Source organism: Salvelinus alpinus, chromosome 20 (genome assembly GCF_045679555.1).
Source record: "Salvelinus alpinus chromosome 20, SLU_Salpinus.1, whole genome shotgun sequence".
NCBI lineage: Eukaryota > Metazoa > Chordata > Actinopteri > Salmoniformes > Salmonidae > Salvelinus > Salvelinus alpinus.
In genome coordinates this window covers 6,798,358-6,870,446 of record NC_092105.1, presented here as the reverse complement: position 1 = coordinate 6,870,446, position 72,089 = coordinate 6,798,358, and the positions used below count along the sequence as shown (strand labels likewise).

General features: G+C 43.6%; 1 protein-coding gene and 1 pseudogene across 2 annotated transcripts; one reads left to right on the top strand and one right to left on the bottom strand.

The window, feature by feature from the left end:
• LOC139547272 (hemopexin-like) overlaps nucleotides 1–5,920 on the bottom strand; it is a 9,122-nt pseudogene extending 3,202 nt beyond the window's left edge.
• Nucleotides 5,921–43,656: 37,736 nt separating this feature from the next.
• Nucleotides 43,657–64,831, top strand: LOC139546238 (ankyrin repeat domain-containing protein 50-like). Of its 2 annotated transcripts, XM_071354375.1 has the most exons (5): nucleotides 43,657–46,129; nucleotides 46,269–47,134; nucleotides 56,105–56,340; nucleotides 59,027–62,576; nucleotides 63,624–64,831. In XM_071354375.1, exons 2-4 carry the CDS (start codon nucleotides 46,713–46,715, stop codon nucleotides 62,560–62,562), a joined length of 4,194 nt encoding a protein of 1,397 aa, XP_071210476.1. In that variant the 5' UTR covers nucleotides 43,657–46,129; nucleotides 46,269–46,712; the 3' UTR covers nucleotides 62,563–62,576; nucleotides 63,624–64,831. The 2 variants fall into 2 exon arrangements, with proteins under 2 accessions (XP_071210476.1, XP_071210475.1); XM_071354374.1 differs by having other exon boundaries at nucleotides 43,657–47,134.
• Nucleotides 64,832–72,089: the final 7,258 nt, after the last annotated feature.

Here is a 72,089-nt window from a genome sequence, read left to right as displayed (position 1 = left end):
GAGGAGAGGAATCTTTATAACCTATCAGAGGGCAAGGTTGCGCTACTACCATATTGTTTAGTACCTTGTTGTCCTAGAGTGGAGAGAGGAGGAGATGCAGGAGAGGAGGGTGGAGCTAATACCATATTGTTTAGTACCTTGTTGCCCTAGAGTGGAGAGAGGAGGAGATGATGGAGAGGAGGGTGGAGCTACTACCATATTGTTAAGGCCAATCCAGTCTTTTTAGTATCTGGGTATAGAGGGTGTTTCTGGACAGGACCAATGTTCAGGTTTGTGGAGGAACTGATGTAATTAGTTACATGTCAAATCAAATCATATTGTATTTGTCACATACACGTGTTCAGCAGATGTTATTGCGGGTGAAGCAAAATGCTTGTGAATGTATTTTAGGTTGGGTGAACAAAAGGACTTGAATTCCTGTATGTGGTTACAATCACACCATGAGTCATTAATCATGAAACATACACCCCCGCCCTTCTTCTTCTTCCCGGAGAGATGTTATCTGATTACAACAACAAAAAACAGTAAATGTAATCAGTTACGTTACCAGCAAATATTACAGATACTTTTGAAAAACTAGATGATTACTTCTTGGATTACTTTTAAATTCAGAAAGGATGTTTGACAAAAAATTACATTATTACATCTTTGTTTTTAATTCAGAATTGAAAAAAAAAGTTTCAGTTTAAGTTTGTTCCACTTGAGTGAGTCTGACCACCAATCAGAGACCATTACGATGACACACCAAATGATGACCACCAATCAGAGACCACTATGATGACACACCAAATGACTACCAATCAGAGACCACTACGATGACACACCAAATGCGTTTGATGGATCGTTTTTGTCTTCTTCTAAATGCCTATTACTAAAAGTAATCCAAAAGTAACTGCAAGTAATCCAATTATGTTTGGATGATCCCAAAGTTACATTACTGATTACAATGTTGTACAGGTAACTAGCAACTGTAACAAATTAGAATTTAGAAAGTAACCTACCCAACCCTGACAATGTTTCAGTAGATATCCCTAGGAGTTGAACATCAATTTTGGGATTTAAAAGACATTCAAAAGACGATGTTTGACACATTTTGCTCACTGGAATGGTAAAAACAGGAAGTGAAATGTTAATACCAGGAAGAAGTAGGTATGCAGATGGTCTTTGTCGTTAGGCTGGTGGAGACAAAAAGCGGCATCAATGTGACCCAGGTGATGATGCTCGTCCAGCTCCTTGTAGGAACCGTTGATCAGCTCAGAGGGACCGTGGAAGCCGGCCCACATGTGGTCACCTGGCAGAACCAAAGCCACGCAGTCGGTCAAATCAGATTAATAAAGATCATCCACTAGGCAACAATTTTCTATCACTGTTTTCTAGAGAGGTCTGGGATGCATCTAAACATGCTGATCAATAACAGTTGTCACGTTGGCATAAATTATTCGGGAGACAGATGCAGGAATGTGTAAAAAGGGTTTTTAATTAAGCCCAAATTACGGCGCGCCGTGTAAAGGCACGGGGACGAAGATCAAACAAACACGTAACAAAACACAGGGTTGAAACCCAAAACAAAAGAGCGAGGAGTACTTCGAATAAATAACACAAGCGCACAATGATTAACACACGGGACGAGACCCGGAATCATCTGCACAATCCACAAGGAAACGAAAGCCCAAAACACACAGCACAGATACTCGCACGCACCAACAGACATTGTAACAATAATGGAACAGCCCCAATGGAAACCAAAGGACACACTTACACAAGTACTAATCCGTGGGAACAGGGGACAGGTGAGCGTAATGAAAGTTCCCGGAGGGATCCGTGACAATATTAGCAATAATACTGATCAATAATAATACAGATCAATAATAATACTGATCAATAATAATACTGATCAATAATAGATAAGTCGAATTATGACTCATCAATACTGAGAGACAGATGGGGTATCAGCCATGATTGATTGATTGTTTTTTATTTGAAAGTTTTAAAGAATTCAGTACATAGACACATGATACATACATGTCAGGGATATCACAATACAGTCACTCATTAACCACATTTCCATCCACAGTTTTTATGCAAGTAAAGTCATACCGTATATAAAAAATAAAGTGAAGTTTAAATAAAGTTTCAGTACAATTTTATAAATGCCGACAGATCGTTTGTTCATTTGACACGGTGGGATCTTTTTGTGTCTGTAAAATTAATTATGCGAGAAATGGCGGGGGAAACGCCTTTATGCACAAATATTGATTTAACTTCATGTCAATAATGTTTGTAACATGTTTTGTACTGCTACCATGTTGTTCTGTTGCCATGTTGTGTTGCTACCATTTTGTTGTCATGTTGGGTTGAGATACTGACGTGATCTTCATGTCTGGGTTGGCGCCCCCCCTTGGTTTGTGCTGTGGTGGAGATCTTTGTGGGCTATACTCGGCCTTGTCTCAGGATTGTAAGTTGGTGGTTGAAGATATCCCTCTAGTGGTGCGGGGGCTGTGCTTTGGCAAAGTGGGTGGGGTTATATCCTTCCTGTTTGGCCCTGTCCGGGGGTATCATCGGATGGGGCCACAGTGTCTCCTGACCCCTCCTGTCTCAGCCTCCAGTATTTATGCTGCAGTAGTTTATGTGTCGGGGGGCTAGGGTCAGTTGGTTATATCTGGAGTACTTCTCCTGTCTTATCCAGTGTCCTGTGTGAATTTAAGTATGCTCTCTCTAATTCTCTCCTTCTCTCTTTCTTTCTCTCTCGGAGGATCTGAGCCCTAGGACCATGCGTCAGGACGACCGGGCATGATGACTCCTTGCTGTCCCCAGTCCACCTGGCCTTGCTGCTGTTCCAGTTTCAACTGTTCTGCCTGCGGTTATGGAACCGCCACCTGTCCCAGACCTGCTGTTTTCAACTCTTAATGATCAGCTATGAAAAGCCAACTGACATTTATTCCTGATTATTATTTGACCATGCTGGTCATTTATGAACATTTTGAACATCTTGGCCATGTTCTGTTATAATCTCCACCCGGCACAGCCAGAAGAGGACTGGCCACCCCTCATAGCCTGGTTCCTCTCTAGGTTTCTTCCTAGGTTTTGGCCTTTCAGGGAGTTTTTCCCAGCCACCGTGCTTCTACACCTGCATTGCTTGCTGTTTGGGGTTTTAGGCTGGGTTTCTGTACAGCACTTCGATATATTAGCTGATGTACGAAGGGCTATATAAAATAAACTTGATTTGATTGATTTGTGTTGCTACCATGTTGTTGTCATGTTGTATTGCTACCATGTTGTTGTCATGTTGTATTGCTACCATGTTGTTGTCATGTTGTATTGCTACCATGTTGTTGTCATGTTGTATTGCTACCATGTTGTTGTCATGTTGTATTGCTACCATGTTGTTGTCATGTTGTGTTGCTACCATGTTGTTGTCATGTGTTGCTACCATGTTGTTGTCATGTGTTGCTACCATGCTGTGTTGTCGTGTGTTGCTGTTTTGCTATGTTGTTATCTTAGGTCTCTCTTTATGTAGTGTTGTGTTGTCTCTCTTGTCGTGATGTGTGTTTTGTCCTATATTTTTAATCGCAGCCCCCGTCCCCGCAGGAGGCCTTTTTCCTTTTGGTAGAACGTCATTGTAAATAAGAATTTGTCCTTAACTGACTTGCCTAGTTAAATAAAGTGATGACACGGTGTGTGGTCCTCAAACTACGACTCGGGAAACCACACAGTTAATTAGGCTACTGACAAAATAAATGATGCTATAACTTCACAGGGTTGTGAAAGTGCACGGTAATCTTTATGCTCTTTTTCCAATAAATATAGAAGGGTCTCATTGTCCATAATAATCTCATCATGTAGACTGGCCTAACCGCTCTGTGTCTGCCAGCTCTTGGCTAGAGCACAGATGCCAAGACCAGGAACATTTGCTATTTAACTTAACAGTTTTTTGTGACAAATCTTAATCGTTAGAGTTGAAAATGAGATGGGGAAACACATTGAACTTTCGATTTTTATTAGGTACATAAAAACATAAGCGAAAAAAGTACATTTTGTGTGCACTACATCTCCACGCACTGACCTTAGAGATCCTTTTTTATGTCTCTATTTTGGTTTGGTCAGGGCGTGAGTTGGGGTGGACATTCTATGTTTTGGTCTCCTCCCTTAGACGATCGTTACAGTGCACTACATCGTCACGCACTGATTTTTAAATCTGCTACAAATCCGTTTGGTGGAAACGCACGACTGGTGAGGAAAATACTTATATTTTCATTTTTGCGGACTTTTGAATATTCACATGAAAATCTGTCGCCAATTGGATGGAAACCTAGCTACTTATTTAAATGGTGGTGCATAATGGAACGTGTCAGTTAGTTACCCTTGAAGAAGTAGGTGATTCTCTTAGCGTCCGGGGGTGATCGCATCAAACTCAATCTCTTCACAACGGTCCATCTGGGCTCCATGGTGATCTGGTCCAGCTAGGGTTGCAAAGGGAGGGTGTATTACTGGAAACTTTCAAAGTGTCACACCCTGATCTGTGTCATCTGTCTTTGTGACTTTCTCCACACCCCCTCCAGGTGTCGCCCATCTTCCCCATTATCCCCTGTGTATTTATACCTGTGTTCTCTGTTTGTCTGTTGCCAGTTTGTCTTGTTTGTCATGACAACCAGGGTTGTTGTTATCAGCTCCTGCTTTTCCCAGTCTCTCCTTTTTCTCTCCCTCCTGGTTTTGACCCTTGCCTGTCCTGACTCTGAGCCCGCCTGCCTGACCACTCTGCCTGAGCCTGCCTGCCGACCTGTACCTTTGCCCCACCTCTGGATTGCTGACCTCTGCCTACCCTGACCCTGACTGCCGTCTGGTACCGTTGCCCCACCTCTGGTTTACTGACCCCTGCCTGCCTTGACCTGTCTATTGCCTGCCCCTGTTGGATTATTAAACCATTGTGAATTTGACGTGTCTGCATCTGGGTCTTACCTCGATTCCTGATACAAAGGGAGGGTATATTACTGGAAACTTTCAAAGTTGACCAGTAAACTACTGTAACGGTTGCTTTCCTCCTCCTCGGATGAAGAGAAGGAGTAAGGGTCGGACCAAAACGCAGCGTTGAATGAAGACATAATGACATTTATTTACAGACAGACGAAGACGGTAAAACTTTTACACAAACTACAAAACAACAAACGACGTAGACAGACCTGAACTTGAGAACTTACATATACACGAAGAACGCACGAACAGGTACAGACTACACAAACGAACGAAAACACGAAACAGTCCCGTGTGGTGCATACAGACACAGGAACAATCACCCACAAACAAACAGTGAGAACAGTCCTACCTTAATATGGTTCTCAATCAGAGGAAACGTCAAACACCTGCCTCTAATTGAGAACCATATCAGGCAACACATTTAACCCAACATAGAAACACATAACATAGAATGCCCACCCCAACTCACGCCCTGACCAACTAAACACATACAAAAACAACGAAAACAGGTCAGGAACGTGACAACTACCATAATGTTAGTAACTTTCAGTTTATTTGGAATTATTTAAAATTACATAGTGGCCTTTTTGGGTACTTCAGATGAATAAGCATAATTTCTTTTCAAACTGAAAATCTGTTGTTTCTATGTGAAACAGTTGTGTTACAGTTCAGTCTTCTGTGATGTAAATAACGTGTAATATTGGGATGCAACTCAACATGTAATACATTTCAACTTTATATCTGACATGGTACAAGTGCCGTCTTTTTTTTTTTTAAGCCCATAAACGTGTGTGTGAGGTGTATATACTTCTGTTTCAAAGTAGATTTGTTTAAGACTACCCAGAATCCCTCTGTGTGACCCTGATTTAGCCCACTGCAGTAAGAGGTTAACTGAAAACAATGCCATTGTTGATTGGTACTGCTACCATATTGTCCCCCCCCCCGTTATGTGCCTATGCTGTTTTCACAATGTGCTGTTTTAACCCCCCCCCCCCCCTTATGTGTCTCTGCTGTTCTCACAATGTGCTGTTTAACTCCCCCCCTGTTATGAGCCTCTGCTGTTCTCACAATATGCTGTTTTAACCCCCCCCCCCTGTTATGTGCCTCTGCTGTTCTCACAATGTGCTGTTTAACTCCCCCCCTGTTATGAGCCTCTGCTGTTCTCACAATGTGCTGTTTTAACCCCCCCCTGTTATGTGCCTCTGCTGTTCTCACAACGTGCTGTTTAACTCCCCCCCTGTTATGTGCCTCTGCTGTTCTCACAATGTGCTGTTTTAACCCCCCCCCCCCTGTTATGTGCCTCTGCTGTTCTCACAACGTGCTGTTTTAACCCTCCCCCCCTGTTATGTGCCTCTGCTGTTCTCACAACGTGCTGTTTAACTCCCCCCCTGTTATGTGCCTCTGCTGTTCTCACAATGTGCTGTTTTAACCCCCCCCCCCTGTTATGTGCCTCTGCTGTTCTCACAATGTGCTGTTTTAACCCCCCCCCCTGTTATGTGCCTCTGCTGTTCTCACAATGTGCTGTTTTAACCCCCCCCCCCTGTTATGTGCCTCTGCTGTTCTCACAACGTGCTGTTTTAACCCCCCCCCCCCCCTGTTATGTGCCTCTGCTGTTCTCACAACGTGCTGTTTTAACTTCCCCCCCTGTTATGTGTCTCTGCTGTGTGCAGATGACCATCCCCAACATCTCATTCCAAAATCCTGGGCATTAATATGGACTTGGTCGCCCCTTTGCTGCTATAACAGCCTCCACTCTTCTGGGAAAGATTCATCACTCCAGAGAATGCGTTTCCACTGCTCCAGAGTCTAACTGTGGCGAGCTTTACACCAGTCCAGCCGACCCTTTGCATTGCGCATGGTGATCTTACGCTTGTGTTGCGGCTGCTCGGCCATGGAAACCCATTTCGTGACGTTGCTTCCAGAGGCAGTTTGGAACTCGGTTGCAACTGAGGACAAACGATTGTTACGCGCTATGCGCTTCAACACTCAGCGGTTATGTTCCGTGAGCTTGTGTGGCCTACCACTTTGCGTCTGAGCCGTTGTTGCTCCTAAACGTTCTACTTTTTAATAACAGCGCTTTCGGTTGACCGGAGCATCTCTAGCAGGGCGGACATTTTCAGCTTCCAGAAAGTGTGTATATGTTCTTGCGACATGGGGCCACGCTGTTCACGACGTTGAGATCAGCAAACCCGCTCGCCCACACTGAGCCATACACGTGGTCTGTGGTTGTGAGGCCGGTTGGACGTACTGCCAAATTCTCTAAAATGGAGTTGTAATCAGCTTATGGAGGAGAAATTAACATTAAGTTCTCTGGCAACAGCTTTGGTGTACATTTCTGCAGTCAGCGTGGCAATTGCACTCTCCCTCAAAACTTGAGATGTTAGTGGCATTGTATTGTTGTGACAAAACTGCACATCTTCGAGAAGCCTTGTATTGTCCTCAGCACAAGATGCGCCTGTGTAATGATATGATATGCCACACCTGTCAGGTAGATGGATTATCTTGGCAAAGGAGACATGCTCACTAACAGGGATGTAAAACAAAATGAGAGAGAAATAAGCTTTTTGTGCGGATTGAAAATGTATGGTATCTTTTATATTGTTTATATCTGAGCCGTTGTTGCTGCTAGACGTTTCCACTTCACAACAACAACACTTACAGTTGACCGGGACAGCTGTAGCAGGGCCGAAATTTGACGAACTGACTTGTTGGAAAGGTGGCATCCTATGACGGTTCCACGTTGAACGTTACTGAGCTCTTTTAAGTAAGGTCAATCTACTGCCAATGCTTGTCTATGGAGATCGCACGGCTGTGTGCTCAATGTTATGCACCTGTCAGCAACGGATGTGGCTGAAATAGCCGAATCCACTCATTTGAACGGGTGTCCACATACAGCACCAGTCAAAAGTATGGGCACCTACTCATTCAAGGGTTTTTCTTTATTTTTGTAGCCCACTGTGATTGTAGAATAGAAAACTATGAAAAAGCACATGGAATCATGTAGTACCCAAAAAAGTGTTATACAAATCAAAATATATTCTAGATTCAAGATTCTTCAAAGTAGCCACACTTTGCCTCGATGACAGCTTTGCACACTCTTGGCATTCTCTCAACCAGCTTCACCTGGAATGATTTTCCAACAGTCTTGAAGGAGCACTTGTTGGCTGCTTTTCCTTCACTCTGCGGTCCAACTCATCCCATTCGATCTCAATTGGGTTAAGGTCGTATCACGTTTCAGATGCAGACAACATCGAAGTAACAACAGTATATTAATCGAACAGGGACAGGCAAAATGCAGGTCAAGGGCAGGCAAAGGTCAGTAATCCAGAAAGGTGGGGTAAAGGTACAGGACGGCAGGCAGGCTCAGGGTTGGGGCAGGCAGAATGGTCAACACCGGGAAAACTAGGAAACAGGAACAATCGAGAGACAGGAGCAGAGGGGAAAACGCTGGTAGGCTTGACGAAACAAACGAACTGGCAACAGACAAACAGAGAACACAGGTATAAATACACAGGGGATAATCGGGAGGATGGGCAACACCTGTAGGGGGTAAACCCTTTTCAATAAAGATCTGTGAAGTTATTTGGATTTTTAAGAATTATCTTTGAAAAACAGGATCCTGAAAAAGGGTAGTTTATTTTTTTTCCCTGAATTTATATGGTACGCAAGTCCAGAGAAGACATATGACCAAAAACAAATATTCCTTCACGTTATTTACCTTTATGATCACGACATAACAAAAGCTGTTTTGTCGAGATCACAAAATAAACTCTATGAATGGAAGTGGAAGTATTGATTATATATTGATCAACGTTTTTATTTATTGTACATTCATACTAACATCATGCTTTATAAATGAATTTATAAGTTTATAAGTCACATTTATGGATAATATAAAAAATGTACAGAGTGGGTGAACTCCCTTGCTGACGGGCTGATCAGATACAATATTAGCCACAGAGCTTGTTTAGATTCATAAGCAACCTCAGAGGTCTATAAATCAGGATTCTGCCTTGTAGGCTGTTTCATAAGTAAAGCTCCTTGCAGGAAGATTATCAGTCATGGTATTATGTACAGTTACTTTGGAAAGTATTCAGACCCCTTGACTTTTTCCACGTTATGTTAACGCCTTATTCTAAAATAGATTAAATTAAATAAAAATCCTCAGAAATCTACACACAATACCCCATGATGACGAGGCGAAAAACAGGTTTAAACATTTTGCAAATGTATTTAAAAATAAAAAACAGAAATACATTATTTACGTAAGTATTCAGACCCTTTGATATGATTCTCTAAATTGAGCTCAGGTGCCTCCAGTTTCCATTGATCATGCTTGAGATGTTTCTACAACTTGATTGGAGTCCATCTGTGGTAAATTCAATTGATTGGACATGATTTAGAAATGCGCACACCTGTCTATATAAGGTCCGACAGTTGACAGTGCAAAAACCAAGCCATACGGTCAAAGGAATTGCCCGTAGAGCTCCGAGACAGCATTTTATTGAGGCACAGATCTGGGGAAGGGTGACAAAACGTTTCTGCAGCATTGAAGGTCCCCAAGAACACAGTGGCCTCCAACATTCTTAAATAGAAGAAGTTTGGAACCACCAAGACTCCTCCTAGAGCTGGTCACCAGGCCAAACTGAGCAATCGGGGGAGAAGGGACTTGGTCAGGGAGGTGACCAAGAACCCAATGGTCTCTCTGACAGAGCTCTCGAGTTCCTCCATGGAGATGGGAGAACCTTTCAGAAGGACAACAATCTCTGCAGCACTCCACCAATTAGGCCTTTACGGTAGAGTAGCCAGACGAAAGACACTCCTCAGTAAAAGGCACATGGCAGCCCACTTGGAGTTTGCCAAAGGGCACCTAAAGACTCTCAGACCATGAGAAACAAGATTCTCTGGTCTGATCAAACCAAGATTGAACTCTATGGCCTGAATGCCAAGCATCACATCTGGTGGGAACCTGGCACCATCCCCACAGTGAAGCATGGTGGTGGCAGCATCATGCTGTTGGGATGTTTTTCAGCGGGAAGGTCTGGGAGAATAGTGTTCCGGGATTCCTCTGATGGCATTGAGGAGTACACCACATCAGTCATTGACATCATCAATAATTGCATCGATGACGTCGTTCCCACAGTGACCGTACGTACATACCCGAACCAGAAGCCATGGATTACAGGCAACATCCACACTGAGCTAAAGGCTAGAGTTGCCGCTTTCAAGGAGCGGGACTCTATCCTGGAAGCTTATAAGAAATCCCGCTATGCCCTCCGCCGAACCATCAAACAGGCAAAGCGTCAATACAGGACTAAGATCGAATCGTACTACACCGGCTCTGACGCTCGTCGGATGTGGCAGGGCTTGCAACCATTACAGACTACAAAGGGAAGCACAGCCGAGAGCTGCCCAGTGACACAAGCCTACCAGGCGAGCTAAACTACTTCTATGCTCGCTTCGAGGCAAATAACACTGAAACGTGCATGAGAGCACCAGCTGTTCCGGAAGACTGTGTGATCATGCTCTCACCAGCCGATGTGAGTAAGACCTTTAAACAGGTCAACAGACGGGTTACCAGGACGTGTACTGCGAGCATGTGCTGACCAGCTGGCAAGTGTCTTCACTGACATTTTCAACCTCTCCCTGTCCGAGTCTGTAATACCAACATGTTTTAAGCCGACCACCATAGTCCCTGTGCCCAATAACGCCAAGGTAACCTGCCTAAATGACTACCAACCCGTAGCACTCACGTCTGTAGCCATGAAGTGCTTTGAAAGGTTGGTCATGGCTCACATCAACACCATTATCCCAGAAACCCTAGACCCACTTCAATTTGCATACCGCCCAAACAGATCCACAGATGATGCAATCTCTATTTCACTCCACACTGCCCTTTCCCACCTGGACAAAAAGGAAAACCTATGTGAGAATGCTATTCACTGACTACAGCTCAGCGTTCAACACCATAGTGCGCTCAAAGCTCATCAATAAGCTAAGGACCCTAGGACAAAACATCTCCCTCTTCAACTGGATCCTGGACTTCCTGACGGGTCGCTCCCAGGTGGTAAGGGTAGGTAACAACAGTTCCACCACACTGATCGTCAACACAGGGGCCCCTCAGGGGTGCGTGCTCAGTCCCCTCCTGTACTCCCTGTTCACTCATGACTGCATGGCCAGGCATGACTCCAACACCATCATTAAGTTGGCCGATGACACAACAGTGGTAGGCCTGATCACCGACAACGACAAGACAGCCTATAGGGAAGAGGTCAGAGACCTGGTAGTGTGGTGCCAGGACAACAACCTCTCCCTCAACGTGATCAAGACAAAGAAGATGATTGTGGACTACATCAACAGGGCTGTAGTGGAGCAGGTTCAGAGATTCAAGTTCCTTGGTGTCCACAAAAAGTTATCCTTTATCCGTTTATAAAAAGTTATAAAAAGATCCTCAAAAAGTTGAGGATGTCGGCGGTCGGTGAGCTGTGGGGGGGGTGTAATGGTTAACGATTGACATGAGGGTAAAAGGGGTCAGGGATCATATAACATTTTTAGGATGAGAGAGAGAGATCTGTTTTCTGAGCAATTGAGAAATGCAGTGTTGTGGGATAAAGTCATATCATCATTAAAAAGGGAAAAGGTGCAGCATAAACTCAAAAGCTAAAATCTTTCGTAATTTTGTCAGACGCTCAATATTTACGAAGTCTATCCTCGAGACATTGTTATAAAGGGCTAACCCTAAACCCTTTATAATTTTGAAGTGCTTGCTTGGTCCAGTCTGGCTGACTGTAACGGCAGCCTTCCTTCTCTTCAAGAGAAGAGGAGGTGTAGCAGGGATCGGACCAACACGCAGCGTAGCCAGTGCTCAACGTGTTTAATTAAACGAAACAGTGAACACTTACAACAATACAAAATAACAAAAAGTGGCAAACCGATACAGTCCTAGCTGGTGCAGAGAAAACACAGAGACAGGAAACAACCACCCACAATCCCCAACACAAAACAAGCCACCTATATATGATTCCCAATCAGAGACAACACAAAACATCTGCCTCTGATTGAGAACCATATTAGGCCAAACATAGAAACGGACAAACAAGACACACAACATAGAATGCCCACCCAGCTCACGTCCTGACCAACACTAAAACAAGCACAACACACAAGAACTATGGTCAGAACGTGACACTGACACCTAACTCAAAGTCCTCCTGACTTCAGAGTCTGGAGAGGCTGTGTTGATGTTGTCGGCAAGACGCGTTGATGATGAATGGGGCTAACTCGTCAACAGAGAAACAGTTCCTCCGCCGAGAAGACGAGAGAATTATCAAATCATCAAATTTTAAAGGTAAATTCCTTAAAATCAGATTAAGAGCAGAATTTCAAATTCCTAAGAGTCTGGACACACTGATTACCTGAACGGTATTATACACTGCCGGGGTCAAACGTTATACAACACCTACTCATTCTATGGTTTTTATTCATTTTTACTATTTTCTACATTCTAGAATAATAGTGAAGACATCAAAAACGACAAAGTAACACATATAGAATCATGTAGTTACCAAAAAAAAGTGTTAAACAAATCAAAATATATTTTAGATTTGAGATTCTTCAAATAGCAAATAGTTACCCTTTTCCACCTCTTAAGTTCATGCCTTCAACCCTGCTCTTGCATGGGCCCAACTGTACAGGGTGGCCATGGCCATTCAAAACAATAATAATTAACGACATGCAGTACGTGGTCCTTATCTCCTTCATATTTACATGACCTGGAGCTTAGGTTCAAACCAGAGCAACGTTCATAATGTCAGTCATGGTCTTTGAGAACCTCTGTTGTATTCGCATTCTCAATCCCCAGATTATTATTTTTTTTCACAGAATCTTTTCACGTTTTCGTTTTTTTCCAAATTATAAATGCTAAGAACATCAATCACTTCATAGTTTGGAACAAAATGGAAGAAAATGAAACATTTTCTACAATAACCAATATCACTCCCTAAAACCACAACCCTATCGAACTATCCTTGGATAGCTTTTCTGGAAATATAATAGGCCCAAATGGAAAACTAAAGGCAGAGAAACCGTTAATGACGTCACAACAGGAAATACTATTATTTTCATGACAGAATTTTAAAAGCATTTTTTTTAGACTGACGAATGTAGACATTTTCAAACACAGTGACTTCAGAATGCATTCACACCCCCTTGACCTTTTCCACAGTGTGTTGTGTTACAGACTGAATTTAAAATGGGTTCAACTGAGATTTGGTGTCACTGGCCTATACACAATATCGCATAATGTCAAAGTGGAATTATGTTTTTTCAAATTTTTCTAATTAGTAAAAAAAAAATGAAAAGATAAAATGTCTTGAGTATTCAACCCCTTTGTTATGGCAAGCCTAAATATGTTCAGGAGTACAAATGTGCTTAACATGTCCCATAATAACTTCCATGGACTCACTCTGTGTGCAATAATAGTGTTTAACATACAATTATCTGTAAAGTCCCTCAGTCGAGCAGTGTATTTCAAACACAGATTCAACCAGAAAGATCAGGGAGGTTTTCCAATGCCTCGCAACTAAGGACACCTATTGGTAGATGGGTAAAAAAAAAAAAAAAGTAGACATTGAATATCCCTTTGAGCATGGTGAAGTTATTAATTAGACTTTGGATGGTGTATCAATACACCAAGTCACTACAAAGATACAGGCATCCTTCCTAACTCAGTTGCCGGAGAAGAAGGAAACCACTCAGGGATTTTCACCATGAGGCCAATGGTGACTGTAAAACAGTTCAGATGGCTGTGATAGGAAAAAACTGAGGATGAATCAACAACATTGTAGTTACTCCACAATACTTACCTAATTGACAGAGGGAAAATAAGGAATCTTGTACAGAGTTAAAATATTCCTAAACATGCATCCTGTTGGCAACAATACACTAAAATACAACTGAAAATAAATGTACTTTGTCATGAATACAAAGCTTTATGTTTGGGGCAAATCCAACACACATCACTGAGTACCGCTCTTCATATTTTCAAGCATGTTAGTGGCTGCATCATGTTATGGGTATGCTTGTCATCGGCATGGACGTTTGTTTGGGGATAAAATGAAATGGACTAGAGCCAAGCACAGACATAATCCTAGAGGAAAACCTTGTTCAGTCTGCTTTCCAACAGACACTGGGAGATACATTCACCTTTCAGCAGGACAATAACCTAAAACACAATGCCAAATATACACTGGAGTTGTTTACCAAGACGACATAGAATGTTCCTGAGTGGCCTAGTTACAGTTTTCACTTAAATCTGCTTGAACATCTATGGCAAGACTTGAAAAAGGCTGTCAAGGAATGATGAACAACCAACTTGACAGGAGTCTGAAACATTTTGAAAAGAATAATGTGCAAATATTGTACACTCCAGGTGTGCAAAGCTCTTAAGAGACGTACCCAGAAAGCCTCACAGCTGTCAGAGCTGCTTCTACAAAGTATTTTCTCAAAGGTGTGAATACTTATGTAAATTAGATATTTCTGTATTTCATTTTCGAAACATCTGCAAACATTTCTAAAATCATGTTTACACTTTGTCACAATGGGTTATTATGTGTAGATGGGTGAGAAAACATATATTTAATACATTTTGAAATTCAGGCTGTAACAACAAACTGTGGAATAAATCAAGGGGTATGAAAACTTTCTGCAACTAAAAAGTTTTATATCACAAAAATTCAACCTGAAAGCTTTTGGACAGCAGAGAAATATTGAGGGAATCCTATCTGGGTCAGAAAAATACACTCACATGACAGGTAAGTTGTAGAAAACCTTTCAGAGAGCCTATCCAACTGACAACCTCTAAGGAAAATTGGAACCAAGATTTAAAAATAACTGATATCGGCACAAGATGGAGGGAATGTTGGAACATAACCAATTAAATTACAGTTAACAAAAATGTACACTTAATCCAGTATAAACTAATTTACAGAATGTATTATACAAGAGACAAAAATTCACAAATTCTACAGCACAACGGCAGAGTCATGTTGACAATGAGTTAATAATTCACGCCTTCTGAAAGTGCTATGAAGCTGGCTGTCAGAAGTTGTACAATGTAAGTTTACTTGTAATCCGTCTATCTGCATATTTCAAGACAAGGCCTATGGGGGTGAAAGGCACTGGAGCGACGAACCGCCCTTGTTGTCTCTGCCTGGCCGGTTCGCCTCTCTCCACTGGGATTCTCTGCCTCTAACCCTATTACAGAGTCACTGGCTTACTGGTGCTCTTTCATGCCGTCCTTAGGAGGGGTGCGTCACTTGAGTGGGTTGAGTCACTGACGTGATCTTCATGTCCGGGTTCGTGCCGTGGCGGAGATCTTCGTGGGCTATACTCGGCCTTGTCTCAGGATGGTAAGTTGGTAATTGAAGATATCCCTCTAGTGGTGTGGGGGCTGTGCTTCGGCAAAGTGGGTGGGGTTATATCCTGCCCGTTTGGCCCTTTCCGGGGGTATCGTTGGACAGTATCGTCTATCTCTCTAACTCTGATTGGCCATGTTCTGTTATAATCTCTATCCGGCACAGCCAGAAGAGGACTGGCCACCCCTCAGAGCCTGATTCCTCTCTAGGTTTCTTCCTAGCTTCTGGCCTTTCCAGGGAGTTTTTCCTAGCCACTGTGCTTCTACATCTACATTACTTGCTGTTTGGGTTTTTCTGTCTGGGTTTCTGTACAGCACTTTGTGACATCGGCTGATGTAAAAAGGGCTTTAGAAATACATTTGATTGATTGATAGTGAGATACCGAATGGGTTGGACAATATTCTTTGTCACTTAAATTGAAGAAGATATTACTTAAATACTGGAAGTCAAATAATACTCCAACGTTAAGAGAAATAGAAAAATGAAATGCTTGAATTTAATATTGAAAAAGACAGATAGAAACAACATGACACAATCTGAAGTCATATGAGTCATACAAGCATCAGAAACAACACTGGGTGTGGATACAGCGGTAACCAAACTTTTTCCATTTAAGAATGATGGAGGCCACTGTGTTCTTGGGGACCTTCAATGCTGCAGAAATGTTTTTGGTACAGTTCCCCAGATCTGTGCCTCGACACAATCCTGTCTCGGAGCTCTACGGAAAATTCCTTGGACCTCTTGGCTTGGTTTTTGCTCTAACATGCACTGTCAACTGTGGGACCTTATGTAGACAGGTGTGTGCCTTTCCAAATCATGTCAAATCAATTGAATTTACCACAGGTGGACTCTAATCAAGTTGTTGAAACATTTCAAGGATGATCAATGGAAACAGGATGCACCTGAGCTCAATTTCGAGTTTCATAGCAAAGCGTCTGAATACTTATATAAATAAGCAACATTTCTAAAAACCTGTTTTCGCTTCATCATTATGGGGGGGGGGTGTAAATTGCTGAGGATAATTTTTTTCTTATCCATTTCAGAATAATGTTGTAACGTAACAAAATGTGAAAAGAGTAAAGGGGCCTGAATACTTTCCCGAAGGCACTGTAAATATGAAACTGAAATGCGTCACAATGTAACCTTTATTTAACTAGGAAAGTCAGTTAAGAACAAATTCTTATTTACAATGACGGCCTACCCCGGGGCCAAACCCGGACGACGCTGGGCCAATTGTGCACCGCCCTATGGGATGCAACTCGATCAAATATTTCCACAACACATAATTACCCTTGTGTACAGTAAATACTTGTGATACTGGCAAAAGTGGAAAATAACAGTATATACATGTAGGATACATGAATTACTAGATATATGGGGAAATATGAACGTGATAAACAATTTACAAGGGGAATTAAATAATGCACGTTCGTGCTGAGAGCTACCAAGTCAGCTTCTTCACACTCTGTTTGTTATACCGTCAACCTGGGAGAGAATTACACAAGCACATAGCCACTGGAAGAAGGGCTGCTGAGAGTGCTGCAGCACCCCCTGAAGAATCAGAAGAATATAAAACAATTAAAATAAAAAATAAGTATAGTATATTTTGAAAAATATATATTTTTACCAAAAGTAGTGCACTGGGCCTTTAATAGCCCTGTATTAGCAGACATATACATACATACATACATATATCTTTACATTTAACAATTATTTAACTATTTACTGAACATTATTAAAAAAGTGTTTTAGGAGGCATTCAAGCTATATTGGAACTTTTCCTGTTGAAAAAAAAATATCCCACAAATAAATACACACTTAAGGGTAAAACACATATGTTTTGAGAAAAAAATCGTTTTTTTTGACACAGTAAATAAATAATGTGGCTAATAAAAGCAGAATCTAATTCATGTTGATAAGCTAACCACATATTTTTTGTCATATGATAATGGCATTTGGTCATATGATAATATTTGGTCATATGATAATGATATTTGGTCATATGATAATAATATTTGGTCATATGATAATGGCATTTGGTCATATGATAACGATATTTGGTCAAATGATAATGATATTTGGTCATATGATAATGGTATTTGGTCATATGATAATGGAATTTGGTCATATGATAATGGTATTTGGTCATACGATAATGGTATTTGGTCACATGATAATGATATTTGGTCATATGATAATAATATTTGGTCATAAGATAATGACATTTGGTCATATGATAATGACATTTGGTCATATGATAATGGTATTTGGTCATATGATAATGACATTTGGTCATATGATAATAATATTTGGTCATATGATAATGGTATTTGGTCATATGATAATGATATTTGGTCATATGATAATGGTATTTGGTCATATGATAATGATGTTTGGTCATATGATAATGATGTTTGGTCATATGATAATGATATGTGATCATATGATAATGATATGTGGTCATGTGATAATGACATTTGGTCATGTGATAATGACATTAGGTCATATGATAATGATATTTGGTCATATGATAATGACATTTGGTCATATGATTATGATATTTGGTCATATGATAATGATATTTTGTCATGTGATATTGGCATTTGGTCATATGATAATGATATTTGGTCATATGATAATGACATTTGGTCATATGATATTGGCAGGGTTCAACGACAGACAATAGAGAGAGAGAGAGGACGAACCCATGTTGAGGCAGGGAGAGGACGAACAGGTCATCAGGTGAGATTTTGAGTTAAAAGGCACTATCAGTTCAACTCTTCATCTTTGCTGACTGTAGCCCAAGTGCTATAACAAAACAGATACAAGTGATGGATATTGCCACCAGCACAAAGCCAAATCAATCACATCCCAAGTTTATTGTTATAAACGAGCTGACTTTGTAATTTCAAGAGATGTGGTTTCAAGATTTCCCCTGGCTGCATTACAGCACCTCTTTTAATAGGGAGTTTTATGCTTCCATTGCACCAAAAAAAAAATCTGAATAAGAGGTCGCCCTTTGGCACAATATCAGACCCTGCATTTATCAACACAGGCTTTAGAAATTGGAACAAGACTATTGAGAAGTTCTCAGCTCATGCTAAAAGTCACTCCCACTGCAGCTCAGTTACAGTGAGTGCACTAGAACCAACCCATATGGACTCAGAGTTACCTACTGGAAGCAAGACAGTAGGACTCAGCGTTATCTACTGGAAGCAAGACAGTAGGACTCAGAGTTATCTACTGGAAGCAAGACAGTAGGACTCAGAGTTATCTACTAGAAGCAAGACAGTAGGACTCAGCATTATCTACTAGAAGCAAGACAGTAGGACTCAGCGTTATCTACTGGAAGCAAGACAGTAGGACTCAGCGTTATCTACTGGAAGCAAGACAGTAGGACTCAGCGTTATCTACTGGAAGCAAGACAGTAGGACTCAGCGTTATCTACTGGAAGCAAGACAGTAGGACTCAGCGTTATCTACTAGAAGCAAGACAGTAGGACTCAGCGTTATTTACTAGAAGCAAGACAGTAGGACTCAGCATTATCTACTAGAAGCAAGACAGTAGGACTCAGCGTTATCTACTAGAAGCAAGACAGTAGGACTCAGCATTATCTACTAGAAGCAAGACAGTAGGACTCAGCGTTATCTACTAGAAGCAAGACAGTAGGACTCAGAGTTATCTACTAGAAGCAAGACAGTAGGACTCAGCGTTATCTACTGGAAGCAAGACAGTAGGACTCAGCGTTATCTACTAGAAGCAAGACATTTTCTACCGAAGATTGTAGGTTCAGTGAAGAACTTAGCAAGACAGGGTGAGGCCTTAAACCTGTCTGGGAACGGGGTTCCGCTTTCACTAATGTTCCAACCGGAGAATTCCTTTGTCTTCAGAAATGCAATGGAACTCAAGCTAACTCTCACGTGAACGCGCGTGGTCAGCTCATGGCACTCTGCCAGACCACTGACTCAATCCCCTCTCATTCCCCCCTCTTTTACAGTAGAAGCACCAAACAAGGTTCTAAAGACTGTTGACATCTACTGGAAGCCCTAGCAAGTGCAATTTGACCTCATAGACACTATATTCGATAGGCAAAGAGTTGAAAAACTACAAACTCGAATTTCCCACTTCCTGGTTGGATTTTTCTCAGGTTTTCGCCTGCCATATGAGTTCTGTTATACTTACTCACAGACATCATTCAAACAGTTTTAGAAACTTCAGAGTGTTTTCTATCCAAATCTACTGATAATAATATGCATATCTTAGCAACTGGGACTGAGTAGCAGGCAGTTTACTCTGGGCACGCTTTTCATCCAAACGTGAAAATGCTGCCCCCTATCCCAAACAGGTTTTAAGAGATCATGAGGAAGAATGCGGAAATCTGTAACAACTTTTTAAAAAGGCAGAAGATGACAGTCCTTCAGAGCTGGTTTAAAAACGCGCAACCATGATTAAACTAGCGGTAAGATACAGAATGGGATTCTTAACTTAATAAGCAATGACGTAATCTGAAGAATAGCCGATACCATCCGATCACTCAGTTTTCCTTAGTAATTGACGGAATGCAAGACACAAGAGTGGACGAGGAGCTTATATTCATGAGCTCGCCTTGACTGACAGCTCTTTGAAACGCCAAGCAACTTGAATGCAGTGAGCAGTGACAGGGAACAGTGACAGGGAACAGGGCAGGAGGTGAACACGCCCTCTATCACCTACATGGTCACCCCTGCTACTCTACTCCATCTCAAGCAAATGTGGTGATACACAAAGCAACTCAAACAACATTGAAATTGCATCAATGGTGTAAAAAAAAATTGTACATCTCCCGTTTGGCATGTCTCTTGTGGCACATTAATGGATGTGTTGACATGACAACTGAGTCGGCGTTTTGAACAACTTTTCCCACCCTTTTGTTCCATGCTAGCTAGCCAGTAACTAATACCAGACACAGATGAAGACCTAGCTAGCCAGTAACTAATACCAGACACAGATGAAGACCTAGCTAGCCAGTAACTAGCTAACACCAGACACAGATGAAGACCTAGCTAGCCAGTAACTAGCTAACACCAGACACAGATGAAGACCTAGCTAGCCAGTAACTAGCTAACACCAGACACAGATGAAGACCTAGCTAGCCAGTAACTAACACCAGACACAGATGAAGACCTAGCTAGCCAGTAACTAGCTAATACCACACAGATGAAGACCTAGCTAGCCAGTAACTAACTAACACCAGACACAGATGAAGACCTAGCTAGCCAGTAACTAGCTAACACCAGACACAGATGAAGACCTAGCTAGCCAGTAACTAGCTAACACCAGACACAGATGAAGACCTAGCTAGCCAGTAACTAGCTAACACCAGACACAGATGAAGACCTAGCTAGCCAGTAACTAGCTAACACCAGACACAGATGAAGACCTAGCTAGCCAGTAACTAGCTAACACCAGACACAGATGAAGACCTAGCTAGCCAGTAACTAGCTAACACCAGACACAGATGAAGACCTAGCTAGCCAGTAACTAGCTAACACCAGACACAGATGAAGACCTAGCTAGCCAGTAACTAACACCAGACACAGATGAAGACCTAGCTAGCCAGTAACTAGCTAATACCACACAGATGAAGACCTAGCTAGCCAGTAACTAACTAACACCAGACACAGATGAAGACCTAGCTAGCCAGTAACTAGCTAACACCAGACACAGATGAAGACCTAGCTAGACAGTAACTAACTAACACCAGACACAGATGAAGACCTAGCTAGCCAGTAACTAGCTAACACCAGACACAGATGAAGACCTAGCTAGACAGTAACTAGCTAACACCAGACACAGATGAAGACCTAGCTAGACAGTAACTAGCTGACACCAGACACAGATAAATGGGGAAACATATTTAAATGTATTTATTTAACTAGGCAAGTCAGTTAAGAACAAATTCTTCCTAGAGCAGGCCAAACTGAGCCGGTGACCAAGAACCTAATGGTCACTCTGACAGAGCTCCAGAGTTCCTCTGTGGAGATGGGAGAACCTTCCAGCAGGACAACCATCTCTGAAGCACTCCACCAATCAGCCATTTATGGTAGAGTGGCCAGACGGAAAACACACATGACAGTCTGCTTGGAGTTTGCTAAAAGGCACTTAAAGGCTCTCAGACCATGAGAAACAAGATTCTCTGGTCTGATGAAACCAAGATTGAATTCGTTGGCCTGAATTGCCGGAAACCTGGCGCCATCCCTGTTTTTCAACGGCAGGGACTGGGAGACTCGTCAGGATCGAGGCAAAGATGAACGGAGCAAAGTACTGAGAGGTCCTTGATGAAAACCTGATCCAGAGCGCTCAGGACCTCAGACTGGGGCGAAGGTTCACCTTCCAACAGGACAACAACCCTAAGCACACAGCCAAGACAACGCAGGAGTGGCTTCGGGACAAGTCTCTGAATCCCCTTGAGTGGCCCAGCCAGAGCCCGGACTTCATCTCAATCGAACATCTGGAGAAACCTGAAAATACATTTGAAGTCGGAAGTTTACATACATTTAGGTTGGAGTCATTACAACATGTTTTTCAACCACTCCACAAATGTCTTGTTAACAAACTATAGTTTTTGCAAGTCGGTTAGGACATCTACTTTGTGCATGACACAAGTAGTTTTTCCAACAATTGTTTACAGATTATTTCTCTTATAATTCACTGTATCACAATTCCAGTGGGTCAGAAGTTTACATACAGTTAGTTGACTGTGCCTTTTAAACAGCTTGGAAAATTCCAGAAAATGATGTCATGGCTTTAGACGCTTCTGATAGGCTAATTGACATCATTTGAGTCAACTGGAGATGTACCTGTGTGTCACGTTCCTGACCTATTTTATGTTATTTTGATTATGTTTAGTTGGTCAGGGCGTGAGTTGGGGTGGGCATTATATGTTGTGTGTGTTTTGTTTAGTCTATGGGTGTTTACATTTACATTTACATTTAAGTCATTTAGCAGACGCTCTTATCCAGAGCGACTTACAAATTGGTGCATTCACCTATTGTGTATGGGATAGATAATTGTGAGGTTGTCTAGTTATGTCTATGGCTGCCTAGATTGGATCTCAATCAGAGACAGCTGTCATTCATTTGTCTCTGATTGGGAGCCATATTTAAGGTAGCCATAGGCAGTAGGCTTTTGTGGGTAGTTGTCTTGTTTAACGTTTGTTGCTTGTCTGTGCACTTGCGTTATTTAGCTTCACGATCATTTGTTGTTTTTTGTTTGTTTGTATAGTGTTTTCGTTTCATGTTCATCTTCGTTCATTTATTAAAAGAAGATGGCTTATTTTCCTCATGCTGCGTTTTGGTCCGAATCTCTTCCACACGATCGTGACAGAACTACCCACCACAACAGGACCAAGCGGATTGAGGAAGGAGAAAAGGAACTAAAGCAATGGAGAGAAGAGGAATAGAGTTGGGAGCAAATTTTCAATGGAGAAGGACCCTGGGCTAAGGTTGGTGTGAATCGCCGCTTGCGGGAGGAGAAGAAGGCAGCCACAGCCCAGGAGCGCTGGTATGAGGAGGCAGCACGTAGGAGAGGCTGGAAGCCCGAGAGGCTCACCCAAAAATTTCTTGGGGGGGGGATAAAGGGGAGTGTGGCGAAGCCGGGTTGGATACCTGAGCCAACTCCCCGGGCTTGCCGTGGAGTGAGAGGGCGTCGTACTGGTCAGACACCGTGTTATGCGGTAAAGCGCACGGTGTCCCCAGTACGCGTGCTTAGCCCAGTGCGGGCTATTCCACCTTGCCGCACTGGGAGGGCTAGGTTGGGCATCGAGCCGAGTGCCATGAAGCCGGCCCAACGTATCTGGTCTCCAGTACGTCTCCTCGGGCCGGCGTACATGGCACCAGCCTTACAGGTGGTGTCCCCGGTTCGCCTGCATAGCCCAGTGCGGGCTATTCCACCTCGCCGCACTGGCAGGGCTACGGGGACCATTCAACCTGGTAAGGTTGGGGAGGCTCGGTGCTCAAGAGCACGTGTCCTCCTTCACGGTCCGGTATATCCGGCGCCACCTTCCCACCCCAGCTCAGTACCACCAGTGCCTACACCACGCACCAGGCTTCCAGTGCATCTCCAGAGCCCTGTTCCTCCTCCACGCACTCTCCCTATGGTGCGTGTCTCCAGCCCAGTGCCTCCAGTTCCGGCATCACGCACCAAGCCTCCTGTGCGTCTCCAGAGCCCTGTACGCACTGTTCCTTCTCCCCGCACTCGCCCTGAGGTGCGTGCCCTCAGCCCGGTACCTCCAGTTCCGGTACCACGCACCAGGCCTACAGTGCGTCTCAGCCGGCCAGAGTCTCCCGTCTGCCCAGCGGCGCCTGAACTGCCCGTCTGCCCAGCGGCGCCTGAACTGCCCGTCTGCCCAGCGGCGCCTGAACTGCCCGTCTGCCCAGCGGCGCCTGAACTGCCCGTCTGCCCAGCGGCGCCTGAACTGCCCGTCTGCCCAGCGGCGCCTGAACTGCCCGTCTGCCCAGCGGCGTCTGAACTGCCCGTCTGCCCTACGCCGTCTGAACTGTCCGTCTGCCATGAGCCTGCAAAGCCGCCCGTCTGCCATGAGCCTGCAAAGCCGCCCGTCTGCCATGAGCCTACAGAGCCGTCCGCCAGACAGGAGCCGCTAGAGCCGTCCGCCAGACAGGAGCCGCTAGAGCCTTCAGCCAGACCGGATCAGCCAGAGCCTTCCGCCAGACCGGATCAGCCAGAGCCTTCCGCCAGACCGGATCAGCCAGAGCCTTCCGCCAGACCGGATCAGCCAGAGCCTTCCGCCAGACCGGATCAGCCAGAGCCTTCCGCCAGACCGGATCAGCCAGAGTCAGCCAGCCATGACCAGCCAGAGCCGTCAGCCAGCCATGACCAGCCAGAGCCGTCAGCCAGCCATGACCAGCCAGAGCCGTCAGCCAGCCATGACCAGCCAGAGCCGTCAGCCAGCCATGACCAGCCAGAGCCGTCAGCCAGCCATGACCAGCCAGAGCCGTCAGCCAGCCATGACCAGCCAGAGCCGTCAGCCAGCCATGACCAGCCAGAGCCGTCAGCCAGCCATGACCAGCCAGAGCCGTCAGCCAGCCCGGAGCTGCCGTCCCTCAGCCCGGAGCTGCCGTCCCTCAGCCCGGAGCTGCCGTCCCTCAGCCCGGAGCTGCCGTCCCTCATCCCGGTGTTGCCCCTTATCCCGGTGCTGCCCCTTATCCCGATACTGCCCCTTCAGTTAGGTGGGTTTAGTTGGAGGGTGGTCATTGGGGGGGGGATACGGAAGCGGGGAGTGACTATGGTGGTGTGGGGACAGCGTCCAGAGCCGGAGCCACCACCGTGGACAGATGCCCACCCAGACCCTCCCCTAGACTTTTGGTGGTGCGTTCGGAGTACGCACCTTGAGGGGGGGGTTATGTCACGTTCCTGACCTATTTTATGTTATTTTGATTATGTTTAGTTGGTCAGGGCGTGAGTTGGGGTGGGCATTATATGTTGTGTGTGTTTTGTTTAGTCTATGGGTGTTGTATTGTGTATGGGATAGATAATTGTGAGGTTGTCTAGTTATGTCTATGGCTGCCTAGATTGGATCTCAATCAGAGACAGCTGTCATTCATTTGTCTCTGATTGGGAGCCATATTTAAGGTAGCCATAGGCAGTAGGCTTTTGTGGGTAGTTGTCTTGTTTAACGTTTGTTGCTTGTCTGTGCACTTGCGTTATTTAGCTTCACGATCATTTGTTGTTTTTTGTTTGTTTGTATAGTGTTTTCGTTTCATGTTCATCTTCGTTCATTTATTAAAAGAAGATGGCTTATTTTCCTCATGCTGCGTTTTGGTCCGAATCTCTTCCACACGATCGTGACACTGTGGTTGTATTTCAAGGCCTACCTTCAAACTCAGTGCCTCTTGATTTTCCCATGATGTCAAGCAAAAAGAAATCAGATAAGACCTCAGAAAAAAAATTGTTGACATCCACAAGTCTGGTTCATCCTTGGGTGCAATTTCCAAACGCCTGGAGTTACCACATTCATCTGTACAGTCGTGGCCAAAAGTTATGAGAATGACACAAATATACATTTTCACAGTCTGCTGCCTCAGTTCGTATGATGGCAATTTGCATACACTCGAGAATGTTATGAAAAGTGATCAGATGAATTGCAAAGTCCCTCTTTTCCATACAAATGAACTGAATCCCCAAAAAACATTTCCACTGCATTTCAGCCCTGCCACAAAAGGACCAGCTGACATCATGTTAGTGATTCTCTCGTTAACACTGGTGTGAGTGTTGACGAGGACAAGGCTGGAGATCACTCCGTCATGCTAATTGATTTCAAATAACAGACTGGAAGCTTCAAAAGGAGGGTGGTGCTTGGAATCATTGTTCTTCCTCTGTCAACCATGCGAAACACGTACCGTCATCATTGCTTTGCACAAAAAGGGCTTCGCAGGCAAGGATATTGCTGCCAGTAAAATTGCACATAAATCAACCATTTATTGGATCATCAAGAACTTCAAGGACAGCGGTTCAATTGTTGTGAAGAAGGCTTCAGGGCGCCCAAGAAAGTCCAGCAAGCGCCAGGATCGTCTCCTAAAGTTGATTCAGCTGCGGGATCAGGGCACCACCCCAAGCCTGAGCTGAGCTTGCTGGGCATGCTCAGGAATGGCAGCAGGCAGGTGAGAGTTGTTCTGCACGCACAGTGAGGAAAATACTTTTGGAGGATGGTCTGGTGTCAAGAAGGGCAGCAAAGAAGCCACTTCTCTCCAGGAAAAACATCAGGGACAGACTGATATTCTGCAAAAGGTACAGGGATTGGACTGCTAAGGACTGGGGTAAAGTCATTTTCTCTGATGAATCCCCTTTCCGATTGTTTGGGGCATCTGGAAAAGAAGCTTGTCCGGAGAAGACAAGGTGAGCGCTACCATCAGTCCTGTGTCATGCCAACAGTAAAGCATCCTGAGACCATTCATGTGTGGGGTTGCTTCTCAGCCAAGGGAGTGGGCTCACTCACAATTTTTCCTAAGAACACAGCCATGAATAAAGAATGGTACCAACACATCCTCCGAGAGCAACTTCTCCCAACCATCCAGGAACAGTTTGGTGACAAACAATGCCTATTCCAGCATGATGGAGCACCTTGCCATAAGGCAAAAGTGATAACTAAGTGGCTCGGGGAACAAGACATCAATATTTTGGGTCCATGGCCAGGAAACTCCCCAGACCTTAATCCCATTGAGAACTTGTGGTCAATCATCAAGAGGCGGGTGAACAAACAAAAACCCACAAATTCTGACAAACTCCAAGCATTGATTATGCAAGAATGGGCTGCCATCAGTCAGGACGTGGCCCAGAAGTTAATTGACAGCATGCCAGGGCAGATTGCAGAGGTCTTGAAAAAGAAACTCTTTGCATCAACTTCATGTAATTGTCAATAAAAGCCTTTGACACTTATGAAATGCTTGCTTGTAATTATACTTCAGTATTCCATAGTAACATCTGACAAAAATGTCTAAAAACACTGAAGCAGCAAACTTTGTGAAAATGTATATTTGTGTCATTCTCAAAACTTTTGGCCATGACTGTACAAACAATAGTACGTAAGTATAAACACCATGGAACCACGCAGCCGTCATACCGCTCAGGAAGGAGACGCGTTCTGTCTCCTAGAGATGAACGTACTTTGGTGCGAAAAGTACAAATCAATCCCAGAACAACAGCAAAGGACCTTGTGAAGATGCTGGAGGAGAAAATTTACAAAAGTATCTATATCCACAGTAAAACAAGTCCTATAGACATAACATAAACGGCCGCTCAGCAAGGAAGAAGCCACTACTCCAAAACTGACATATAAAAGCCAGACTACGGTTTGCAACTGCACATGGGGACAAAGATCATACTTTTTGGAGAAATGCCCTCTGGTCTGATGAAACAACAATGGAACTGTTTGACCATAATGACCATCGTTATGTTTGGAGGAAAAAAGGGGTCGTTTGCAAGCCGAAGAACACCATCCCAACCGTGAAGCACGGGGTGGCCGCATCATGTTGTGGGGGTGCTTTGCTGCAGGAGGGACTGGTGCACTTCACAAAATAAATGGCATCATGAAGCAGGAAAATTATGTGGATATATTGAAGCAAAATCTCAAGACATCAGTCAGGAAGTTAAAGCTTGGTCGCAAATGGGTCTTCCAAATAGACAATGACCCCAAGCATACTTCCAAAGTTGTGGCAAAATGGCTTAAGGACAACAAAGTCAAGGTATTGGAGTGGCCATCACAAAGCTCTGACCTCAATTCTATAGAGAAATTGTGGGCAGGACAGAAAAAGCGTGTGCAAACAAAGAGGCCTACAAACCTGACAAAGTTACACCAGCTCTGTCAGGAGGAATGGGCCAAAATTCACCCAACTTATTGTGGGAAGCTTGTGGAAGGCTACCCGAAACATTTGACCCAAGTTAAACAATTTTAAAGGCAATGCTACCAAATACCAATTGAGTGTATGTAAACTTCTGACCCACTGGGAATGTGATGAAAGAAATAAAATCTGAAATAAATCATTCTCTCTACTATTATTCTGACATTTCACATTCTTAAAATAAAGTGGTGATCCTAACTGACCTAATACTGGGATTTTTTACTGGGATTAAATGTCAGGAATTGTGAAAAACTGAGTTTAAATGTATTTGGCTGAGCTGTATGTAAACTTCCAACTTCAACTGTAGCTGTGCAACAACGCTGCCCATCCAACCTGACAGAGCTTGAGATGGAAGACTCCCCAAATTCAGATGTGCCAAGCTTGTAGCGTCATACCCAAGAAGAATCAAGGCTGTAATCACTCCCAAAGTTGCTTCAACAAAGTACCGAGTAAAAGGTCTGAATGCTTCTTTAAATATGATATTTCATATTTTATCAATTTGAATTTTTTTATAAAAACCTGTTTTTGCTTTGTCATTATGGGGTATTGTGTGTAGATTGATGAAGAAAAATGTATTTTATCAATTTTAGACTAAGGCTGTAACGTAACAAAATGTGGATAAGTCAAGGGGTCTGAATACTATCGAATGCACTGTATGAAATGAGTAAAACAGTACGAAAACATTATTAAAGTTACCAGTGTTCCATTATTAAAGTGATTCCATGTCTATGTACACAGGGCAGCAGCCTCTAAGGTGCAGGGTTGAGTAACCGGGTGGTAGCCGGCTGGTGACAGTGACTAAGTTCAAGGCAGGGTACTGGGTGGAGGCCAGCTAGTGATGGCTATTTAACAGTCTGATGGCCTTAAGATAGAAAGTATCTCGGTCCCAGCTTTGATGCACCTGTACTGACCTCGCCTTCTAGATGATAGCGGGGTGAACAGGCAATGGCTCGGGTGGTTGTTGTTCTTGATGATCTTTTTGGCCTTCTTGTGACATCAGGTGCTGTAGGTGTCCTGGAGGGCAGGCAGTGTGCCCCTGGTGATGCGTTGGGCTGCACCACCCTCTGGAAAGCCTTGCAGTTGCAGTTACCAGGCGATGATACAGCCAGACAGGAGGCTTTCAATGGTGCATCTGTAAAAGTTTGTGAGGATTTTAGGTGACAAGCCAAATTTCTTCAGCCTCCTGGAGGTTGAAGAGGCGTTGTTACACCTTCTTCATTACAATCTCTGTGTGGGTGGACCATTTCAGATTGTCAGTGATGTGTACGCCAAGGAAGTTGAAGCTTTTCGTCCCCGTATGATGCATTTCTGATTTCTGTATTGTTAGTTACATATCTTGAAAACTTGATCGCTGACAAGCAAAACATTATGGGACTATATCAACGATGGACTAATGAAACAAATACCAAAATATATTTGTTTTGGGGTGGACTTTTCATTTAAGGTGATGTCACCTTGTCCTTTATTTTAACGAATCTAAGTGTTTGACATGGTGGAGGAGACCAGTAACTTTATGATCAAACTTCATCAATGTAGAAGCGACAGTCATTTTTATTTTTTTTCCTACATTGATCTGGCTTCCTTCAAATATCATCAAATTTCATGAAAAACATGATTAGGACTTTTAATACCCACTGTCTTGCAGTGCAACATGTTTTAATCAACTACTAATTTTTGTTCTAATGCAGAGGCTGCACACATTCTAACAGGACTTCCTGTTGAGGACTGTGTTTTTATTTCTCGATGTTGAAGCTCTGGTCAGGATGCTACTTGTCATACCCGTCTCCTCCTGTGAACCAGAGCTTTAGTTCCCTCAGGAGGTTGAAGACGTGGCTGCGCTCAGCAAAGACACAAAGTAGATTGAACCACGTTGCTGTCGGTCATATCCACCAGGAGAATCTGGATACCATAGATAGGAAAATAAAAATGCCAGAATTGTATTTCTGGCAGTGACAGGCGTAAAACAGGTATTTGTTGCATTTAAGTGAATTGAGTTTGAAGAGCTGACCCCTCTCTGTACCATTATATGCCCACCTTTGTGTAACATTGCAACCGGTTATTGAATGCGTGTGTTTTTTACTTGATGGTGAATGACAATGAGTTGTTGCTCGACGCCAATCTGATTGGTTTATTTTAAAGTCTATTGTTGTGCATGACGCCATTCTGATTGGTTTATTTTAAAGTCTATTGTTGTGCATGACGCCATTCTGATTGGTTTATTTTAAAGTCTATTGTTGTGCATGACGCCATTCTGATTGGTTTATTTTAAAGTCTATTGTTGTGCATGACGCCATTCTGATTGGTTTATTTTAAAGTCTATTGTTGTGCATGACGCCATTCTGATTGGTTTATTTTAAAGTCTATTGCTTCAGCATGACGCCATTCTGATTGGTTTATTTTAAAGTCTATTGCTTCAGCATGACGCCATTCTGATTGGTTTATTTTAAAGTCTATTGCTTCAGCATGACGCCATTCTGATTGGTTTATTTTAAAGTCTATTGCTTCAGCATGACGCCATTCTGATTGGTTTATTTTAAAGTCTATTGTTGTGCATGACGCCATACTGATTGGTTAATTTTAAAGTCTATTGCTTAAGCATGACGCCGTACTGAAGAGTTATTTTGACTATCACTGTATTGTTTTATGAATTAATACTGTAATTAAATTGCGTGACCGAGTAAGACGTTTCTGGACTCAGATTGCAAAATGAGTTATGACATTTAAATGTAGTTAAAGAAGGGGTGTGGTGGTGACTTTGTGAACTATTAAGAACACAGTTTAAATGAATATAGAAACGTTTTGGCATTTCAGGAGTGATTGGGGTATATTGGGAGGTATATTGGGGGTACATTAGGGGGTACATTGGTGGTTTGGCCGGAGGAGGCCGTCATTGTAAATAACAATTTGATCTTAACCGACTTGTCTAGTTAAATAAAGGTTAAATGTAAAAAAAGATGTAAAAAAAATAATACAAAACATGAATTTCCTCCTCAAAAAGCAACCAGAAACAACCAATCCACAGCTATTCATTTAAGTATCTCCGTACCCCGAAGAGGGGTGTTGACACCAGAACCTATTGACCCTAAAACTGAAAGCGCGAATCACTGCTTTTAAATCAGGGCAAGGTGACCGGAAACATGACCGAATACAAACAGTGTAGCTATTCCATCTGCAATGCAATCAAACAAGCTAAGCGTCAGTATAGAGACTAAATAGAGTCGCCATTCAACGGCTCAGACACGAGAGGTATGTGGCAGGGTCTACAGTCAATCAAGGACTATCAAAGAAAAAACTGTCCCGTCGCGGACCAGGATGTCTTGCTCCCAGACAGAATAAACAACTTCTTTGCTCGCTTTGAGGACAATACAGTGCCACTGACACGGCCCGCTACCAAAACCTGCGGGCTCTCCTTCACTGCAGCCGGGCTCTCCTTCACTGCAGCCGACGTGAGTAAAACATTTAAACATGTTAACCCTCGCAAGGCTGCAGGCCCAGACGGCATCCCCAGCCGCGTCCTCAGAGCATGCGCAGACCAGCTGGCTGGTGTGTTTACGGACATATTCAATCAATCCTTATCCCAATCTGCTGTCCCCACATGCTTCAAGATGGCCACCATTGCTCCTGTTCCTAAGAAAGCTAAGGTAACTGAGCTAAATGACTACCGCCCCGTAACACTCACTTCCGTCATCATGAAGTGCTTTGAGAGACTAGTCAAGGACAATATCACCTCCACCCTACCTGACACCCTAGACCCACTCCAATTTGCTTAACGCCCCAATAGGTCCACAGACGACGCAATCGTAATCACACTGCACACTGCCATAACCCATCTGGACAAGAGGAATACCTATGTGAGAATGCTGTTCATTGACTACAGCTCAGCATTCAACACCATAGTACCCTCCAAACTTGTCATCAAGCTCGAGACCCTGGGTCTCGACCCCGCCCTGTACAACTGGGTCCTGGACTTCCTGACAGGCCGCCCCCAGGTGGTGAGGGTAGGTAACAACATCTCCACCCCGCTGATCCTCAAGACTGGGGTCCCACAAGGGTGCGTTCTCAGCCCTCTCCTGTACTCCCTGTTCACCCACGACTGCGTGGCCATGCACGCCTTCAACTCAATCATCAAGTTTGCAGACAACACTACAGTGGTAGGCTTGATTACCAACAACGACGAGAAGGCCTACAGGGAGGAGATGAGGGCACTCGGAGTGTGGTGTCAGGAAAATAACCTCACACTCAACGTCAACAAAACAAAGGAGATGATCGTGGACTTCAGGAAACAGCAGAGGGAGCACCCCCCTATCCACATTGACGGGACAGTAGTGGAGAGGGTAGAAAGTTTTAAGTTCCTCGGCGTACACATCACGGACAAACTTAATTGGTCCACCCACACAGACAGCGTTGTGAAGAAGGCGCAGCAGCGCCTCTTCAACCTCAGGAGGCTGAAGAAATTCGGCTTGTCACCAAAAACACTCACAAACTTTTACAGATGCACAATCGAGAGCATCCTGTCGGGCTGTATCACCGCCTGGTACAGCAACTGCTCCGCCCATAACCGTAAGACTCTCCAGAGTGTAGTGAGGTCTGCACAACGCATCACCGGGGGCAAACTACCTGCCCTCCATGACACCTACACCACCCGATGTCACAGGAAGGCCAAAAAGATCATCAAGGACAACAAGCACCCGAGCCACTGTCGCTATCATCCAGAAGGCGAGGTCAGTACAGGTGCATCAAAGCCGGGACAGAGAGACTGAAAAACAGCTTCTATCTCAAGGCCATCAGACTGTTAAACAGCCATCACTAACATTGAGTGGCTGCTGCCAACATACTGACTCAACTCCAGCCACTTTAATAATAGAAAAATTGTTGTAATACATGTATCACTAGCCACTTTAAACAATGCCACTTCATATAATGTTTACATACCCTACATTACTCATTTCATATGTATATACTGTACTCTATACCATCTACTGCATCTTGCCTATGCCGTTCTATACCATCACTCATTCATATATTTTTTTATGTACATATTCTTATTCATTCCTTTACACTTGTGTGTATAAGGTAGTTGTTGTGAAATTGTTAGGTTAGATTACTCGTTGGTTATTACTACATTGTCGGAACTAGAAGCACAAGCATTTCACTACACTCACATTAACATCTGCTAACCATGTGTATGTGACAAATAACATTTGATTTGACCCCCTCAAATATGCAACACGAAGTTACGGCCTTGTAGAGGAGCAATAGAGAACAAAAGAGGAAAGCCCCCCCCCCCTACTGTGCCATTTCATGAGGATACATGGACCCCCTATTGCGTTGTACCTTTTGTTAAGTAAATCCAGGTATAAACAAGGTGAAAGGAGACTGGAGTAGGACTACTGAGATAGAATATACACAGTAGCCTCAGCCTGAGTCACTGCAGAGAAATTACGATGGATTCACAGCACAACAACGTGGCTTCCAACAGAGGGCAGATGGAAACCAAGCCTTGAGGCAGAGAGAGAGAGAGATAGAGAGATAGAGAGAGAGATAGAGATAAGACATCAAACCTTTGAGGTGCAGATACAGTAAACCCAACTATGCAAATGAGAAGAAATGTGGTGTGACCTGCTCCCACTTCTCAGGATCACCATTCAGCTGTTGTTGAGGCCTTGACTCATTCTTGAAACCTCACACATCTACAGTAGCTTAGTTTCTGATATGCTTCAGCCAAGCCTAGCGGAAAGAGATCAACGGCAGGGAAAGGTAGTGGTGACTGTTGCAATGATCATTCACCCGGATTCTTGATTATAACACGGATATGTTGGCCGCAAATACTGTAACAGACTTGAGGCAACTTATGACCAAAATACGATCAAATGACGTATGGCAATATTGACATCCTGAGTGAGCATGAGCAGCACTGGCTATAGGCTATTTTCTAGACTAAACATCCAAAGAAGTACTGTAAATTATTGACTAAATGCCTATGCTGGAAGCCAGAGGCTCTTCCCTCCATTCTTGGCTGAGTTACTTCCTGTCCCAGTCAGACAGTAACACACACGGCTGTGACACATTCCAGCTTTTCCTGCTATGACACATTCCATCTATTTATACATCCTTCTGGCACAGGGAGTCAGAAAATTAGATATGTCCCTTTAAAGCAACCCTTCCCCCTCCCCCCAATATATATTTCCCATATAAAGCCTATATTAAAGTAGCTGGACTTGAATATTCAAATTAGCTACCAACTCCATGTGGGGCAGGGTGACACATGCTGGCTAGTAGGCTTGGTTTGTTTTACACATGCGGCAGTTTAACCAAGTCAAAGAGTCGATTGATTCAGGATGTGGAAAAGCATTATGGAATTACTTGGGTGCTTTACTATAAGAGCAAATGTGAATTGTTTCTGTCCATTGCTTTGTCACTATTCCCAATATTGTTTTGTTGTTAGCTATCAGCTAACTGGCTAGATACACTGTAAAGGTGTTACCGTGAATTTGACAGAAGCTTAGGAGGCAGCTCGGTGGAAAGTAAAATTCTGTATTTCATATTACAGTACACCTACTGTAATATAAATACGGTATCAACTTTGTAATGATACACAGCACAATACCGTAAAAAAAAACGTATTATACTGTAAAAAGAAATTAGGTAAATGCTACCGAAATCGGAATGAATGAAATTCATTGAGGGGGGGGGGTTTGTATTTCACATTATTTTGTACTGTAATTACAAGGGATTGGTGTAAGCAGGTTGGCTGCTAGGTAAAGTGTTTACACATTACAGCATATTAATGAATATTTGGTGTCACTTCTAGAGGGCTTAACAGAGGCATTTAAACTTGCAGTGACTACAGGGACAAACAGACCAAAAACATTCAACCATTTAAGGTTTAAGACTTGCTGCCACTCCAATCATTCCCCTATACATTTTTAAATGACGGTGCAGTGTAACCACATAGGAGTTGAAATTGGTACAGCATTCTCACACACGGGTGCAATAAATATAGCCTCTTACAAGACACACCTCAAAATATGTTAATGAGACAGAAATAACTAGCGGCACCCACTAGTTGTCAAAAGTTTTTTTTTGTGCTCCAACGATACAGTACAGTACTGTATTCTGTAGGGTTCAATGACAGAATCACTCAAAACACAGCAATTTCCCCGCCCATAACATTTTCCCACAATGCACCATAACTTACAGTATGCTGCAGTAAAACGTTTCAGAGTATTTTACTGTTAATAATACCCCAAATCACTGTAGAAATTGCAGTTCTGTTACAATGTAGCTATAGTTGTGATTGCTTGTAGCTAAGCTAACTAGCGCTGCTACCTATATCAGTCAACAACAGCCAACTAGATATTCTCTTGACATCCAACTTTTAGCTACAAACCACAGGATGGAACATCAGCTGTGGATTGCTTGGCTTGCTAGCTAGCTTGTGTGGGGTGTGTCTCCCACCTGTCTCCTGCTCGCTACCAGATCATTTGGAGGGGGGGAAAAGTGTAATGCAACGTTTAAAGGGTTCGGAGAAGGTCAACTATAGGAACGTTAAGACTAGACTGAGGTGTAACAGATGTGCAGTGAAGACCAGACTGGTCTCAGCACCAGTGTAACAGATGTCCGGTGAAGACCAGACTGGTCTCAGCACCAGTGTAACAAATGTCCGGTGAAGACCAGACTGGTCTCAGCACCAGTGTAACAAATGTCCGGTGAAGACCAGACTGGTCTCAGCACCAGTGTAACAGATGTGATGGTACTTTATAACTGTCTTGAGTTGTTGTTTTTAAAGAAAGGACTGTCCAGCCAGCGGCCCCAGTTACCTGGTGTTTATTCTGACGACAGACAGAAGGAAGCACATCAGATGTGGAGGAGAGCAAAAATGTTGATGGCTGTTGATTCGTGATTCGTCTGTTAGCATAACTGTGAATTAGCAGGGGGAGCTAATCCGACCACTACAAATAGAGCATGCTAGCTAACTCACTCTTACAGCGATAACATACAAAAGCACATCCCAGGATGCACCCCAATATCTACCAGGTACCGTACAATTATATATACACATCAGGACGTGTACATAGTGAACTGGTAAATGTGGTGAACTTGTAAATGTGAAAATAGAATACAGTTTTTCAGAACACGACCTACCGCTTGTATGTCAACATCAGACTGGGTAGAATCTCCCCCTATCTGCAAGTGTAACCAATGTGGCATAACACCTTATTGATATGGAAATTCAACCAACCAATAGAAAATACATATTTCTGCAGTGTCAAGTGGAAACATAACCAAACCCTGTTACAGAGACAGCACACGGGAGCAATGTAAAAACATGTCTTTATTCTCTAGACATAGAGGCAACAACCTACTCAATCAGTTCACTTGACAGACGGGAATTTATAGACACAGGTCAGGCATTACTAATCAATTATGAACATCCAATTCTCCTCCTTACATATGTCCCCCCTCTCCTCGTTTCTCTAACATAAAATCCACTATGTCTAGGCCTATTTCTTTTTGAAGTAAAAATATGTTGAATATTATATGCATATTGCTGAGATACATTTGATAAAATAATATAACTGAGACGGTCATAAATGCACAAGTTTTTTTGTCTTCCTGCTTAACATAAAATGCCATTGACAGAACATTTGAATTGCACAAAATTATTAAAAAAACACATTCAGATGTTAAAAGTATTTATTTTAAATGTATTTTATTTTTATACCACCAAAGTCCACGAGGACATGTGCAGTCAACATGCACACAGCAGTCCCACTATCCCCAAGACCACCTTCGGTTCATCTTTCATACAGTCAATGCCACTCACACAGACAGCAGCTGGGCATGTTCTCCCACACCGAGTAGGCAGCTCCATCCCGACCTGGTAAACCAAGGAGAGCACAGTCCTTCTTTGTGAACGAAAAGCACCTAGCCATTCTGAATCATCCTCAGTCATGTCCAACATGTTGAAACAGGGTCCATCAAAGAGAATGGCGGGAGATGCACAATTCCCAGATGTGGATTCCCAGATTCTACTGCCCTAAGACTCTTAGAAACAATCTAATAATAACAAGTCTGGTCACTGTTAGTTAAAAAATCCCCTCTTTAATTTAAGCAGACTCTAACATCTTTACACTACCAGGAGTCGGTCAGTGGGGAGAACCCTGGAGGAGGCAGTTAAGTCAGGCAGGTTACCAGCCTTCTCTCCTGTGATGTCGGGACACCCTGGGGCGGTGGCGCCTACGGACAGGGCGGCTGGTGGATGCTCTGCATCTTCTAGGCTAAGTGATTGATATGAATGACTTTTAGACAGGCCGGGGGTTATGATTGATTAATCAGACTATGAATGACTTTTAGACAGTCTGGAGGGGGGTGGGATTGACGTCATGATGGTGTAAATTATGATGCAATAATTAGAATTTAGAACATTCCTGTCTTCGGTGAAGTCATAATAGCTTATTATACAACAGGTGGGTCTAGTCCTGAATGCTGATTGGTTAAAAACGCATTCCAGCCGGTGTCTATGCCACAAGTTACCACCGGCTAAATCTATGACGTTGAAATGTCTATTCACTCTGTTCCATCTGACTGCTGCAATCCACTGTCTCATCAGCCCAGCCAGGCAATTTATAAACTTGATCTCCAATATAAAAGGCATCTAGACATTATCTCACCTTTCTTTTAGACTATCATTTAGTTTTCAACAGCAGAGATTTGTATGTCAATCATTATTTGAATATGCTGGTAACCCGTTGTATAAAAGTGATCATGCCCGAGAAGCCGGTGTTTGGAGGATATATTGGCACAGGTGTTGTTAGGCCCCGAGACGAAGTCAAGTGCCGTCAAACTGTGCCAATATATCCTCCCCAAATCTAGGGTGGCTATCCTCCAAACACCGGCGTTCTCCGGCATTATCACTTAAGTCGATATTAGATAGGATTTTGCATTCTGTTACCCATTTGGCTCACAGCAAGAACATTTGTTGTTGTTTTTAGTCAATTATAAAACTATTTTGTTACGTTACAAACTAATTCTAAAATGGATGAACTAACAAATTTACCCTATAATGACAAAGCAAAAACAGTAACAAAAATTCTAATATATTATCAAATTGATTGAAATTGAGCTCAGGTGCATCCTGTTTCCATTGATTATTCTTGAGATGTTTCTACAACTTGGAGTCCACCTGTGGTAAATTCAATTGATTGGACATGATTTGGAAAGGTACACACCTGTCTACATACAGTGGCTTGCCAAAGTATTCACCCCCCTTGGCATTTTTCCGATTTTGTTGCCTTACAACCTGGAATTAAAATTGATTTGTTTTTTTGGGGGGGGGTTGTATCATTTGATTTACACAACATGCCTACCTCCTTGAAGATACAAAATATTTTTTGTGGAACAAACAAGAAATAAGACAAAAAAACTGAAAACCTTGGCACATCTAGCCACTGGGATTATTGCCTATTCTTCAAGGCAAAACTGCTCCAGCTCCAGTTGGATGGGTTCCGCTGGTGTACAGCAATCTTTAAGTCATACCACAGATTCTCATTTGGATTGAGGTCTGGGCTTTAACTAGGCCAATCCAAGACATTTAAATGTGTCCCCTTAAACCACTCAAGTGTTGCTTTAGCAGTATGCTTAGGGTCATTGTCCTGCTGGAAGGTGAACCTCCATCCCAGTCTCAAATCTCTGGAAGACAAACAGGTTTCCCTCAAAGATTTCTTTGTATTTAACGCCATCCATAATTTCTTCAATTCTGATCAGTTTCCCAGTCCCTGCCGATGAAAAACATGGTGTTCTCAGTGTGATGAGAGGTGTTGGGTTTACGACAGACATAGCATTTTCCTTGATAGCCAAAAAGCTACATTTTAGTCTCATCTGACCAGAGTACCTTCTACCATATGTTTGGGGAGTCTCCCTTATGCCTTTTGGCGAACACCAAACATGTTTGTTTATTTTTTTCTTTAAGCAATGGCTTTTTTCTGGCCACTCTTCCGTAAAGCCCAGCTTTGTGGAGTGTACGGCTTAAGGTGGTCCTATGGACAGATACTCCATCTCCATTGTGGAGCTTGCAGCTCCTTCAGGGTTGTCTTTGGTCTCTTTGTTGCCTCTCTAATTAATGCCCTGCTTGCCTGGTCCGTGAGTTTTGGTGGGCGGTCCTCTCTTGGCAGGTGTGTTGTGATGCCATATTCTTTCCATTTTTTAATAATGGATTTAATGGTGCTCTGTGGGATGTTCCAAGTTTCGGATATTTTTTTATAACCCAACCCTGATCTGTACTTCTCCACAACTTTGTCCCTGACCTGTTTGGAGAGCTCCTTGGTCTTCATGGTGCCGCTTGCTTAGTGGTGTTGCAGACTCAGGAGACTTTCAGAACAGGTGTATACATACTGAGATCATTTGACACTTAGATTGCACACAGGTGGACTTTATTTAACTAATTATGTGACTTCTGAAGGTAATTGGTTGCACCAGATCTTATTTAGGAGCTTCATAGCAAAGGGGTGAATACATATGCACACACCACTTTTCCGTTTTTTATTTTTTAGAATTGTTTTCAAGTAATTTTTTTCATTTCACTTCAGCAATATGGACTATTTTGTGTATGTCCATTACATGAAGTCCAAATAAAAATCAATTTAAATTACAGGTTGTAAAGCAATAAAATAGGAAAAACGCCAAGGGGGATGAATACTTTTGTATGGCACTGTAAATACACAACATTACCAAAAGTATGTGGACACCTGCTCTTCGAACATCTCATTCCAAAATCATGGGCACTGATATAGAGTTGGTCCTCTGCTATACCAGCCTCCACTCTTCTGAGACTCAGAGCCCACTTCGTGGCTGAGCTGTTGTTGATCCTAGACGTTTCCATTTGACAATAACAGCACTTACAATTGACCCGGGCAGCTCTAGCAGGGCAGAAGTTTGACGAACTGACTTGAAAGTCACTGAGCTCTTCAGTAAGGCCATTCTACTGCCAATGTTTGTCTATGGAAGGGGTGTCCACATACTATTGTATTTATAGTGCATATTAGCATATAGTGACTGACTCACCCTATGATGAAGATGAAGACTAGGCTACTCACCGGTGATGGTTGATGACCTTGTTCCAATACTTTGAAAAACAGCACTGTTCACTCAGAATAACCTAGAAATTTGTTGAGAATTTTTGAAGGGCTATTGATCCTCCCTGGAGTAGTATTAGCATAGCACCCCATATTATTGACATTTTCAACAGCGTTTAAGAAATATATTACCTTCAACAGTGTTATCTTGTGAGCAAGCCATCAATGTTTTGTGTTTATTGGTGTCGTACAAATGTTAGCTAATGGGGTTAGCAATTAGCATGTTTGACATTTCAGTGGAAATACTACTGCTATCAACTTTTTGATAAGCGGCTTAGCAAAAAAAATGCATTGGCTAGACTTCCTGTAAAAAAAATTATACTTGCATGAAAGCTGTTAGCTATATTCCATAGGTAAAAAGTTGGATATGATGATGTGTGGTCTTCAGTCGAATTTTACAATATACGTTTCCCACAAAATGTGTATATATATATATATATATATATATATATATATATATATATATATATATATATATATATATATTACTTTTTTGAAAACTCAAAATCCTAACTTAACTTACATAAATTGCAATGTAAATCGGTGGTCAGCTAGCTGGAAGGGTGTCTTTAGTCGCAAAACGTACCGTTATTTTCCAGTCCATTTAAACGTTGAGCTCGAGGTGATTTAATCCTCTAACCGCTAGAGTGTGTCTAGAAAGATTGTTTATAATTTTGCCCAAAATATTTTTTACAATTATTTTAGTAGAATTATTTCAATTTATCAAGGGGCACCCCTACTTCCCGCGGCTATGGAAACATGTTCTGGATTTTATTTTAATATATGTATATATAGTCAGAAAATTTGTAGCAGCCACACACGTTTCTATTTGGGGGCGGAAACTGTGTGAGGTGTGCGTATTGACGACACGTGATAGCCTACTAGGCTAAATGAATGGAAATATCGACAGAATATATTATTTTAAAAAGTGCAGATGTAAACCAACCATGCACGGAGAACTAATTCTGTTAATCAAATCTTTTCAGGATTAAATTATTGTACATGTGGTGTAACATTAGAAGAAAACTCCGCTGACGGAATGCCTCGGAATCATTGAATTGCAATCAACGACGGAGCAGCACGGACTATCGATAGGCTATGTATTGCCTGTAGCCTGTTCCACTCCTCTCAGACGTCAGCCTACTGAGATCGGTCTGTGAAAGTCTTCCGTTGTCTTTGTCATTTCATGAGGTTAGCCTTCCCAGAATAAATGAATTATGTGTGTGAGCTGGCGAGTTGACAGGAATGTCGAGAATCGGTATTGTAGCTTATTAACAACAGCGATGTCGGCCCGGTAGTTGATGCGGCACGCACCTGTAGCCTGCTGCCAAAGGTATTTTACAACTAACATTCCGTCTGTGCTGCTGCCTTGCACGACCTGTGAGAGCCGTCAAATTGGGTGATTGATTACCTTTGCGTGTCGGGAACGTGCCCAAGGTCGTCGCTAGTTCTCACAGACACAAAGTTATAAACCCCGCCCAATTGTACAATTTCCCTTCTTAAAATCAAAATTTTAAACCTAACCATAACCACACTGCTAACCTTATGCCTAACCTTAAATGAAGACCAAAAAACAAGTTTTTTTGTTTTGTTTTCAGAAATGTTTATGATATAGCCAATTTAGACTTTGTGGCTGTAGTAACTAGTGAAAGCCCGTGCCCTGGGCGCAATGGTACCGATGGTTCCCTTTGATACTGCCAGAAGACTAGTCTACTGTTGGAAAGCGGCATTAACAACATCATACATGGTAGTAACATATTTATAAGCCAAACAAATTGACATATGCAGCCTAATGGTCATAAAAGAAAGGTATTTTTAACATTGAAATTATTTCTTAATTTCCTAGCATGTGTTATGTGTAACACACAGGAGGTTGGTGGCACCTTAATTGGGGAGGATGGTCTCGTGGTAATGGCTAGAGCGAGAATTAGTGTAATGATATCAAATACATCGAAACACACATGTGTTTGATTCCATTTACTCCGTTCAAGCCGTTATGAGCCGTCCTCCCCTCAGCAGCCTCCACTGGTATATAAAAAATGGTTGATTCCAGAAAGGTCAAGGGTACGTGTCCTCTCAGATTTGTCCTGTTTATTATTTTATAAAAAATTCCTAAAAATGTTCTGTAATAGCGTACTGCTAGACACTTAAGAATTGTATGAAGTTGGCTTTAGCTAGCCCAGATGGGTTCACAATCTGCCAACCTCATAACTAGCTACCAAGAAGCCATTTCAGGCTAACAATCAAGTTAGTTAAACAAGCTAGCTATTCTATCTTAGCTGGCATGCCTACTTTCTGACCCTGCTGGTCATCTATGAACGTTTGAACATCTTGGCCATGTTCTGTTATAATCTCCACCCGACATAGCCAGAAGAGGACTGGCCACCCCTCAGAGCCTGGTTCCTCTCTAGGTTTCTTCCTAGGTTCTGGCCTTTCTAGGGAGTTTTTTCTTCTACATCTGCAATGCTTGCTGTTTGGGGTTTTAGGCTGGGTTCCTGTACAGCACTTTGTGACATCGGCTGATGAAAGAAGGGCTTTATAAATTAATTTGATACGGGCAAGGTTGGTAGACTTTAGAAAAGCAAGCAATAACTAAATATACTAAGACTGACATTCCTTTCAATCTTTTATCCAGATTTTAGCAGAGATTCAGAGAAGCATAATTAGTTTCTTAATAAAATAATCACCAGTCTGGATACAGCCAGCTCAAGGTATGCTGAGAAATGCAGAATGAAATAAAATAAATCAATTGTGCATACAATTTAAGCATATTGATTATGGCTCTAGATTGCAGGAAAAAGCTGTTTCAGGTGTTAGAAAAATGCAACATTCTTCCAATTTTAAGGATCGGGGGGCCCTCTGGAACACCCCCAGCCATCTGAAACATACATTGTGCACCCTCAGATTTTTGGGGTTCATAACGCATCTGTATTTAAGGGTTTGTCATTCGAAGTTCAAGCCAGTAAATACTCAAAGCAGAAACCGAGTGCTCCCTTTTTCCATTATTTTCCTGTATAGTCACCCGTTGAAGTGTCTTGGAGTAAGGAATGTGTTTTTTGGGCGGGGGGGGGGGGGGTTTGCTTCCAGTATCCATCAGTTACCTCAGTTGAACGGGAGGGTGTGTCGTTGACAAGCAGGAGAGAAACGGCCACTAAGAATAGCGGGGTTGTGTAAAGGCCAAGCGAAACGACAGGAATGTCTCTATGTCAGTCTAATGGCAGGCAGTTCCCCAGATGGCTCTTTAGGCTAGGATTACCATATCAGGTATCTAACGATCCCTTCCACCACAGGACCACATTTCACTTAAACAGATCCTACTAGACTGATCTATTGATTAATGTATTGACTGAAGTGGATTGATTACTGAAGTGATACATGTAGTCATGGATATTCTGCCATAGACAGGGTTACTTTCTTAATGTAATCTGTTAGTTACTAGTTAACTGTCAAATTGTGCTCAGTAACATCACTTTTTGGATTAGCCAAACTCTGTAATGTAATCTGATTATTTTCCCCTTTAAGAGGCATTAGAAGACAAACATGTAAACTCAGCAAGAAAAGTAAACGTCCTCTCACTGTCAACTGGGTTTATTTTCAGCAAACTTAACATGTGTAAGTATTTGTATGAACATATAACAAGATTCAACAACTGAGACATAAACTGAACAAGTTCCACAGACATGTGACTAACAGAAATTGAATAATGTGTTCCTGAACAAAGGGGGGGGGGGGTCAAAATCAAAAGTAACAGTCAGTATCTGGTGTGGCCACCAGCTGCATTAAGTACTGCAGTGCATCTCCTCCTCATGGACTGCACCAGATTTGCCAGTTCTTGCTGTGAGATGTTACCCCACTCTTCCACCAAGGCACCTGCAAGTTCCCGGACAATTCTGAGAGGAATGGCCCTAGCCCTCACCCTCCAATACAACAGGTCCCAGACGTGCTCAATGGGATTGAGATCCGGGCTCTTTGCTGGCCATGGCAGAACACTGACATTCCTTGCAGGAAATCACTCACAGAACGAGCAGTATGGCTGGTGGCATTGTCATGCTGGAGGGTCATGTCTGGATGAGCCTGCAGGAAGGGTACCACATGAGGGAGGAATATGTCTTCCCTGTAACGCACAGCGTTGAGATTGCCTGCAATGACAACAACCTCAGTCCGATGATGCTGTGACACACCGCCCCCGGACCCTCCACCTCCAAATCGATCCCGCTCCAGAGTACAGGCCTCGGTGTAACGCTCATTCCTTCGACGATAAACACGAATCCGACCATCACCCCTGGTGAGACAAAACCGTGACTCGTCAGTGAAGATAACTTTTTGCCAGTCCTGTCTGGTCCAGTGACGGTGGGTTTGTGCCCATAGGCGACGTTGTTGCCAGTGATGTGTGGTGAGGACCTGCCTTACAACAGGCCTACAAGCCTTCAGTCCAGCCTCTCTCAGCCTATTGCGGACAGTCTGAGCACTGATGGAGGGATTGTGCGTTCCCTGGTGTAACTCAGGCAGTTGTTGTTGCCATCCTGTACCTGCCTTGCAGGTGTGATGTTCGGATGTACCGATCCTGTGCAGATATTACACGTGGTCTGCCACTGCGAGGACGATCAGCTGTCTGTCCTGTCTCCCTGTAGCGCTGTCTTAGGCGTCTCACCGTATGGACATTGCAATGTATTGCCCTGACCACATCTGCAGTCCTCATGCCTCCTTGCAGCATGCCTAAGGCACGTTCACACAGATGAGCAGGGACTCTGGAAATCTTTCTTTTGGTGTTTTTCAGAGTCAGTAGAAAGGCCTCTTTAGTGTCCTAAATTGTCATAACTGTGACCTTAATTGCCTACCGTCTGTAAGCTGTTAGTGTCTTAACAACTGTTCCACAGGTGCATGTTCATTAATTGTTTATGGTTCATTGAACAAGCATGGGAAACGGTGTTTAAACCCTTTACAATGAAGATCTGTGAAGTTAATTTGTAAAAATCCAAATATCTTTAAAAGACAGGATTCTAAAAAAGGGACGTTTCTTTTTTTGCTGAGTTTATATTACCAATGGAACGACCATCTATTGCAGGATAAATCCATGTTAGCGTTTACATAGCTGGCTGTAATTGGATGTTGTATTTTACTTAATGAGTTTGTTATGGAGGCTTCTTCAAACCCATTGCTTTCTACTACAGCTAATAATACAATTAGGTTAGATCTTAAATTAAAAACTGAACTCTGTGAGATTTGCAGTCATTCCAATTAATTTAATACCCCTTGAGCTTCCATTTATAGGATTTGTAAATATATATTAGCCAAGTTGTTTTACCGGAGCATAACTCAAAAACGAAGCACTTATTAGCCTACTCTGTTTATGATTTTGTTGTCATGGAGAACTGATTGGGCTCATTGCTTCGAGTTGAAAAATAAATGCTTTGAACATCTGTTACTCTCCGGCCATAGACTAGTTACTTCTTCACAGAGGGCTTTGAATACCCTTTATTCTCTGGATGTCACAGAGAAACACCAAATCCATGTATTTTAACATTACCTCATAGTTCATATAGGGATACAATAATACATGTGTAGCCTATTTGAAACACCTCTCTGAGCTTTGCACGCTTTCTCAGTTTATTTCAAGCACAGTCGGCATCAGTACCCCATTTTTTTGCTTGCTATGAAGTCAACAAAGTGGCTTTGTCAGCGACTGCAGAAGGTTGGATTTATTCTTCAGTTGCGTTCCTGCGGCAACAGCAGGGTTCTGTTTTTATCACATCTGTTTAATAATAACCATGTGAGGAGTATTTAGACAGGAGTGTTGGAGCTCGTCCCTCGCTCCCAGACCCAGGACAAGGTGGACCCAGGAGGGGTGTGAGCCTCAGTTAAAGCATGCTGCTGTGGATGAACTTTGACCCCAAACAAGCCGTCCAACTCCTCCTATCTTGGATCACGTTTCTTATTCTCTCTTTTCTCTTCTTTCCTCACTCGCTCGCTCGCAGTTTAAATGCCTCTGCTTCAATACATGCCCTGACATGCTGAGAAACGGGAGGGGAGGAGCGGAAAAAAAGAGGACAAGAAAAACCGGAGAGCAGCTGAGAGGGTGAGAGGGTGGAGAGAGAGAGAGAGAGAAGGGGCGTGTGAAAGAGGAGGGAATTCCATATGAGCCAACTGTACAGAGAGACTCCAGAAGAGAAAAGCGAGGAAGCAGGACTGTCAGCAGCAGACACAGAAGATTTAGGTAGCATGTTATGTTAGGAAGGGTTGGGGAGATAAAACAAGGAGATTTTTTTATCTGTGGTTAAGTGAGCCCTTGTGGTAATCTCTCACTCTGTCTCTCTCTCTCTCTCTTTTTTTCCTCTCTCTCTGACGGAGGACAGGAGTGGTGTGTGAGCGAGCGTGTCAGTACTGGAGTTCTGTAGCGGCAGATACATTCTATTCATGGTCCATTTCCTTGTTTGGTTTTTTTTCTAACCTGAGGACCAGGTTGAGACGGCAGAGAGACACACCGATTGACTGGAGGAACCTGTGGAGAGATGAAAGGATCTCTCGCCACGCACCAGAGTATCCAGAGGACTGATCCAAGTTGCCTACAGACAACTGGGGAGGATTAAGAGACTCTGGGATGGTATCTGGAGGAGTCCCCAGATCATAACGTCTGACGCAGAACCTCCAGGACAGTACCCTGTCACCTTGTCACTGCCAGAGCTACCAAAGGTGTTGTATAGTACGTTCAAATTGAAAGAGAAACTATAAGAGACGCTGGGGAGTATGGGACGTTGGACCCGTGTTGGAGTGTCTCCTGGTTGGTTCCCAGGGGCCCGATGAGTGGCAGCAGCCATAACACCAGCCTGCTACGGGGCCGCCGCTTCTACTGCCGGGAATGGGCCCTGGAAAAGCTCCAGCGCTGTCTGGAGGCCAAGCCCGCTCCCGGCCGGCCCCCGGGGATCCTGGTAACTGGGGGTCCTGGGGCAGGAAAGACAGCTCTATGCACGGAGGCAGTATGGCCCACCTCAGACACAGGGCTGCGGGTGGGGCTGGCGCCCCACTGCCTTGCATTTCACTTCTGCCAGCGGGAGGATGGAAGGAGCATGGCGGTGTGGAGGTTTGTCCTGGGCCTAGTGGATCAGCTGAGGGCCAGCCCCCTCCTCCCCCTGGGGTACAGGGACACACTGGACACCCCCTTGGTGGCTCCCACCCTGGAGCCCCTACACTGCCAGAGGGACCCGGATGACACCTTCAAAAGGTCTGCACTCTATATTACTCCCTAGCGTTACTAACCAACTTATCTAGACAGCTTTGTGAATTGCTCTCTTTTGATGTGAATTCAACACATTCTGTCTGCAAAAAAAATTAAAAATAAAATGGATGTGAAATTTCTATAGCGAGATTTGAGGTTTGTCAAAACTCAAACATTGAGTCCGTCATGATTGATAGGGATACATATGTCTGGACAAAGAAACCCATTGTTTCATTTGTTCACAGTAGCATGCGAATAGTCATAGTAGCGTTAATGCATTTGGAAGGGAAGTGACATCATCACCAAGCAGACCAGTTCTCCAAGATGACTGTCCGTGACCACTTCTTACAGGTAATAAGTGAGTTTTCCATAAACATTCAGATTCCGTACTAAAAGCCTGTCACTGCTCGTGTTGTTTAGTCGAACAAAGAAGACCAAAAGAGCCACAGTGAAAAGTGAGCGATTGTCCCGCTTTCCTTGGTTTGTATAAGAATGTATTTCTCCGCTCATAATACAAGCCATTCAAGTGCTCTCACAATCGACCTCTCAGTCTGAATGAACGCTACAATGCTATTTATGACACGTCCTTTTAGAAACAAAGACGTGAAAAATGCGTTCCCTCGAGTTCGCAGAGACTTTGAGTCGTTGGTACCGCTCGGTGAGGTCGTCGTTCTCACGAGGGGACCCTCTCTGTCTCTCCGCTGCTGTCTGATGTTGACGCTGGTTGTGGAGGAACGCTCTCCCTCCCTGTTTGCTGTGTTTCTGGTGTGAAGTATTAGGGATACATTCCACATTTGCCCTCAGACTGACCCATAGCCTGGAGAGATCTGTGTGTGTTTGGCGCCTGAGTGAGAGAAAGGGGTTGTGGTTGAGCCACTGTCATGTGAACACTAAACAGTGGTCGACAAACAGGGGAAACGTGAGCTCGGAGTGGCAGCGAACGAATATACAGAGAATCCTTAGATTTGAACAGATGCTAGCTGGAGCCATTAGAGTCCTATATAACCGCTTAGCTTACACTGTCAACATCAACAATGGCTAGTCGACCCAACTACCAACCACCTTTTCCACTGCCTTTCTTCCAGCTATCTTCCCTCGTAAAGTTTGTCCTTAACCGTCCTTTAAACTATGCTGTTCTCTCTAGTCTAATCTAATTTCTGTTCCACAAGGCTGGCCCGTTGCTAAAAAGCTCGTCTGTTTTAAACCTTTTTTTTTTTTTTTTTACTTTTTTAAAAACTTTGGGCGAATTAGGGCTCACAGGGCCTGTGTTGTCAGCCTCTTCTCCACACCGTGTCCAATTTACAGCAGGGCTGAGAGGGTCAAAGGTTAGCCTGTGGCCAGGACCACGAGGACAGGATGGAGCAGGAAGCCCTCAGTCAATTAAAGGGCCGTTAATGTGGTTCTGTGCATGCATGTGCTCAAGACACACACACACACACACAAACTTTCCCTGTTATCCAATTAGTAAGACACAAGCTTGTGACCAGGAAGTTTTGGAACGGAGCATTCACTTTTAAATTCCTTCTCTTAAAAGGCACAAAGTGCTTTTACATAAACTCAAGCTGAGTCTATCGTTCAGTAATGGAAAACAAGGACTGCAACCCATATATTGTGTTCATGAGGCTGTATTGTATCAGTACAGGTGCGTCAAAGCTGGGCCCGAGAGACTGAAAAAACAGCTTCTAGCTCAAGGCCATCAGACTGTTAAACAGCAAATAAAACAAGGCAAGTCCGTTAAGAACAAATTCTTATTTACAATGACGGCCTACCAGGAAACAGTGGGTTAACTGCCTTGTTCAGAGGCAGAACAACAGATTTTTACCTTGTCAGCTCGGGGATTTGATCTAGCCACCTTTCGGTTACTGGCCCAATGCTCTAACCACTAGGCTACCTGCCGCCCGTCACTAACTCAGAGGCTGCTGCCTACATTGACTCACTAGTCACTTTAAACAATTCTACTTTAATAATGTTTACATATCTTACGTTACTCATCTCATATGTGTATATATTGCATCTTATACCATCTATTGCATCTTGCCTATGACACTCGGTCATCACTCATCCATATATTTATATACAGTTGAAGTCTGAAGTTTACATACAACTTAGCCAAATACATTTAAACTCAGTTTTTCACAATTCCTGACATTTAATCCCAGTAAAAATTCCCTGTTTTAGGTCATTTAGGATCACCACTTTATTTTAAGAATGTGAAATGTCAGAATAATAGTAGAGAGAATTATTTAATTCAGCTCTTATTTCTTTCATCACATTCCCAGTGGGTCAGAAGTTTACATGCACTCAATTAGTATTTGGTAGCATTGCCTTTAAATTGTTTAACTTGGGTCAAATGTTTCGGGTAGCCTTCCACAAGCTTCCCACAATAAGTTGGGTGAATTTTGGCCCATTCCTCCTGACAGAGCTGGTGTAACTGAGTCAGGTTTGTAGGCCTCCTTGCTTGCAGACACCTTTTCAGTTCTGCCCACAAAGTTTCTACAGGATTGAGGTCAGGGCTTTGTGATGGCCACTCCAATACCTTGACTTTGTTGTCCTTAGTCCATTTTGCCACAACCTTGGAAGTATGCTTGGGGTCATTGTCCATTTGGAAGACCCATTTGCAACCAAGCTTTAACTTCCTGACTGATGTCTTGATGTTGCTTCAATATATCCACATAATTTCCCATCCTCATGATGCCATGTATTTTGTGAAGCGCACCAGTCCCCCCTGCAGCAAAGCACCCCCACAACATGATGCTGCCACCCCCGTGCTTCACGGTTGGGATGGTGTTCTTCGGCTTGCAAGCTTCCCCCTTTCTCCTCCAAACATAACAATGGTCATTATGGCCAAACAGTTCCATTTTTGTTTTATCAGACCAGAGGACATTTCTCCTAAATGTACGATCTTTGTCCCCATGTGCAGTTGCAAACCATAGTCTGGCTTTTTTTATGGTGGTTTTGGAGCAGTGGCTTCTTCCTTGCTGAGCGGCCTTTCAGGTTATGTAGATATAGGACTCATTTTACTGTGGATACTTTTGTACCTGTTTCCTCCAGCATCTTCACAAGGTCCTTTGCTGTTGTTCTGGGATTGATTTGCACTTTTCGCACCAAAGTACGTTAATCTCTAGGAGACAGAACGCGTCTCCTTCCTGAGCGGTATGACTGCTGCATGGTCCCATGGTGTTTATACTTGCGTACTATTGTTTGTCCAGATGAACACGGTACCTTCAGGCGTTTGGAAATTGCTCCCAAGGATGAACCAGACTTGTGGAGGTCTACAAAAAAATTTCTGAGGTCTTGGCTGATTTCTAATGATTTCCCCATGATGTCAAGCAAAGAGGCATTGAGTTTGAAGGTAGGCCTTGAAATACATCCGCAGGTTCACCTCCAATTGACTCAAATGATGTCAATTAGCCTATCAGAAGCTTCTAAAGCCATTACATCATTTTATGGAATTTACCAAGCTGTTTAAAGGCACAGTCAACCTAGTGTATGTACAATTCTGACCCACTGGAATTATAAGTGAAATAATCTGTCTGTAAACAATTGTTGGAAAAATGACTTGTCATGCACAAAGTAGATGTCCTAACCGACTTGCCAAAACTATAGTTTGTTAACAAGACATTTGTGGAGTGGTTGAAAAACGAGTTTTAATGTCTCCAACCTAAATGTACGTAAACTTCTGACTTCACCTGTATACATTTTCTTTTTCCATCCCTTTTAGATTTGTTTGTATAAGGTAACTACCTTTAATTGTGAGGTTAGTTAGAGCAGGACGGTACAGAGTGAATGTGCCTTTGTTTCTGATTAACCACTTACATTAAACCGAGTTTTTGTTGGGGAATTGTTAGATATTACTGTCGGATCTAGAAGCGTACACTCGTATTAACATCTGCCAACCATGTGTATGTGACCAATAACATTTGATTTGATTCAAAACGGCTGTTTTGTATGTTTACATTAGCGGACACCTTCCCTTTGGGTCCTTCTAGAAGAGTCTAAGTGTAGGAGTGTGGAATCCATTGTTGAATGGCTGTGAATGACCAAGGCTGTTCAACAAAGACTTCAATATTGTTACATAACCTTTTACAAGTGTTATATGTAATACTTCATTGCGTTTATATCCCTGCTGAAGCAGACACTAGCAGGGTGACAGACACTGTTAAAACAACTGCAACGCCATAATGTCTTCACCCGCATTAAATTACTCACACACACACACACACACTAAACTCCCACTCTTCCTGGATTACTCAATGGTTTTTACAAGGCCTAAGTGTGGTGAAGCCACCCTCCCTCCTGTCCCAGGGGACTCTATAGAATACCATGTGTCCTGTCCCAGGGGACTCTATAGAACACCATGTGTCCTGTCCCAGGGGACTCTATAGAACACCATATAGAGGTGTCCTGTCCCAGGGGACTCTATAGAACACCATGTGTCCTGTCCCAGGGGACTCTATAGAACACCATGTGTCCTGTCCCAGGGGACTCTATAGAACACCATGTGTCCTGTCCCAGGGGACTCTATAGAACACCATGTGTCCTGTCCCAGGGGACTCTATAGAACACCATGTGTCCTGTCCCAGGGGACTCTATAGAACACCATGTGTCATGTCCCAGGGGACTCTATAGAACACCATGTGTCCTGTCCCAGGGGACTCTATAGAACACCATGTGTCCTGTCCCAGGGGACTCTATAGAAGTGTCCTGTCCCAGGGGACTCTATAGAACACCATATAGAGGTGTTCTGTCCCAGGGGACTCTATAGAACACCATGTGTCCTGTCCCAGGGGACTCTATAGAACACCATGTGTCCTGTCCCAGGGGACTCTATAGAACACCATATAGATGTGTCCTGTCCCAGGGGACTCTATAGAACACCATGTGTCCTGTCCCAGGGGACTCTATAGAACACCATATAGATGTGTCCTGTCCCAGGGGACTCTATAGAAGTGTCATGTCCCAGGGGACTCTATAGAACACCATATAGAAGTGGCCTGTCCCAGGGGACTCTATAGAAGTGTCATGTCCCAGGGGACTCTATAGAACACCATATAGAAGTGGCCTGTCCAGGTGTCTTTTACTATACTGTAATAATACATCTACTGGTCTAGGTGAGGGGGGGAAGCAAGTCCATAGTAGGTTTCACTTCCTAGATAGCAGCATCCTTTAATGGTGTCCATATACTGAATGATGTAATGATGATGTCCATATACTGAATGATGTAATGATGATGTCCATATACTGAATGATGTAGTGATGATGTAGTGTTGATGTCCATATACTGAATGATGTAATGATGATGTCCATATACTGAATGATGTAATGATGATGTCCATATACTGAATGATGTAGTGATGATGTAGTGTTGATGTCCATATACTGAATGATGTAATGATGATGTCCATATACTGAATGATGTAATGATGATGTCCATATACTGAATGATGTAGTGATGATGTAGTGTTGATGTCCATATACTGAATGATGTAATGATGATGTCCATATACTGAATGATGTAATGATGATGTCCATATACTGAATGATGTAGTGATGATGTCATGATGATGTCCATATACTGAATGATGTAATGATGATGTCATGATGATGTCCATATACTGAATGATGTAGTGATGATGTCCATATACTGAATGATGTAATGATGATGTAATGATGATGTCCATATACTGAATGATGTAATGATGATGTCATATACTGAATGATGTAATGATGATGTCATATACTGAATGATGTAATGATGATGTCCATATACTGAATGATGTAATGATGATGTCCATATACTGAATGATGTAGTGATGATGTCCATATACTGAATGATGTAATGATGATGTCCATATACTGAATGATGTAGTGATGATGTCATGATGATGTCCATATACTGAATGATGTAATGATGATGTCATGATGATGTCCATATACTGAATGATGTAGTGATGATGTCATGATGATGTCCATATACTGAATGATGATGTAGTGATGATGTCCATTGTCGTGTCTTTGCTATCATAAAATTGAAGACTTAGTTTTTATCAAAGATTCCTGTAATTAGTTATTACGCGATCAACTGATTAATAACGTAACTAATTAACTAGGAAGTTGGGGCACCAGGGAAAGTACTCAGATTACAAAGTTATAATTTCCCAATATAACCTTTCAGATATTTTCATATCTGATCTATAGTCTTCTGATTAATGATTATTTACTTTACCTCACGTTAGTCTCATTCCAAACGTCGTAAATTGTTGGTTATCTGCACAAACCCAGTTTTCACTATGAGTCATCCATACATCAATTGTCTTAAATCATTTATTTATTACTAACTAAGTAATTCACAGAAATGCACAAACAAACAAACAAACTTAAAATGGTTACATGAAATGATAGGAGAAATATGCCCTAGTGGGCTGAACCGGCATGGCGGCTTGTTAGACAAAGGGAAAATGGGGGTCGACTAAGAAGTCACTACAGAGTTCATAATTATAACAATTGACATGCTAATCCTTTACACATGAACGCTCACTCATTCGGGAACAATTGCAATCAATATATATATTTACGCTCAGTGTGTCGTCTTGATCGCTGGAGAAAAGTTAGTTTCTGTTGGAGAGTTTCGTCTGTCTTGGTTATTGTGGATAGTACAGAGTGACATTCGTTACAGAATGGATGTTTCGGCGGTTGTCGTTCTTCGCGTTCAATGATACCGAATTCCTAGCTGCAGACTAGTAGTCAATATCAAAGACTTGTTCTTATTCGTCTAAGAGTTTAACCACGTGGTATGGTTAAAGATTCAGGAATTGTCCACAACCTTCGTCTCCTCCTAATGGAGAAAAAACATGGTCTAGTGATAATTTCTCAGAGTTGGGTTTTTATTAGGATTGCAGAAAGGGGCTGTCCCAGGATGTCTGACCCAACTGGGCTCAGGGGCGGGTCCTCGGATTTAGTTCAAATAAAAAGGAATTGTATTTTTCTTAATTAAACAGTCCAACATCATATTACACAATTATACAAACAGTATCATACTCACTCATTCATCTTACAACAATTAGATGTAAACCTCATATCTGAGGTTATTATATAAACAGCGGTATGGTAATGTAGCCACACAGTCTCCCACGAGTTTCCCAAGTTGTGACAAACGGACCAGTTAATAGCTGGAATCTTCACCGATCTTTTATACTTTTTCTGGAACCTGAAATCTGTTTGTACCTCAAGTTCTGTGAGGTGGAAGAAATCCCTTTGTCCTGAAAGTTTACCCTCTCTCTAATACTGTTTGGCCATGAGGAGATTCTCAGGAATTTACGACGTCTCTCTGTGACCACAGCATGGGTTGAAGGAGGAAAGGGGGAGGCAGGGAGTGGCAGGGAGAGGGGGATGGGCTTTATGTACCTAAACAGGCAACGTCTTGACATACCCCCCCCTGGTGGTTTGGATCTTGTTTGTCCTGCAAGTTACAAATCAACATAAAATAATGAACACGTGGTGTCCTGTTTGTAGATCATCGTTGCAGTCCCCTCTGGTGGTTGAACTTGGCTTCTCTGAAAGCGGAGCAGTCCACCACAAGGATGGCAGTTGATGTCCGGTTGGTGATCGCCGTTGCGGTCCCTTCTAGTGATGTACCTTGGTAGGTTCCCTGGAAGCTGCAAAGTACCCCAGGGAGGGCCAGGGGATGTCCTGGTTGGTGATCGCCGTTGCGGTCCCCCCCCCCCCCCCCCCCCCCTTGGTGGTTTACCTTGGTAGGCTCTCTGACAGCGGGCATGCCGCCACAAGGATGTGCCGTGGGTGTCCGGATTTGGGGTCGCCATTCCGGACCCGTCGTCTGGTTGTCGTCCAGACTGGAAGATCTGAGCAGTAACTTAGGCAGATGTTAACAACGCACACACACTCATGAAATATATATATAATTACATTCATTCCCCAATGAGCAGCGTTGTGGCACTAAGATGTAATGATGATGTCCATATACTGAATGATGTAATGATGATGTAATGATGATGTCCATATACTGAATGATGTAATGATGATGTAATGATGATGTCCATATACTGAATGATGTAATGATGATGTCCATATACTGAATGATGTAATGATGATGTCCATATACTGAATGATGTAATGATGATGTCCATATACTGAATGATGTAATGATGATGCCATATACTGAATTATGTAATGATGATGTCCATATACTGAATGATGTAATGATGATGTAATGATGATGTCCATATACTGAATGATGTAATGATGATGTAATGATGATGTCCATATACTGAATGATGTAATGATGATGTCCATATACTGAATGATGTAATGATGATGTCCATATACTGAATGATGTAATGATGATGTCCATATACTGAATGATGTAATGATGATGCCATATACTGAATGATGTAATGATGATGTCCATATACTGAATGATGTAATGATGATGTAATGATGATGTCCATATACTGAATGATGCAATGATGATGTAATGATGATGTCCATATACTGAATGATGTAGTGATGATGTAGTGATGATGTCCATATACTGAATGATGTAATGATGATGTAATGATGATGTTCATATACTGAATGATGTAATGATGATGTCCATATACTGAATGATGTAATGATGATGTAGTGTTGATGTCCATATACTGAATAATGTAATGATGATGTCCATATACTGAATGATGTAATGATGATGTAGTGTTGATGACCATATACTGAATGATGATGTAGTGATGATGTAATGATGATGTCATATACTGAATGATGTAATGATGATGTAATGATGATGTCCATATACTGAATGATGTAATGATGATGTAATGATGATGTCCATATACTGAATGATGTAATGATGATGTAGTAATGATGCTGCAGCTGTTGGGTCTGTTTATGTTCCATGTGTGATGAAATACCAGCTACATTACATTTCAATAAATGACTCCTCTTTCTCTCCCCCCCCTCCAGGGCGGTGTTGTTGCCCTTGCTGAACCTCCCTCCCCCAGAGCAGTCCCTATTCCTGGTGGTAGACTCCCTGGAATCGGGGTATGGGGCCGGTGAGGTGTCCAGCTGTGCTGGGGCTCCAGGGAGGAGCAGCTCTATAACAGAGCTCCTATCCAGTCACCAGCACCTCCTGCCCAATTGGCTGCTCCTGGTCTGCTCTGTGCGCAGACAGAACAAGGCTGTGTGTAAGATGTTCTCAGGTATGTTTGGGAGATGTCTATAGACACGGCAGGAGTTGCGGGACGCTTTTAAAATGGTCTTTTATCCGGCATCTCAGCAAACCACACAGTCAGCAGAGGCGTCTGCGAGCTGGGGTGTAGATCGTTTCATGTCTCGGCCTGTGCAGGGGAAAGTTAATTCTTTAGCCGTTAGAGAGTAGTGAATGTGCTGCTAAAAAAGGCAAATCCGGGAGGCAGACGAACATAGCGAAGGGGGAAAAAAACACACAAAAAACACTGTTGTTGATTCCACTCGTTCACAAAGAAGCAGGCGGTAATAGAACTCAGTCAGATCAATATAATACAATAATAATAATAATACAACAATAATAATAATAATACAATAATAATAATAATAATAATACAATAATAATAATAATAATACAATAATAATAATAATACAATAATAATAATAATATAATAATAATACAACAATAATAATAATAATAATACAATAATAATAATACAACAATAATAATAATACAACAATAATAATAATAATAATACAACAATAATAATAATAATATAATAATAATAATACAATAATAATAATAATACAACAATAATAATAATAATACAATAATAATAATAATAATACAACAATAATAATAATAATACAATAATAATAATACAATAATAATAATACAACAATAATAATACAACAATAATAATAATAATATAATAATAATATAATAATAATAATAATAATACAATAATAATAATAATAATACAATAATAATAATAATACAACAATAATAATAATAATACAATAATAATAATAATACAATAATAATAATAATATAATAATAATAATATAATAATAATAATAATACAATAATAATAATAATACAATAATAATAATACAACAATAATAATAATACAACAATAATAATAAAACATAAGCGTTCTGAGTTTTGATCGATGTTGGGAGAAATAGCCTATTTAGATGTTGAACCGTAACTGATTTTCTTTGTGTACAAATATATATATATATTTTTATAATAGATTTATTTTTAAACAGTTTACCGAGGTCCAGACCTCCTGTGTCCTTTGTATGTAGTTAGGACCATGTCAAGAGCAGCCACTCAGCGATTTGACAGCTCCAATGCAGTTAACATCTCCGACACCGCCAAATCATCTGAGGAAACGCCGGGCTATTCTAACGCTTGATAGGATTGAATCCAGGCCTAACAATAGTATCTCATGTTGATCAACTGATAGTTCTGTGTTTTCAACAAGCCTATATATAGCGTGGACAATATCTCCAGTCAGGCTTTTTAACAAAACGTTTCTAGAATAGACATTTTTCTTATTTGTTTTTCCATGTTTGGGTATTGTAATGTAAATGCCGTTTTTCTACCATCTTAGTAATTTAGCAAGACAGTCTTATCCAGAGCGACTTACAGTTAGTCACCTTTTAGCAGAGACTCCCAGCTAAAATAAAGGTCAAAATGTTCAAGTCAGCTAGGTGAGACAACCACATATCAAATGTTATTAGTCACATGCGCCGAATACAACCTTACAGTGAAATACTCACTTACAAACCCTTAACCAACAATGCAGTTTAAAAAAAATACAGATAAGAAATAAAAGTAACAAGTAGTTAATGAGCAGCAATAAAATAACAATAGCGAGACTATATACAGGTGGGGTACCGGTACAGAGTCAATATGTACATGTAGGTAGAGTTATTAAAGTGATGATGCATAGATGATAACAAAAGAGAGTAGCAGCGGTGTAAAAGAGAGAGGGGGGGGGGCAAAGCAAATAGTCAGGGTAGCCATTTGATTAGCTGTTCAGGAGTCATATGGTTTGGGGGTAGAAGCTGTTTAGAAACCTCTTGGACCTAGACTTGGCACTCCAGTACCGCTTGCCGTGCAGTAGCAGGGAGAACAGTCCATGGCTAGGGTGGCTGGGGTCTTTGACAATTCTTAGGGCTTTCCTCTGACACCGCATGGTATAGAGGTCCTGGATGGCAGGAAGCTTGGCCCCGGGGATGTACTGGGCCGTACGCAGTAAGCTGCTATATCGAGGGAAAAGTTGCTATCAGCCAAGTCGGTGCTAATAAGAAAAAAAAGAGTGTGACTGCTAGAACAGAAAGGCTGTTAATAACAGTTCATCAACAAAGCGACGAGTGACAAACCGTTGTGTTTCCTTCCTTTTTTTCCCAGGCGTGCTGAATGCTTGATGTAGTGTTCAGTAACCACACGGGACAAAAAAATGTAGTTTTATTTTAGAACGCGGAAGAACACCATGCTCTCATTACTATCGGGTGGGTGACATCTGAACACGTCTGTGCTGGAGAGGAGGAGAGATTTCCACCACACACTGCTTAACACCAGTAAATATCTCTCTGGCACCAACGGTGAAAAATGGAAGTGTGAATCCAATGCCATTGTATGGTAGTCTTGATATCCCACTGGCTGACTGAAGCTGACTGCTGTTACAACACCTTTTATGTATCTGTTTCTACAGTCCAATACCTCTTCCTGAAGTAGCTAATGTTTGTTCTGAAGTTACGTTAAGTGACATTATCTCTCTCTCTCTCTCTCTCTCTCTCTCTCTCTCTCGCTCTCTCGCTCTCTCTCTCTCTCTCTCTCTCTCTCTCTCTGTCGCTCTCTCTCTCTCTGTCGCTCTCTCTCTCTCTCTCTCTCTCTCCTCTCGGTAGGTTTCCGTAAGCTGTGTCTGGACGATCTGCGTAAGCCTGCGCCTGTGCGTGACGTGCAGCACTATATCCTGCGGAGGCTGGACCAGGAGGGGGCGCTCCGCCGACAGCTGACCCCCGAGACGGCCGACATGCTCAACCTGCTGCACATCAAGAGTGGTGGCTGCTTCCTGTTCCTGGAACGCGTTCTAGACGGTGTGGCGGGGGCCTTGGTGGGTCTCCGGGAGATCCGGGACATCCCCGGGACCCTCAACGGCCTCTACCTGTGGCTCTGTCAGAGACTCTTCCCCAGGGGCCTGTTCCTCCAAGTCAGGCCCCTCCTCAACGCCCTCCTGGCCTCACCCAGGCCCCTCACCACCCAGGAGCTCTACACCGCCACCTGGACCCAGGACATGTCCCTCAGCCCTCTGGACTTCCAGAGCAGGCTACAGGCTCTGTCCACGCTGCTCATCGACGGACTTGGAGGCAGAAAGCTCCTGTTCCACACTAGTTTTGCAGAGTGGCTGACGGACGTGAAGTACTGCACCCAGAAGTATTTGTGTAGCATGTCTGAGGGACACACCATGCTGGCCATGGCTCTCACCTTGCGCGCCCCACACCTTAACACAGAGGACACCTGTCAGATGGGCTCGCACCTGGTCAGCTCAGGCATGCACAAGGACAACCCTGCCCTCCTGGCCCTGTGGCTTTTGTGGGCTGATGTGCCCCCTCTGACTAGGCCCTTTTCCCCCTCTTCCCCTGCCTCTCAGCCCCCTGTCCTGGTCAGGCAGGAGGTCCTCCAGCTGCTGATGAAGAGTGGGGTGTTCCCTCCCTCCTGTGCCCCAGATGGAGGCCCCAGCGTGGGGGTACACTGTGCAGGAGGAGGGGGGACCATCATCGGGCAGGCGCTGGAGAGGCAGGACACAGTGAGGGTGCTACTGGACAGCGGGGTCAGCGTGAACCGGGCCGACCCCACAGACGGACGCACGCTCCTGGCCAGTGCGGCCCATGCAGGCTCAGCCAACGTGACCGACCTACTCCTGTTCCGAGGGGCTGACCCTCTGATCAGTGACCACCAGGGCCAGACCCCCTTAACGCTGTCTGCCAGGCAGGGCCATGTCAGGGTGCTGGGGATGTTGTTGGACTGGGCCAGGGGGCTGGAGCAGGAGGCCGGCTTGGGGATGGTGGAGCATGCAGACAGCGAGGGCTGGACGGCCTTGCGGTCAGCGGCCTGGGGGGGTCACACCGAGGCCGTGCACCTCCTCCTTGATGCAGGGGCGGACGTGGACGGGTGTGATGCTGAAGGCCGATCGGCGCTAAGAGCGGCTGCCTGGGGGGGTCACGAGGAGATCCTCCTCACTCTGCTGGACCACGGGGCGCAGGTGGACAAGGTTGACCGGGAGGGCCGCACGCCACTGATTGCCGCCGCCTACATGGGCCATCGGGAGGCGGTAGAGATCCTGCTGGACCACGGGGCAGAGGTCGACCTGGCCGACGGAGACGGCCGTACTGCCCTGTCAGTGGCTTCTCTCTGTGTGCCCACAGCGGCTGGAGTCAAAGGTTACGGCGAAGTGGCCAGCCTGCTGTTAGAGCGAGGGGCGGACCCGGGGCACAGGGACCAGGATGGGATGACCCCTCTGCTGCTGGCGGCGTATGAAGGTCATGAGGAAGTGGTAGAACTGTTGTTAGAGGCTGGGGCCGACGTAGACGAGAACGCCGGGCCACACGCCGCCGCCACTTCTGCTGCCGTAACCCCGCTGTTGGCGGCTGCTGCAATGGGCCATTCTGCGACAGTGGGCAGGGTGCTGTTCTGGGGCGCTACGGTGGATGGCATCGACGGGGAGGGTCGTACAGCTCTGAGCCTGGCAGCAGCACGGGGCAGCGTGGAGGTGGTCAGAGCGCTTCTGGACCGAGGGCTGGATGAGAACCATAAAGACGATCTGGGCTGGACCCCGCTGCACGCCGCCGCCTGCGATGGCCACCGGGGGGTCTGTGCCGTCCTGACGGAGCGTGGGAGCACGGCGCGGGTCGGAGAAATGGACATCGAGGGACGAACGCCCCTCATCCTGGCCGCGCAGGAGGGCCACTGTGGCACGGTGAGGCTTCTGCTGGACCGCCGCTCGCTCATCGACCACCGGGCGTACGACGGCCACTCTGCGCTGAGCGCCGCCGCCCTGGAGGGCCACGCTGAGGTGGTGGAGCTACTGATGAGGCGGGGCACGGACACGGACGTACGGGACGCAGAGGGCCGCCCGCTCCTCTACCTCCTGGTGCTGGAGGATCATCTGGACATGGCTGCCCTCATCATGGAGAAAGGAGGCGTGCCCCTGGAGTCCCGGGACGGGGAGGGGCGCACGGCGCTGCACGTGGCCTCCTGGCAGGGCAACCTGGAGGCAGTGGGGCTGCTGTTGAGCCATGGGGCGGACCCTAACACCCAGGACGGGGAGGGACGACCCCCCTTGCACTCCATAGCCTGGCGGGGTCATGTTGAGCCTGGTCGTCTGCTCCTGGAGGTCAGGGGGGTCAACGTGGATCTGGCCTGCCGCCAGCAGGGGGCCACGGCACTGAGCATTGCGGCTCAGGAGGGCCACGCCAATATCGTTGCCATGCTACTGGAGGGAGGGGCCAACCCAGACCACATAGACAAGTACGGCCGCAGCCCCGTCAAGGTGGCCGGGAAGAGGGGCCACTTCACTATCGTCAGGCTGCTGGAGAGCTACGGAGCCAAACCGTACTCGGTCCGTCTGCCCCCGCCCAACACCCTGTCGCCACGGTCATCCACTGTGAAGAGCCCGTCCTCCGCCTGCTCAGGGAGTAACGTGGCCCAGGCAGGGCGTCATCATGGTGCTAGCACCTCCTCAGCCTCCTGCTCCCCAGGTTCCACAGCCGAGCATTTCCACTCCATCCAGAGCTCCCAGACATCCTCCTCCACAGCCTCCTGCTCCACAGCCCACTCCCAGGCCACGGTGCAGACCGTCCCCGCTGACAGCCTGTCCTTCACCCAGCAGATCCAACAGCACTCCCTTCCACGCTGCCGCTCCCGCCACTCCACCCTGCCTCCACCCGGCTCTGCCCGTGGCAGCCTGCACGGAACCAGCCACAGGGCCCAGTGCCCTAAGGCCAGCCCTCCTCCACCCACCCTCTGCACAGTCACGGCCATGGTGCATGACTCTGAACAGACTTACAAAGGCTACCCAGCAGGGTTCGACTATCCCAGTAAACACAACTCCCCCAGCTTGATCCAGGAGGAGAGGTCTCAGTACGGAGGGGGGAGGTGGAACTCTGTCATGGCTTCTCTAGGGGTGACGCCTGGACAAGATGGCCCCAAAAACAGGGACAGTCTCCCTATGGGCTACCCTTACCTGGTCCAGAGCCCGGCCCAGAGAGAGACATGGGAGGAGAACCAGAAGATGTCTATAACCCCCGGTAGTGCCTTATCTCCTCCCTGCATGGTGGTCATGACGACCACGGACCCCCAGCTCAACCTGAAACAGGCCATCAAGCTGCAGTTTGAAGGGCCCACCAGCGCTGCCTTATACAAGAGGGAGACGCCCCTGTGAACTCCAACCTAACGGTGAGTACCTGTCTGTTAGTCACCAAAGAGAGTAGAATAACTGTAAAAGCTGTGAGACAGAGGCTTATATTATTATTATTTTATAATATTATTATTATTATATTATTATTATTTTATTATATTATTAGTATATCATTAGTATATTATTAGTATATCATTAGTATATTATGTTTATATTATTAGTATATTATTAGTATATCATTAGTATATTATTAGTATAGCATTAGTATATCATTAGTATATTATGTTTATATTATTAGTATATTATTAGTATATCATTAGTATATTATTAGTATATTATGTTTATATTATTAGTATATTATGTTTATATTATTAGTATATCATTAGTATATTATGTTTATATTATTAGTATATCATTAGTATATTATGTTTATATTATTAGTATATCATTAGTATATTATTAGTATAGCATTAGTATATCATTAGTATATCATTAGTATATCATTAGTATATTATGTTTATATTATTAGTATATCATTAGTATATCATTAGTATATTATTAGTATAGCATTAGTATATCATTAGTATATCATTAGTATATCATTAGTATATTATGTTTATATTATTAGTATATCATTAGTATATTATTAGTATATTATTTTTTATATTATTAGTATATTATTTTTACATTATTAGTATATCATTAGTATATTATTAGTATATTATTAGTATATTCCAAACTAAAGGCACCCTGGTGTTTTCCTTCATTGTCTTAAGAGATGCTGAATGTAGAGAGGTGTTACGTCAGAAATCAATTCTCACTAAACTTCCTACTCAAAAGCTGTTATTTGGACACCAGTTGGTGTTACTTTGTGTCCATTTTTTCTATTTCATCACATTGATCTTCCCCAGAGTTAAAGTCAAGTCTACAGTGGTATTATATTATATAACCCACCTTTTAAAACCAGAGCTTCATGACACCGCGACCTCTCAAGGATGGCACGTCGCAAACCACGTCCTGTCCTTTTTCAGGTGGTACATTTGGAGGAATGCTTGGCATTTTAATGACCGCGTTCTCTGTTGTAGGTTCTAGGTGGACGTGGAGTTCAAGGGTCCGTTTTCAGAATGGATAATGGTTCTTACGGGGCAGATGAGAGCCGGAAGGGGCTTCTCTCTCACCCCCACCCTCTCCGCATTCAGCTCAGCGGACCAGAGGAAGAATGGAGAGACTGAAAGACTTCAAAGCCGTTTACATTCCAGACTTTTTCCTTCGCCTGTTTTGAGCAGCTGTCACTAAATAGCGGGGACACACACACACACACACACACATTCCTCAGACACAAAGCCTTGCCTCTTCTCTTCAGTGGAGTTGACATTGTCATGAGTGCCATGGACAAGTCGGATGGAGAGGGGCTATCGGTCCACCCTCCTGCTGATCTACCACACAGAGACAGACCAGAGTGTGTGTGACAGTTCTCTGACACACAGTAACAGACCAGAGAGTGTGTGTGTGTGACAATTCTGTGACACACAGGCCCAACACAGGGCTGTGGTCTCACCAGGGTTTGACGCTTAACCAATCATCAATGGACTTCTTCAGAAATCAAACTTCTCTACTCTACGGTGGATGAAAAACATGAATTTGAAGCCAGGACAGAACAGCCATAATAGACGTGTGAAAGGGTTCTCACTAAGATGAGACTAGATGGGCAAGGAGACCCACGACAACACACTCACACAGGACTTAAGATAGTTTTTTTTTTTATATTAGGAGCTCTTTTTCACACCGTAGCTGTTTTGAAAGCAACGATTCTCCTGCCTGTGTGAGGGCACGATTGATGCCTTGATCTTCCTCCAGACTTTTGCTCTCTCTACTTTTAAAACCCTGAGACATGGCAGGTATTACCAGCTTGGAGTTTGTCGACGCGCATCTATGGCGGCCACGAGCCATACAAGTCAGCAGAAAAGACCGCAGTCCTACCAAAAGCCTGACCTAGCCTACAATGCTGTTGAAATGCTGCTATGTTAATGACATTAACCAACCAGCAGGCGGAATGTTCTTCTAGCACACTCTGAGTAATGCTGTTGGAAAGGAACTGCTAATGATGACATAAATCTAAAGATAGATTAGAAAGAAAGACAGAAGGTAGGAGTTTAGCTAGCTATTCATTTTAAATCATTGATCTGGCCTAAGTACTTCCATTTGTTCTTGTTACCATTTTATTCATATTTGAAAGCAAAATGCCGTTCTTTAATTAAAATTGCAGACGTGCTGTAACTAATGTCAAACACTGTTTGAGGTGTGTGTGTGTGTGTGTGTGTGTGTGTGTGTGTGTGTGTGTGTGTGTGTGTGTGTGTGTGTGTGTGTGTGTGTGTGTGTGTGTGTGTGTGTGTGTGTGTGTGTGTGTGTGTGTGTGTTAGCGTGGGCCTGTACTCTTAGTGTACAGCTTGCATCTGTGGAACGAGACGGAGGTGTTATACATAGCATGTTTGCGTCACAAAGACCGAGATGAAAGAGACGTGGTTTCCTCACGGACCAGCTGCACATCAGAGATACACATCAGAGATGCACATCAGAGATGCACATCAGAGATACACATCAGAGATACACATCAGAGATACACATCAGAGATGCACATCAGAGATGCACATCAGAGATACACATCAGAGATGCACATCAGAGATACACATCAGAGATACACATCAGAGATACACATCAGAGATACACATCAGAGATACACATCAGAGATGCACATCAGAGATGCACATCAGAGATGCACATCAGAGATACACATCAGAGATGCACATCAGAGATACACATCAGAGATACACATCAGAGCTGCAGCAGGTCAGGAAGGTCGCTGCCCTGAATTTTTCAGATTAAATCAATCTAATTTCAACATAATTTGCAAGAACTATGTATACAATTCCACATAGAAATGTAAAACATATTTTGTATCCTATGTTCAATATACACTGAGTGGACAAATCATTAGGAACATCTGCTATTTCCTTGACATAGACTGACCAGGTGAAAGCTACGATCCCTTATTAATGCCCCCGGTTAAATCCACTTCAATCAGTATAGATGAAGGGGAGGGGACAGGTTAAAGAAGGACTTTAAAGCCCTGAGACAATTGAGACATGGATTGTGTATGTGTGTCATTCAGAGGGTGAATGGGCAAGACAAAATATTTAAGTGCCTTTGAACAGGATATGGTAGTAGGTGACAGGCGTACCGGTTTGTTAAAAAAAAAAAATGCAACTCTGCTGGGTTTTTCACACTCAACAGTTTCCCGTGTGTATCAAAAATGGTCCACCACCCAAAGGACATCCAGCCAACTTGACACAACTGTGGGAAGCATTGGAGTCGACATGGGCCAGCATCCCTGTGGAACTCTTTTCGACGCGTTCATAGGCTGTTCTGGGGGAGGGATTGCAGGTATACTCCATTGAGTGGGTGAAATGATGCAACATTTTATATTTTATTATATTATTTATTTCACCTTGTTTCAATGTTGAGAGTAAAATGAATCAACGTCATGCCATCAACCTAAATAAAGAGGTAACAGTATATTGAAATGAAAATGTGAAGCCACAGTCTGAACAGCGATTCCTGACTGAGCAGCGATTCCTGACTGGTATATGCGGCGTAATGTCTGCCATCCAGAAGGCTGCTTACCTCTATGTACCCTGCTTACCTCTGTGTACCCTGCTTACCTCTGTACCTTGCTTACCTCTGTGTACCCTGCTTACCTCTATGTACCCTGCTTACCTCTGTGTACCCTGCTTACCTCTGTGTACCCTGCTTACCTCTATGTACCCTGCTTACCTCTGTTTACCCTGTTTACCTCTGTGTACCAAGCTTACCTCTGTACTCTGCTTACCTCTATGTACCCTGCTTACCTCTGTGTACCTCTGCGTACCTCTGTGTACCCTGCTTACCTCTGTGTACCCTGCTTACCTCTATGTACCCTGCTTACCTCTGTGTACCCTGCTTACCTCTGTGTACCATGCTTACCTCTGTGTACTCTGCTTACCTCTGCTTACCTCTATGTACCCTGCTTACCTCCATGTACCCTGCTTACCTCTGTTTACCCTGCTTACCTCTGTGTACCATGCTTATCTCTGTGTACTCTGCTTACCTCTATGTACCCTGCTTACATCTGTGTACCCTGCTTACCTCTATGTACTCTGCTTACCTCTGTGTACCTCTGTTTACCTCTGTGTACCCTGCTTACCTCTGTGTACTCTGCTTACCACTGTGTACCCTGCTTACCTCTATGTACCCTGCTTACCTCTATGTACCTCTATGTACCTCTATGTACTCTGCTTACCTCTATGTACCCTGCTTACCTCTATGTACCTCTATGTACCTCTATGTACTCTGCTTACCTCTATGTACCCTGCTTACCTCTATGTACCTCTATGTACCTCTATGTACCATGCTTACCTCTATGTACCCTGCTTACCTCTATGTACCTCTATGTACCTCTATGTACCATGCTTACCTCTATGTACCCTGCTTACCTCTATGTACCTCTATGTACCTCTATGTTCCTCTATGTACCTCTATGTACCATGCTTACCTCTATGTACCCTGCTTACCTCTATGTACCTCTATGTACCTCTATGTACCTCTATGTACCATGCTTACCTCTATGTACCTCTATGTACCCTGCTTACCTCTATGTACCTCTATGTACCTCTATGTACTCTGCTTACCTCTATGTACTCTGCTTACCTCTATGTACCCTGCTTACCTCTATGTACCTCTATGTACCTCTATGTACCATGCTTACCTCTATGTACCCTGCTTACCTCTATGTACCTCTATGTACCTCTATGTACCATGCTTACCTCTATGTACCCTGCTTACCTCTATGTACCTCTATGTACCTCTATGTACCTCTATGTACCATGCTTACCTCTATGTACCCTGCTTACCTCTATGTACCTCTATGTACCTCTATGTACCTCTATGTACCATGCTTACCTCTATGTACCTCTATGTACCATGCTTACCTCTATGTACCTCTATGTACCATGCTTAGCTTTGGAAAACAAGCTGTGGACGTTTCAGCTGAGCTAACATGTCAACACATTTAGACGCTGAGCAGCTTTCAGCTCATTTTTTTTCTACACAAAAATGAGCTGAAAGCTGGATACCAGGAGAATGCTACCTGCTCCAATGCATAGTGCCAACTGTAAAGTTTGGTGGAGGAGGAATAATGGTCTGTGCTTTGTGGCAGGCCACACTGTTTCAGCATGACAATGCCCCTGTGCACAAAGCGAGGTCCATACAAAAATGGTTTGTCAAGATCAGTGTGGAAGAACTTGACTGACCTGACCTCAACCCTATTGAACACCTTTTGGAATGTCGACTGCGAGCCAGGCGTTATCACCCAACCATCAGTGCCTGACCTCACTAATGCTCTTGTGGCTGAATGGAAGCAAGTCCCTGCAGTAATTTAATTTAAGTACCTTTATTTAACTAGGCAAGTCAGTTAAGAACAAATTCTTATTTTCAATGACAGCCTAGGAACAGTAGGTTAACTGCCTTGTTCAGGGGCAGAATGACAGATTAGTACCTTGTCAGCTAGGGGATTCGATCTTGCAACCTTTCGGTTACTAGTCTAACGCTCTAACCACTAGGCTACGCTGCCGCGCCCAATGTTCCAACATCTAGTGGAAAGCCTTCCCAGAAGAATGGAGGCTGTTATAGCAGCAAAGGGGGGGGGACTAACTCCATATTAATGCCCATGATTTTTGGAATGAGATGTTGGACGAGCAGGTGTCCACATACATTTGGTCATGTAGTTTATGTCTAATCAAATATGAAATTCAACAGTTTTTTTTGTTGGGGGGAAATTTACGTGGCATTTCCAATGCAATTTCTACATGTACATTGATCTGATGATTATGTTGACATTTGATTGCTGTACTAACCTGTTAGTCATGTTAAGTCATTGTATTTAAGTGTAAGTGTTTAGCTGGTTGAAATGAGATGATAAATAGTACTGGTTGATTACTTTTTTTCAAATCCAATGCAATTTTACACATAATACATTGATAAAATTACATTGAAACAACATTCATTCAACCAGTGGGTATCCTCAGATTATATATACATTACCAGTCAAAAGTTTGGACACACCTACTCATTCAAGAATCAAGAATCTAAAATATATTTTGATTTGTTTAACACTTTTTTTTTTGGTTACTACATGATTCCATATGTGTTATTTCATAGTTTTGATATCTTCACTATTATTCTACAATGTAGAAAATAGTAAAAGTAAAGAAAAACCTTTAAATGAGTAGATGTGTCCAAACTTTTGACTGGTACTTCAGATCATCTGGGGAGATTCTCAACTCGGCAAAAGTCTGTTCTCCCCTCTTCCTTGACCCGGAAACCGAGTGGACGAGGAGAGTGTCAATAGACTAGTAGGTTCACCTCCTCGATGACCTACTTCTGCAGAGGATGTACCTACGCCAGAGTATACTGCCAGCGAGTGTGGAGGTGTTTAAAAACCATACCCCCTTTCAATAAACTGTTATTTTCCCCAAGGAGAAAAGCACGCACAGAAAAGCATGACACGATACTTATCATTTTATCTATAACATGTCTTGCACAACTAGCTACATTAAGTTTTATCACTTTATAAATGTATTTTGTGATTCCACTATGTAAACATCATTTGTAAGTGGAGAAGGAGAGTCAACACGTCCGAAGAGGGTTTTCCTTCTCGTATTGGTGCCAGTCTCAGTAACTGGCTTCACTGCCAGTCTCAGTAGCTGGCTTCACTGCCAGTCTCAGTAACTGGCTTCACTGCCAGTCTCAGTAACTGGCTTCACTGCCAGTCTCAGTAACTGGCTTCACTGCCAGTCTTAGTAATTGGCTTCACTGCCAGTCTTAGTAATTGGCTTCACTGCCAGTCTCAGTAACTGGCTTCACTGCCAGCCTGATTAACTGGCTTCACTGCCAGCCTGATTAACTGGTTTCACTGCCAGTCTCAGTAACTGGCTTCACTGCCAGTCTCAGTAACTGGCTTCACTGCCAGCCTCAGTAGCTGGCTTCACTGCCAGTCTCAGTAACTGGCTTCACTGCCAGCCTCAGTAACTGGCTTCACTGCCAGCCTGATTAACTGGTTTCACTGCCAGTCTCAGTAACTGGCTTCACTGCCAGCCTCAGTAGCTGGCTTCACTGCCAGTCTCAGTAACTGGCTTCACTGCCAGCCTCAGTAACTGGCTTCACTGCCAGCCTGATTAACTGGCTTCACTGCCTCCTCTTCAAAGGGAAATAAAAACAGACTGCCCCAGGCCTGCCAGTCACAGTGCTGAATACAGAATAATAGAGAGTAACTGACACATAGTGAGTAGTATGCCTCCTAATGCCTTAATAGCTGAGACCTCTGTCTAAGCAACAGGACAGTATTTTACAGTAGGGAATTTGAGTGGCCCCATCTCCTTCCCCTCGCTCCAACAGAAGGGTTGAGTGGAGGTTCCAGACAGAACAGCACTGTAGCCTCTGCTTGTATTCCTTTCCATGCAGTGGAGGTTCCAGACAGAACAGCACTGTAGCCTCTGCTTGTATTCCTTTCCATGCAGTGGAGGTTCCAGACAGAACAGCACTGTAGCCTCTGCTTGTATTCCTTTCCATGCAGTGGAGGTTTCTGTGCTCTCAACCCGGGACTAGGAAGAGCTCCCTGGGGAGTAGCTACAGTTTCATTGGTTTTTTACAGTAAACAGGCTAGCTCCCCACTCCCACTTAGCAGAAAAACACTACTGCAATCAAGGCACATTCAGCCAGGCGATAAAGTGTGAATCGAGAGTTGAGTGCAGTGTGAATCGAGAGTTGAGTGCAGTGTGAATCGAGAGTTGAGTGCAGTGTGAATCGAGAGTTGAGTGCAGTTTGAATCGAGAGTTGAGTGCAGTGTGAATCGAGTGTTGAGTGCAGTGTGAATCGAGAGTTGAGTGCAGTGTGAATTGAGAGTTGAATGCAGTGTGAATCGAGAGTTGAGTGCAGTGTGAATCGAGAGTTGAGTGCAGTGTGAATCGAGAGTTGAGTGCAGTGCTGAGGTGTTAACTGCATAGAGGCCAGGCTGAGAGCGAGGAAGCAGTGTGTCTGATCTCTGCCTGCCTGCCTGCCTGCCTGCCTGTCTGTCTGTCTGTCTGTCTGTCTGCCTGTCTGTCTGTCTGTCTGTCTGCCTGCCTGCCTGCCTATCTGGCTGGCTGTCTGTCTGTCTGTCTGTCTGTCGAGGGGAGTGATACTTCTGAATGATTCATATTTTAGACTTGGTGTTGACTCATCTAATGCATACTGATGTCCTACTTGTCATGTATGTGTGTAGCACTAACACGTGAAAACAAGAACTTTACATCAGTCCTCCCGAGACCAGACACAAAGTCCAGTTACCGCTAGATCATCATCGTCTGTCTACTGTTTATGCCTGTAGCTAGGAGATAGCGGTACCACCATGATTGTTTGACAAAGACATTAACATGAACAACTATGCCACCTCTCCACATTTTTTTTTTGTATTCGCCCAACTCGTACACTATCGAGTTGTAGAATTCAATGAGAGCATGATCCTTATTGAGACTTGATACAGGTGTGAGAGTGCAGGTTGAACCTTGAGACTTGACACAGGTGTGAGAGTGCAGGTTGAACCTTGAGACTTGATACAGGTGTGAGAGCAGATTGAACCTTGAGACTTGATACAGGTGTGAGAGTGCAGATTGAACCTTGAGACTTGATACAGGTGTGAGAGTGCAGATTGAACCTTGAGACTTGATACAGGTGTGAGAGTGCAGATTTAACCTTGAGACTTGATACAGGTGTGAGAGTGCAGATTGAACCTTGAGACTTGATACAGGTGTGAGAGTGCAGATTTAACCTTGAGACTTGATACAGGTGTGAGAGTGCAGATTGAACCTCTATCGGTTTCAGCAGTTTGGGACACGACACAGGAAGATGACTGTTAGTAACACAAAGACCAGCGTGTTGTCAAAGAGGAGAGGCAGCGATTGTTATGGGAAGATGATATAAGAAAACGGTACACGGTCTTGCAACAACACCTCTCTGCTTTTCTTATTGTGATGTAGTGAATCTCAAGGTCTCCGGTTTGGAACTGGGTGGAAACTGTTATTTCCTGTTTAGGGTGGCAGGTAACCTAGCATTTAGAGCGTTGGGCGAGTAACCGAAAAGGTTGTCGGTTCAAATCCCCGCACCAACGAGATGTGAAATCTGCCAATGTGCCCTTGAGCAAGGGCTTTTACCCCTAATTGCTTCAGGGTTGCTGTTGATAATTACTGAACCCCTTCCTATGACCTCACTCTCCGAGGGTGTCTCAGGGAGAGTTTGGAATATGCAAAAAAAAGCACATTTCAAATTCATGCGTGGAAAAAGGATAAATATAAGCACCTAACAAATGATTTATTTTATTATTACTGTACACATGCAGAAACAGTTCATGTGGAGGACAGGTGGAACCGGTTTGTGTCTCATTACCCCGGCTGCCTCGGATGTTTGCCATATTACCTCACGCT

Bases quoted from the DNA above. Each gene is read 5' to 3' on its own strand.
- LOC139546238 (XM_071354375.1), top strand. From the start codon at position 46,713: ATGAGTGGCAGCAGCCATAACACCAGCCTGCTACGGGGCCGCCGCTTC. The intron at 47,135-56,104 runs GTCTGCACTCTA...CCCCCCCTCCAG, and splicing joins CCGGATGACACCTTCAAAAG to GGCGGTGTTGTTGCCCTTGC. The intron at 56,341-59,026 runs GTATGTTTGGGA...TCCTCTCGGTAG, and splicing joins TGTGTGTAAGATGTTCTCAG to GTTTCCGTAAGCTGTGTCTG.